Below are 72,089 nucleotides of genomic sequence, written 5' to 3'. Positions count from 1 at the left end.
TAAGGGGAGTTGCTAGGTGGTTTAAAAGATAAAGCATCAAGTGTAAACCTACAAATGCAATTCTACATTTCTGTTTTTTTGTTAAATGCACTAAGGTATATTTAAATATAACAAAATAAGTTACAGTAAAATTTGTGTTTCATTTGAAGAAAAAGTTATTGTAAAGTATATTGTATATTTATTACGTATTGTAAAATGAGTGTAATGAAATTATATAGATGACACAGATTGTTCTGAAATATAATGTTTAATCAGTATTAAATCTGTGAAAATGTGTAAATATAAATATTATATATTTAATATATATTTATTTTCCATTTTTAGTTCATTTTAGGGGAATTTTTAATGTCGTTGCCGTGGTTTCCAAGTGGTTTCCAAGGTCGAAGCTGCTCACCCGTCCCGGTGACGGCATCTCGGAGGGAGGTGTGCCACTGGGGTGATCTCGTGGCCCCGCCCCCTGCGCACCTGGGGGGTGGGGTTTAGGGTTGAGCTGGTGCAGCTGATGGGTTTATAAGAGCTTCTCCTGAGAGCTTCTAAACACTTCTGAACCTCCTCAACCGCAGAGTACAGCAGCCATGGCAACCACCACGCTGGGAATGCTGGGAGTTCTCCTGATCGCCGTGGCGTCGAGCGGCGCGACCAGCGACCGATTCAACGTCCAGCAGGTAAAAAACATCTTCAATCTTCTCAAATTGTGTCAGATAATCTCAATTTTCCAGGATGTTCTCAATCTTCTAAACTCTTCTCAATCTCAATCTTCTCAAATTTACTTAAATCTTCTCAGTTATTCTCAACCTTCTAAACTCTACTTAGATCTTCTCAAATTTACTTAAAACGTCTTAGATCTTCTCAGATATTCTCCTTAAATCTGCTTAGATCTTTTCAGATACTGTCAATCTTCATACATTTTCCTAGATATTCTCAATCTTTTAAAATATTCTTAGATATTCTCAATCTGTTCTCAGATATTAAATCTTCTTAGATCTTCTCAGATTCTCAATCTCCTTAAATTCAGTTCAGTTTAGTTTATATTTTCTAAAATATTCTCAACCTTCTAAAATCGTTTCAATCTCAATCTTCTCAAATTTACTTAAATCTCCTTAAATCTCCTTAATTCTCCTTAATCTCATTAAATCTACTTAAATCTCCTTAAATCTCCTTAAATCTCATTAATTCTCCTTAATCTCATTAAATCTACTTAAATCTCATTAAATCTCCTTAAATCTCCTTAAATCTCATTTAATCTTATTAAATCTCCTTAAATCTCATTAAATCTCCTTAAAACTCCTTAAATCTCATTAAATCTCATTAAAACTCCTTAAATCTCATTAAATCTCCTTAAATCTCGTTAAATCTCCTTAAATCTCGTTAAATCTCCTTAAATCTCCTTAAATCTCATTAAAACTCCTTAAATCTCATTAAATCTCTTTAAATCTCCTTAAATCTCATTAAATCTCCTTAAATCTCATTAAATCTCCTTAAATCTCATTAAAACTCCTCTGTGATTGGTTGCAGTTGGCGGGGAAGTGGTACTCTATCCGCTCCTCCTCGAACGCGCCGTGGTTCGTCAGGCTGAAGGATCGTCTGTCGATGGAGGAGATCATCGTCACCCCCCAACCCAGCGGAGACATCCTGCTGGAGACCACCTTCCTCAGGTACGCAGTAACAGGGCTTATTGATTGATTGATTTCTGATGGATCTGAGTGATCTGATTGGTTGTGTGATTATCAGTGAGGACGGATCGTGCAGGAAGCTCAGTGACATGGCGTCTAAGACCAGCATTCCCGGACGCTTCACCTTCTACGTGGAGAGTGAGTACCTGCTCCGGGTTTAAGGTGGTTCTGCTGAGTTCCTCCTGTTCCACCTTAAGATGCGTCTCTCTCTCTGTCTGTCTGTTCTAGAGTACGGCACCACCAACGTGTTCCAGGTTCTAGATATGAAGGCGGATGAATACGTTATCGCCTATTTCATCGTCAGCGACGAGGAGGACCGGAACTACACCATCAGCCGGCTGATGAGTAATAGCTCCGCCTTCTTCATTAGGCCACGCCTCTCATTTAAACCACACCCACTCATAGAACATCACTCATTTTTACTTGAAGCCACACCCACTTCAAGCTTTTTGCTTATTTTTACTTTAAGCCACACCCACTTCCAGCATTTTACTCATTTTTACTGTAAGCCACACCCACTTCCAGGTCTTCACTTATCTCTGGTCTAAGACAAACCCACTTTCAGAACCTTATCGTTTATACTGTAAGCCACACCCACTATCAGTATATTACTTATCTCTGGTCTAAGCCACACCCACTTCAAGCATTTCACTTATTTTTACTGTAAGCCACACCCACTTCAAGTATTTCACTTATTTTTACTGTAAGCCACACCCACTTCCGTTCCATGTTCTCTGTGAAATTTAATGTACAGATTAAAGTGTGTATTGTTGTAACGCTCTGTGTGTGTGTGTGTGTGTGTGTGTGTGTGTGTGTGTGTGTGTGTTTCAGCTCGTAAGAAGGAGGCGAAGGCTGAGGTGATTGAGAAGTTTAAGACGATCAGTGAGGAGCAGGGAATTAAATCCGAGAACACCGCCATCCTCAGCAAATTCGGTACATCTGCAATATATAAATATATAATATATACAATACAAATAATGCAAAGAAAACAAGTTCATATTCATAAAGTTTTAAGAGATCAGAAATAATCAATATTTGGTGGAATAATCCTGGTTGGTTTTTAATCACAGTTTTTTTTTTCATGCATCTTGGCATCATGTTCTCCTCCACCAGTCTTACACACTGCTTTTGGATAACTTTATGCTGCTTTACTCCTGGTGTAAAAATTCAAGCAGTTCAGTTTGGTGGTTTGATGGTTTGTGATCATCCATCTTCCTCTTGATTATATTCCAGAGGTTTTTAATTTGGTAAAATCAAGTGAATTTTGTGCCAAACATTTTACACAAAAATCTAAAATTAAAATTGTAGTAATCAAAAGGGAAACAATTATGTTGCAAATTTATAGCAAATATATATATTTAAAATATAAATGATTACTTTGTTATTTTTTGCAGTTATTTGAAATGTATTGTTTGAAAATGTAATGTTATATTTCTTCTCACTCTATTTAAAAGCTCACGTTAGCGAGGTGTGCTAAATATTTATGCTTAAAGTATGCTGTCAACAAATTTATCCAAATATATATAAAAATATATATTTGCTATAAATTAACATACACTATTGTATTAAAGTAAAAATAGGTAAAAATGATTTTAGGAATTTTACCCCAGGTTTACTTTTTGCATTATAATTGTTGTTCTTTGCATAGAGAATAAAATTATAAAATTAAATTAAATTCAGTAAAAAGTAGGATCAAATACGGTGTGATATGTTTAGTGTTTCCTGTTAGAAACACTTTATATTTAATTATTGGGGATATATTTATTATTGTGATATTATGATATTATTGTGTTGAGTTAATGATTATGTGGGTTAGGGGTCATTTTAATTAATATTTTGTAATGTGTACATAATAAAAATATACATAAAATATTATTAATAAACAGATTTTAAAAAAAGTTTTTTTGTAAATAATTTTTAAAGCAAATGTTTTAAATATATTTTTTAATTTAACAAAATGTATTTTTTGTATTTGTGTTTTTTAGAGGGATGCAACTGAGCTTTCCTGACCTCGACCGGACCCTCGAATCATCGATCATTAATCTAATGATTAACCCGTTCTGTCCTGAGTCAGAAACATCTGATCTGATTTTAATTCAACATTTCAAGCATTAAAAAAACATAAACAATAAATGTGATTTTAAGCAGCAGAAGATGTTGTGACTTTTTCTTTTATTCTATTTTATCGTTATTATTTATTTTATTTTATTATATTATTTTTAATCTACAGCACAATATCCACACTAAAACTCCACAGGAGACACCAATACATTTATTCAATATATATTTACTGCTATTTACAGTTTTTCTCTATTGCTTAAACACGTTTCACGATACTGCCCCTCATTTTTCACTCTAAACTCTAAACACAAAACACTTTACTAAAGCTACGTACACACAACCTCACAACCCATCACACCAGAACAGCAGCTCATATGCTCAAAAGCAAACTTTGACCCCACAGTACCGCTCGAGGCCTGCAAAAATGTTCACACTACTGAGCATCATTAACCACACTACCAAAAATATTCAAAACACAATTTTCAGAGTGTGAGACTGTTCTTATTGCAGTTTCACAGCTGCCAGGATGCATTTCAGCAACCCTTATTTATTCTCAAATATGTATTGGGCATTTACTATAGACTTGTGCATTTCATAGGAATAATGAATAATGCAGAAAATGCAGTAATATCACAACTCAGTGCAGAAAGGAGTACTGTAAACTCCATGGAGGATCCATTACACACAATAGATACAGTACAGTAACAATCGAAAACACAACGTTTCTTTTATTACAGCACGTTGTACGTGTGAACTGACACAGTATGTTGTATTTACAGTTTTTCCACATTGTTTAAACACAAAATATGAAACTCTGCACACAAATCCAAAAACATGAAGCTCCTGATTCAACACTGTGACTCCAAACTGCTCAACTCTAAACTCAATTCCACATGATCTCACTCAGATATCATCATAAATCACTAAAGCTTTACTAATCCCTAAACACACACTGCATCATTTAGTACAGCTTCATCACCTGACCATCACTGAGCTTCAGATACAAAACTCGAATTACACAAGTTGCAGCTGTTTAAACTTAATTAGAAGAATGTTTCAATCGTTTGTCAGAGTATAAAAGAGGCCTCACGCAGGGCCGCCACTCTGCATACGCAGACAACGCAGCCAGCGTTAGGCCTCAACCATTTTGCAGTTGCAGGGAGCCAAATTGACTGAGAATGAAATGTGTTGAAATTATGACATTATTAAATTTAAAACCCAATGTGAATTATTTATGATACGCTCATCTTTTTTGTCTTTAAACATTGCATGGGGCACCTACTCTACTACTTAAAAGCGGCACGTTATTATTTTTGTGCATAATATAATGCCCCCACCCCTATTGCCTGAAATGGCACGGCTCGGTTTGCTCTGTTGGTTGTTGCCAGATGTGACATTTTCCAGTCAAATAAATAATCAAAAAATGCATGGAGGCGCTAAATCTTGCGCATGTTTAACCATTTTTAAAGTGTATGTGGCCATTCTATACAAAAACTTGTCCAGTGCAATATTTGTGTAAGTTAAAAACTTAAAATAAAATAAACAAATAGGATGAAAAATCGTAACTTATCTGGCAACCTTAGTCCTAACTAAAGTAGCAACGCTGCTTGAGTTTGGCAGGAGACAAGTTCACCGCGCGAAGTTGCTACTAAATGGTAATTCAACTATGAAGCGACGGTTTGAGTCTGGAGCTGAGAAGAAGAAACCTGACCAGTTATGCTTAGGGCCTCCAAAACCTTAGCAGCGGCCCTGGCCTCACGTGATACAGCCATACTATGTTGTCATCTGGAATAATGTAAGTTTCTACTGGGCAGCTCTGGTCAGTGATTGGTTCTCTAAATCCACAGTTTGTTGTGCTGCACCTTCCACCATATTCCCCATCTCTCAATCCAATAGAGTGATTCTTTTCTGCATGGAGGTGGAACGTGTACAAACTCAGACCCCACGAGTGTGTGGTGATACTTCATGTAATGGGGGAGGCATGTGATAACATCCACGCAGATGATTGCCAAAGATGGATTTACCATGCGAGGCGTTTTTCCCCCGCTGTTTGGCGAGGGAGAATATTGCAGCTGATGTAGATGAGTCCTCTGGCCTGACCGATATCAGGGGTCTGATGAACAGTGATCTGATTATTTGCATTTTGCAATAAATACATTTTTGTGTCCTCTTTTTATGTGAATTTTCCTTATCATGTTTCTCATTGTGAAAATAGGTGAAAATTACAGTTTTGCAACATTTTACATACAGCACATATAGCTTATATTTGTAGTAGTAATAGTACTGTAAATGGGGGGGGGGGGGGGGTGTCCTACACCACACCAAATAAATTAAAAACAACAGAAAGCCAACGTATTTCCATGGACTTGTATGCATTTGAATTTGTACAGCGGCCTCATGAAGTCAAAACCCAAACCAAACACTTCTGATAAAAGTGCTCTGAATTGATCTGGTCAGTGTTTATTTGATGCTCTGTAAGAGATATATTATAAAATATCCGTATTTGTTGTTTTGGTGGAAGGAATCAGTTTTGATAGAGATTTGTGTTTGAGTTTTAACAAAGCAGTTAATTAATAATTTTACAGTTTGTGGGGCCCCGAGTGGTCCAGCGGTCTAAAGCGCTGCCACTATGAGCAGGAGGTTGCAGGTTCGAATCCCGCTCATGCAGCTTTACCATCAAGCTGCCGGCGCTCAGAGGGAGCAAAAATTGGCCCTGCGCTCTCTGGGTGGGTACAGTACAGTAGATGGCGCTCTCTCCCCACATCACTCCTAGGGTGATGTCTGCAGCACAGGGCGTCTGTGAGCTGATGTATCAGAACTGAGTCGCTGCGCTTTCCTCCAAGTGTTAGCGCTGTGATGCTACTCGGTAATGCTACAGCATCAGCAGCAGTTCTAAAAGAGGCGGAGTCTGACTTCACATGTATCAGAGGAAGCATGTGTTAGTCTTCACCCTCCTGGTGTGTTGGAGCATCACTAGTGAGGGGGAGAGTCCTAGTGAGTGGGAGTTAGAAATAAATAAATAAATAAATAATTTTCAGTTAGTGTTAGAGTTTGGAGAAACTGAGCCGAGTTTCTAGAAATGTGTTTATTATTATCTCCAGCAGAGCATCAAATAAACACTGATAAGATCAATTCAGAGCTCTGTTATCAGAAGTATTTAGTTGTGTTTTTGACTTCATGAGGCCGCTGTACAAATTCAAATTCATACAAGTCCATAGAAATATGTTGAATTTCTGTTCTTTATATTTATTTGGTGCGGTGTAGCATATAGCATTCCAGTACTACATGTATATGCAGCACTAATGTAAGCTGATTTACTGGATGTGGTTTACTGTAGGTTACAAAACTGTAATTTTCACTTATGTAAGAACAATGAGAAACATGAGGAGAAAAATCAGTTCTGATATAAAGAGGAAACAGAAATAGATTTATTATTTCTAATGTTTGTATCTGAAGCTCAGTGATGGTCAGGTGATGAAGCTGTACTAAATGATGCAGTGTGTGTTTAGGGATTAGTAAAGCTTTAGTGATTTATGATGATATCTGAGTGAGATCATGTGGAATTGAGTTTAGAGTTGAGCAGTTTGGAGTCACAGTGTTGAATCAGGAGCTTCATGTTTTTGGATTTGTGTGCAGAGTTTTATATTTTGCCTTTATACCATGTGGAAAAACTGTAAAGTAAAAACAGCTTAAATTTGTGCTGCATATACATCTAGTACTGTAATTCTATATCCTCCCCGGGTTTAAGTTTGGTGTGCATTTTTAATTTTCTATTTCTAATAATCTATTCAGGAGGACCGAATGGGTATAAAATCTAAACTTTGATCTTGTATAGGAAGTAATTTTTGCAAAAAAAAAAAAATGTATTGGCTCATCTTTTCCTATCATTTTATTTATTTAATAGTTTATTTAACATTAATTAACATTACTGTAAATGCACCAGAATTAGCCTAAAGGCTATTTTTCACCCGTTATCTCTGGACAGATCTTGAAATTGTCTACCTTAAAAAACAACATGAAGATTACAATGAACAATGCAAATATAAAAGAACAATAAAACAGATATATACATTAGAGGTGGGCGATACCGGGAATTTTGGTATCGATCCGATACCAAGTAAGTATTGCCGATATCGATGCTGATACCGATACTTTTTAATATTTAAGCTTTATAGATCCAAATGATCCAAAAACCTAGGATATAATTTCACCAAACATTGTAAGTGATAACAAAATACTTTAGTATCACAATCAACATTTTTGTTTAGAAACAATGGAACAGTAACAAAACAAAGTTTAAATATAAAATAAAAAAATATAAAAAAATAAAATAAAAATTCTCCCCTCTTTTCTAGTTCTTTCTTTCTTTGTTTCTTTTTTTAATAGAATTGTAATTTGGAAAAACAATAAAAATAAGGAATTGTCTTCCTTTCAGTGCAATTCAAATGCAAGTTTTTCTTAAATAAACAGAGTGTAAAAAAATATCACTCAACACTAATCTCCTGAGGTAGAGGCGTGTCGACTCGAGGAGAGCGCTGAGTGGGCGGGGCCAGGCTGAGCCTACCTGTGTGGCGGTTTGGCTGGCTTTGCTGAGCCATGTGACGCATGTGCAACAACAAGAGACCAGAGAGTAGACTGTGGTGAATCCTCGTGCGAAGCAGAAAAAAGCTTGAATATCGAGATTTTTACACGAGTATTGCTCAATACCAATACCAGCGTTGGTATCGATATTATCGATATTTGGATCGATCCGCCCACCTCTAATATACATATATCACAGCGTATAAGTTTGCTAAACTACAGCTGTAGCTGATTAGGGATCAGCAGGACCCAATTAGTCAAAAAATGAAATTTAGCTTTGTACAGAAAGTAGATAACATAATTTCAAATATAATATATTATAATCTATTAGATTGTTTTACCTGTCGCATGTTTCTGACTGGACTGGCTGTAGAAACTTTTGACTGGGATTCCCGCCATCTTGTTTTCAATCACATAACTATAATGTTGTCATGTGACCACTAGATAGTACAGGGGGTGTCTCCATATGAAGCTAAAGGGTCAACCTTTTAAAACATTAAGTATAATGATGCAGAGAAACAGAAATATAATGTCCTCGTATGAGGACGCTGGGGTCCTACACCACACCAAATAAATATAAAGAACAGAAAGCAAACATATTTCTATAAACTGAAATAAACATCTTCATTATTAATAATTCTTTACTGAACCCAAACACTGGTTTCTCTTTAGTAAATTAAATTGTTACAGATTATTAAATGATAAAAATTAAAAGTATCATTTTTAAATTTGAGTTTTAAATATAATTCTGTTATAAAAGCAGTGAGTGAACGTGCTGAGGGCGGAGCAGCCAGCAGGGGGCGTGGTCTGTAGTGTTGTGGAGTGTTATTGATTGGTGTAGATGTTATTGATCAGGTATTGATGATGTAATCAGCTGATGGTATAGAGGTCAGGACGGGGTCAGGGCAGGGTCAGGGGGGGGTCAGGACTCTGTTACTGTGTGTTTCTCTGAGAACTCGGCGATTCTGTCATTAATAACATGTAGCTACATCTCTTCAGTGGCCTTGATCTTTCCAGATGTATCTAGTGCGCACTCGTTACTTCAGCAGTAACAAAGAGGACAGCTGACCTCATTCAACCAGAAATGAATCAGGTGCAAAAGTTTTTAACCCCTTTTACATGTTTCTCTCCCTCAGAACTACAGAGAGTTTTCAGTGACAACATTTAGCAAAAGATAGGGATAAAAGGGTATAATAATTATACTAATATATAATTATTATTAACTTATTAATTATAATTTATTGTTTTAATTTGTCTATGCTGTAAATATATATTAAGTTAAGTTATTAAATATATTACGTTATTTATGGTTGTGCAACTATTTGTACAGAAAGTGTAGGGAAAAAAAACGAAAGTGACTGTAGCAACACCATAGCAACCACTTAGCAACACCATAGCAACCACTTAGCAACACCATAGAAACCACCACAGAAACCATATAGAAAGTTTTTACCTAATTTTTGTTACTATTTCTGATTTATTTTGGAAAATCTCTTAGCTTCTTGTTGTAATCTAGTTTTCTGATTAAATAATATACTTTTATTTCCTTTTATTGTGTATTTTCACTTATTAATACATTAGCATAAACTCTAAAGTATTTGTTCAAAAGCATATGAAAAAAACACCTTAGCAACCACCTAGCAACACCACAGCAACCGCTGCAGAAACCAAACAAAATGTTTCTCCCTTATGATATTAATGTAATCTTTAATTTATACTGGTTTATCCTCCCTGTGTTTCTGCCGTCAGTAAAGTGATGTAATTATAGTACTGTACTGAGACTAAACAGTCAACTGTGATTATTACTGTAATATTTAGTGTAATATATTAATAGCAGATATAATAAAGCAGTGCTGTGATTATTACTGTGATATTTAGTGTAATAACAGTAATAAAAAAGCAGTTTAATATCAGTAAATATCAGGTTTTATTGGGAATCAGCAGAAACAGGTCGGGGTTTAATATCAGGAGCAGCAGGTGTTCCTCATCATCACCAGCAGGAGGCGCTGTTACAGGATTACAGCAGATACAGGGGGGTGATGATCTTTAGCTTCAGCAGAGTGAGATTAAGAGCACTCCTCTGCAGAGTAACAAAAAAAAAACATCAGTGTAGTAGAGTAAAGTGCAGAGGAGTTAGAGTATAGTTCAGTAGAGTACAGTAAAGAATAGTGCAGAACATTAGAGTGTGGTAGAGTAGAGTAGAGTGCACTAGAGTGCAGTGCATTAGAGTAGGGTGACGTACAGAACAGAACTGTAGAGTACAGTAAAATGTAGTAGAGTTTGGTAAAGTAGAGTATAGTGCAGAACAGTAGAGTACAGAAGAGTACAGTAGAGTATAGTGCAGAACAGTATACAGAGTATACTGCAGAAGAGTTAGAGTATAGTGCAGTAAAGTACAATAGAGTTCAGAACAGTTAGAGTACAGTGCAGTAGAGTACAGTAGAGGAGAATGCACAAGAGTTAGAGTATAGTACAGAACAGTAGAGTGTAGTACAGTAGAGTACAGGGCATTAGGGTATAGTAGAGTAAAGTACAGTAGAGTGCAGTAGAGTACAGTGCATTACGGTAAAGTATAGTACAGTGGAGCGTGTTAGATTATGTGTATTAGAGTAGAGTATAGTATAGTAGAGTATAGTACAGTAGAGTGTGTTAGAGTATAGTAGAGTACAGTAGAGTATAGTATAGTGGAGTATAGTACAGAGTGTGTTAGATTATGTGTATTAGAGTAGAGTATAGTATAGTAGAGTATAGTACAGTAGAGTGTGTTAGAGTATAGTAGAGTACAGTAGAGTATAGTATAGTGGAGTATAGTACAGAGTGTGTTAGATAATGTGTATTAGAGTAGAGTATAGTATAGTAGAGTATAGTACAGTAGAGTGTGTTAGAGTATAGTAGAGTACAGTAGAGTATAGTATAGTGGAGTATAGTACAGAGTGTGTTAGATTATGTGTATTAGAGTAGAGTATAGTGTATTAAAGTATAGTAGAGTATAGCAGAGTATAGTAGAGTACCGGCTTTGGGCAGGATGGCGATGTTCTCGGGGAGGATTCCCTGATCCAGAGAGAACTTGGTGAATTTCTTCAGAACCTCCTGACTCGGCTTCTGAGTACGACCTGAAACACATACTGAATGTATCAGTATTTAAAGTACTAATTGATTTTAGTACTAAATATTAAGTATCACTGACTGAATATTAAGTAGGACTGGATTTTAAGTACTGAATAATAAGAATGACTGAATCTGAAGTACTGAATTTTAAGTAAGACTGAATTTTAACTACTGAATATTGAGTAGGACTGTATTTAAAGTACTGAATATTAAGTAGTACTGAACAGTTGGTTGTGGGTGTATTTTAAGTACTGAATTTTAAGTAGTACTGAACAATTTGTAGGGGTGTATTTAAAATACTGAATATTAAGTAGTACTGAACAGTAGGTAGGAGTATATTAAAAGTACTGAATATTTAGTAGTTCTGAACAGTAGGTAGGAGTGTATTTTAGATACTAAATATAAGGCAGTACTGAATTTTAAGTACTGAATATTAAGTAGTACTGAACAGAAGGGGCGGGGCACTCACTGTACATCTGGTTGAGGATGTAGGAGGACCCTTCCTTGGTCTTGAAGCTGTACATGAGGCAGTACTCATCATACTTCACATCCACCACTCGCATATCATTATCCGTCCCGTAGCCTGAGAGAGAGACAGGACACATATATACATCATAAATATATAATAAATATACGAACAGAAATGCATGAAAAAGTTGAGCTGATATTAAAAGGTTACATACATTTCTAAATATCATAAGGAAAGACAAGACCAGACCCAAAAACAACAAGACAATGACAAGACATGACACAAAACGACAAGACACAACAAGACACAAAATTACAAGACTAGACATAACACAACAAGACACAACAGAAAACAACAAGACAAAGACACAAAATGACAGGACACAAAAAACGAAAAGACACAAAACGAAAAGACACGACACGACAAGACACAAAACGACAAGACACAAAACGACAAGACACAAAAAACGAACACACAAAACGACAAGACACAAAGCGACAAGACACAAAACGACAAGACACAAAAAACTACAAGACACAAAAAACAACAAGACACAAAACGACAAGACACAAAAAGACAAGACACAATACGACAAGACAGAAAACAAAGACACAAAACTACAAGACAAGACACAAAAAACGAAGACACAAAAGGACAAGACAAGAAAACACTAGAGAACACCAGACAACACGACAAGACATAACAAAACAAGACAAGACACAACTCACAACACATGTTAGTGTGTCTTTGCTATCGTAACGACAGGAAAAGTACAGCTTGTTCGTCATGTACTAATTCTCTTAATTAATGATGGGTGTGGTTAATTTTAGGTGTAACGTGAAATAATAAGCCAATCAGAGAGTCTCTTGCTCATCATTCCCTTTAAGAGTAGATCAGGTGAGCTCTGTCTTTGGTGGATTGCTATTGTAACGGTGCAGCTACCTGGACGTGTCCAACAAACTCTTCTCAGCAGAGGAAACTGAGCTGCTGGTTGACGCTGTGAAGGAGCTCCAGCAGCTCATTTACGGGAACAGCAATGTTATTTTATTTACTATTCTGTTTATTGTTGATGTAAAAGTTGGGTTTGTGCTGCTGTGTGTTCATGTGTGTGTAATAAGTGGGGGCGTACGCTCGGCTCGGCACGGCGCCTGTGTTACCGAGATAGCGATGAACGTCTGACTGTTGGCGTCTGTCTAGGTTGTATTCAGTCAGTGTGTGTGTATAGTGTGTGTGTGTGTGTATAGTGTGTGTGTGTATAGTGTGTGTGTGTATAGTGTGTGTGTATAGTGTGTGTGTGTATAGTGTGTGTGTGTATAGTGTGTGTGTATAGTGTGTGTATATAGTGTATGTGTGTGTATAGTGTGTGTGTATAGTGTGTGTGTATAGTGTGTGTATAGTGTGTGTGTATAGTGTGTGTGTGTATAGTGTGTGTGTATAGTGTGTGTGTGTATAGTGTGTGTGTATAGTGTGTGTGTGTATAGTGTGTGTGTATAGTGTGTGTGTGTGTATAGTGTGTGTATAGTGTGTGTGTATAGTGTGTGTGTGTATAGTGTGTGTGTGTATAGTGTGTGTGTATAGTGTGTGTGTGTGTATAGTGTGTGTATAGTGTGTGTGTGTGTATAGTGTGTGTGTGTGTATAGTGTGTGTGTATAGTGTGTGTGTGTATAGTGTGTGTGTATAGTGAGTGTGTGTATAGTGTGTGTGTGTATAGTGTGTGTGTATAGTGTGTGTGTGTGTATAGTGTGTGTATAGTGTGTGTGTGTGTATAGTGTGTGTGTGTGTATAGTGTGTGTGTGTGTGTGTGTGTGTATAGTGTGTGTGTGTGTGTATAGTGTGTGTGTGTGTATAGTGTGTGTGTGTGTATAGTGAGTGTGTGTATAGTGTGTGTGTGTATAGTGTGTGTGTATAGTGTGTGTGTGTGTATAGTGTGTGTATAGTGTGTGTGTATAGTGTGTGTGTGTGTATAGTGTGTGTGTGTGTGTGTGTGTGTATAGTGTGTGTGTGTATAGTGTGTGTGTATAGTGTGTGTGTATAGTGTGTGTGTGTGTGTGTGTATAGTGTGTGTGTGTATAGTGTGTGTGTGTGTATAGTGTGTGTGTGTGTGTGTGTGTATAGTGTGTGTGTATAGTGTGTGTGTGTATTGCGTGTGTGTGTGTATAGTGTGTGTGTGTGTATAGTGTGTGTGTGTGTGTATAGTGTGTGTATATGTGTGTGTGTATGTGTGTGTATAGTGTGTGTGTGTATAGTGTGTGTGTATAGTGTGTGTGTATAGTGTGTGTGTGTATAGTGTGTGTGTGTGTATAGTGTGTGTGTGTGTATAGTGTGTGTGTATAGTGTGTGTGTGTATAGTGTGTGTGTGTAGTGTGTGTGTATAGTGTGTGTGTGTATAGTGTGTGTGTGTATAGTGTGTGTGTATAGTGTGTGTGTGTATAGTGTGTGTGTGTGTATAGTGTGTGTGTATAGTGTGTGTGTGTATAGTGTGTGTGTATATAGAGTGTGTGTGTGTGTATAGTGTGTGTGTGTGTATAGTGTGTGTGTGTATAGTGTGTGTGTGTGTGTGTATAGTGTGTGTGTATAGTGTGTGTGTGTATAGTGTGTGTGTATAGTGTGTGTGTGTGTGTGTGTGTATAGTGTGTGTGTATATAGAGTGTGTGTGTGTGTATAGTGTGTGTGTGTGTATAGTGTGTGTGTGTATAGTGTGTGTGTGTGTGTGTATAGTGTGTGTGTGTATAGTGTGTGTGTGTATAGTGTGTGTGTATAGTGTGTGTGTGTGTAGTGTGTGTGTGTGTATAGTGTGTGTGTGTAGTGTGTGTGTATTGTGTGTGTGTGTATAGTGTGTGTGTGTATAGTGTGTGTGTGTAGTGTGTGTGTGTGTATAGTGTGTGTGTGTAGTGTGTGTGTGTATAGTGTGTGTGTGTATAGTGTGTGTGTGTATAGTGTGTGTGTGTGTGTGTGTATAGTGTGTGTGTGTAGTGTGTGTGTGTGTATAGTGTGTGTGTGTATAGTGTGTGTGTGTGTATAGTGTGTGTGTGTATAGTGTGTGTGTGTATAGTGTGTGTGTGTATAGTGTGTGTGTGTATAGTGTGTGTGTGTGTGTGTATAGTGTGTGTGTGTGTGTATAGTGTGTGTATATGTGTGTGTGTATGTGTGTGTATAGTGTGTGTGTGTAGTGTGTGTGTGTATAGTGTGTGTATATAGTGTATGTGTGTGTATAGTGTGTGTGTGTATAGTGTGTGTGTATAGTGTGTGTGTATAGTGTGTGTGTGTATAGTGTGTGTGTGTATAGTGTGTGTGTGTGTATAGTGTGTGTGTGTATAGTGTGTGTGTGTATAGTGTGTGTGTATAGTGTGTGTGTGTATAGTGTGTGTGTGTGTATAGTGTGTGTGTGTGTATAGTGTGTGTGTATAGTGTGTGTGTGTATAGTGTGTGTGTGTGTATAGTGTGTGTGTGTATAGTGTGTGTGTATAGTGTGTGTGTATAGTGTGTGTGTGTATAGTGTGTGTGTGTAGTGTGTGTGTGTGTGTATAGTGTGTGTGTGTATAGTGTGTGTGTGTAGTGTGTGTGTGTATAGTGTGTGTGTGTGTGTATAGTGTGTGTGTGTATAGTGTGTGTGTGTAGTGTGTGTGTGTATAGTGTGTGTGTGTGTGTATAGTGTGTGTGTGTGTGTATAGTGTGTGTGTGTATAGTGTGTGTGTGTGTATAGTGTGTGTGTGTGTGTATAGTGTGTGTGTGTGTATAGTGTGTGTGTGTGTGTATAGTGTGTGTGTGTATAGTGTGTGTGTGTGTATAGTGTGTGTGTGTGTGTGTATAGTGTGTGTGTGTGTGTGTATAGTGTGTGTGTGTGTATAGTGTGTGTGTGTGTATAGTGTGTGTGTATAGTGTGTGTGTATAGTGTGTGTGTGTATAGTGTGTGTGTATAGTGTGTGTGTGTGTATAGTGTGTGTGTGTGTGTGTATAGTGTGTGTGTGTATAGTGTGTGTGTGTGTATAGTGTGTGTGTGTGTATAGTGTGTGTGTGTGTGTGTATAGTGTGTGTGTGTATAGTGTGTGTGTGTGTGTATAGTGTGTGTGTGTATAGTGTGTGTGTATAGTGTGTGTGTGTGTATAGTGTGTGTGTGTGTGTGTATAGTGTGTGTGTGTATAGTGTGTGTGTGTGTGTATAGTGTGTGTGTGTATAGTGTGTGTGTATAGTGTGTGTGTGTGTATAGTGTGTGTGTGTGTGTGTATAGTGTGTGTGTGTATAGTGTGTGTGTATAGTGTGTGTGTGTATAGTGTGTGTGTATAGTGTGTGTGTGTGTGTATAGTGTGTGTGTGTATAGTGTGTGTGTATAGTGTGTGTGTGTGTATAGTGTGTGTGTGTGTGTGTATAGTGTGTGTGTGTATAGTGTGTGTGTGTGTGTATAGTGTGTGTGTGTATAGTGTGTGTGTATAGTGTGTGTGTGTGTGTGTATAGTGTGTGTGTGTGTGTATAGTGTGTGTGTGTATAGTGTGTGTGTATAGTGTGTGTGTGTGTGTGTATAGTGTGTGTGTGTCTCACGCTGGTTCTGGTAAACAAATTTCCCAGGAATGTCTGACTTCTGAGCCAGATGACTCATCTTCCAACAAGTTCCATCAGACCTGCACACACACACACACACACACACACACACACACAATGTTGTGCAACTCTAAGAGTCTAATGTAGCTACAAGTAAGGGGGTGTTTGTCCTCAGTTAGCACTGAGGCTAATGCTAATGTAGGTAACAGGTAATGAGGGTGTAACATGTATAAATGTGAACAAAATAACTTTAAAATATATTTTATTATTAATCATAGTGTAAATTGTACATTGATCTAATTGTAAAAGTAAGATATATAATTAAAAACATGAATAAAAAAATACTTATAACACTGAAAAAATAGCATTTGTTACCCGTCCCCCCACTCTCTAAATATAAACTTTACCATGAAATATAATTATTACAATCCTTCAGATATGTAATTTGTTTGCATTGTTGTGTTTCTCCAAATCCCGTCTATGCTTTAAAAAATTCTATAGTAAATCCATAATATTAAAGATAAAAAACACACACATTTTAGTTGTGTCCCTGTGTTGTGGTTTCACTCAGTCATGTTACTGTAACACATTACCCTGATCATCTGAAACATCGGGATCATTCTACAACAGGAAGTCACATCCACAACATGAAGTGACATCATCAGCTGATTCTTCTGAAGATCATGGGAAGACCAAAATACCAAAGTTCCCTCCTTATTTTCTTTTCTGTATATTTGATCTTATTGTAACGATGACTGAGGAGCTCAATCTCAACACTCAGTCCTGTTACCTACATTCATTCTTACATCTTATTGGTTTATTTGTTTTAAATATATATTTTTTGGAAAATCACTAGAATGTGCTCAGTGTCCTCATGCTATTAGCATAGGCGCCATTTAGCTATTTTTCGTGTTTTTGCTAATTCTATGCTAAAAACTCATTCCTGTTACTCAAAACATAAAAGTAACAGGAGTGAGTTCTACTAACAGGAGTGAGTTGCAGTAACAGGAGTGATTTTCAGCAACAGGAGTGAGTTCCAGTAACAGGACTTAGTGTAAGTAACAGGAGTGAGTTCCAGTAACAGGAGTGAGTTCCAGTAACAGGAGTGAGTTCGAGTAACAGGACTAAGTTTCAGTAACAGAAATGAGCTCTAGTAACAGGAGTGAGTTCCAGTAAAACGAACGAGATTCGGTAACAGGAGTGATTTTCAGTAACAGGACTGAGTGCTGGTAACAGGACTGAGTGCCAGTAACACTAATGAGTTTCAGTAACAGGAATAAATTCCAGTAACAGGAGTGAGTGGCAGTAACACTAATGAGTTTTAGTAACAGGAGTGAGTGGCAGTAACACTAATGAGTTTTAGTAACAGGACTGAGTGCTGGTAACAGGACTGAGTGCCAGTAACACTAATGAGTTTCAGTAACAGGAATAAATTCCAGTAACAGGAGTGAGTGGCAGTAACAGTAGTGAGTACTGGAGTAGTGGAGAGTGGGGGTAGTGCACTATAGGACTCTGTGGGCGTGGCCTAAGCTTTTGTTTTTAATGGTTTTAAATTTTCTACTTACATTACTTTTACTTTTATACTTTAAAAGTAGTTTTGACTCCAGTACTTTGTATACTTTTACTTAAAGTGTAAAAAATTGAGTTGATTCTTCAACTTCTACAGAAGTATTTTAATAAACTCTAATATCTAAAATATACTTCTACCTACAGAGTAATGAAGAATGGAGATACTTTACACACCGTTGGATCTGGACTAAAGTATGAACTGTACGTTAGTTAAAGTGTTAGAACCCGATAGTTCTACGGTTCTAGATAAGTTACCTCAGGTTGCTGTAGTCCATCTGCAGGTCTCCGCTGGGCTGAGGGGTCAGGATGGTGGTGCCCATCGTCATCTTAGCTTTACGGCTCACGAACCAATCAGCATTGGAGGCAAAGCCCACCAGATACCACTTTCCCTCCAACTGAACAAATACATATATTTATACAATCATATATAACGTAAAGAACTGACATATATACAGATCTACTGATTTTACCAGATTGAAAACCTCTGGAATATAATCAAGAGGAAGATGGATGATCACAAACCATCAAACCACCAAACTGAACTGCTTAAATTTCTGCACCAGGAGTAAAGCAGCATAAAGTTATCCAAAAGCAGTGTGTAAGACTGGTGGAGGAGAACATGATGACAAGATGCATGAAAAGAACTGTGATTAAAAACCAGAGTTATTCCACCAAATATTGATTATTTCTGAACTCTTAAAACTTTATGAATATGAACTTGTTTTCTTTGCATTATTTGAGGTCTGAAAGCTCTGCATCTTTTTTGTTATTTCAGACATTTCTCATTTTCTGTAAATAAATGCTCTAAATGAGAATATTTTTATTTGTAATTTGGGAGAAATGTCTGTAGTTTATAGAATAAAACAACAATGTTCATTTTACTCAAACATAAACCTATAAATAGCAAAATCAGAGAAACTGATTCAGAATTTAATTTAATTTTTTTTTCAGAGCTGTATATGGATTATATATGGATTAATCTGGAAACTTTGTTCGTTATGGGGACGGTATTAATAGAGTTCACAAAGTACAATGTATCATGTTTTATCACTTTTTAGAAAGTAAATTAAATTACTACATTTATAAAATTTAAGTAAATTTGTAACAGGCTAAAACTTAAAATAGTAGAGTATATTGAAATATATATTTTTATACCCAATGAAGTATACTAGAAGTGTGCTTCGCTACTTACAAAAAAAAAACAGGAACAAGAAGCATGTATATTTGTACTCATATAAATATAGATTACATATATTTAACATTTAACAATTCTTAATACATATACTCTAATATACCTGGTGTATAATAATAAATAATGATACCGTGGTAATACTTGTTATTTAATGTATTATAATTTTACTGTAAGCATATTTAAAATATGGGGTAATATTAAACATACATGAAAAGTAGTATGTTTAAATGTTACTTAAATATATTTAAAATACTGTAATTCTCTTTTAGTACAGTTAAGAGCACAATTGTAACACTATTTTTATACAATAAAAAAAAAAAGTGCAAAAAAGTTGTTTTATTTTAGAACTCTTTAAATATACTGATTAATAATGTGGCCACAAGAAAACACTTTAGTACTTTATTGCACTATAGCATAATAACGCTTAGTGTAGTTTAATCTACATTTATATCAGTAGGGTTTTTTTTCTTACCTTCTGCAGGTTGAAGTTGTCCTGGGGCTTCACCTCCGCGCTCACGGCCAGAACACACAGCAGCACCCCCAGTGCTCCCAGTTTAGTGGACGCCATGGCAACAGCAGGGCTCTCGTGGTGTCGTTGGGGTGGTTTCTGTCCGAGTCCGGTTCTGATTACTGCTTATATAGGCTTTATAACCCCCCCCCCCCCCCCATCCCTAACGTCCCCAATAGGTTATATAAACTAACACACACACACACACTCACACACACTCCAAATACCTCATAAACACAGTTACACAACATTGTGTTTTGTGTGTTTGCTGTACACACACTCTTACACACACACTGAACCTGCGGGAGATGTAGATGTCTTTTATGCGTTTTGAGCAGAGCCAGTTGTACTTTTCTAGTTGTTACGATAGCAAAGACACACTGACACGCCCTAAATCAAACTGTACGGTTCACTTATTTCCTAATCGCTCCATTGTTTATCTACAGCTCTGGAAAAAACAAAGACTTCAGTTTCTGAATCAGTTTCTCTGATTTTGCTATTTATAGGTTTATGTTTGAGTAAAATGAACATTGTTGTTTTATTCTATAAACTACAGACAACATTTCTCCCAAATTCCAAATAAAAATATTCTCATTTAGAGCATTTATTTACAGAAAATGAGAAATGACTGAAATAACAAAAAAGATGCAGAACTTTCAGACCTCAAATAATACAAAGAAAACAAGTTCATATTCATAAAGTTTTAAGAGTTCAGAAATAATCAATATTTGGTGGAATAACTCTGGTTTTTAATCACAGTTTTAATTTCATGCATCTTGGCATCATGTTCTCCTCCACCAGTCTTACACACTGCTTTTGGATAACTTTATGCTGCTTTACTCCTGGTGTAAAAATTCGAGCAGTTCAGTTTGGTGTTAGCTTAAGTGCTCTCTTATATGATTATCTATCTATCTATATATATATATTAAACAGGCACAAGAGGCAGTTTATTATGATTGCAAAATCAGAAACAGACCGACAGACACACACACACACACTCACATTACACACACACTACACACACACTACACACACACACACTACTGTCCATCTGGGTCTTTCTCTGATCACATGACCCTCAGCCAGAGACCACTGTCAGCAGTTCATCACCAAAACAACAACTGATCTGTTTATTACTGACTTTAAACACACACACCACACACACTATATATACACACACACACTCTAAAAACACAAATTATACACATTATACACACTATATTCATACATCTTAATTAATAATTTTATTAAATAATAATAATTTATGATGATTCTCCACTAATCCAATGTGTTTTAAACAGTAACTCTAATACATGTTTACAGTAACAGTGGTTCTGTAATAATAAAATATACCTGTTCTGATTAAAAATTACATATAAATATTAATAGAGATATTTGACCATCATTTCATGAAAATTTTACTTACTAACGAATATTCTTTATTGTTTTAATCAATACAGTCATTGAGTTTTGTATAAAGCTTTTATTTATATTATCTGCCCTGGGGCTTTTATTATGTAGTCAAAATGGCTAACAGCTAATTCAATCATTCAATCAACCTTTATTTTCACTCGGTAAATACACTGAGGGTAACCCTCATTTTCAATGTAGCCGAGCTTACATAAAGTTACAGGGATTGAACATTAAGTTTAAATTATAAAAACAAGCAAACAATGTAAGATTTAATTAAGAAAAAATAAAATATGGCTAAAATATCGAGCAATAAAACAAATAGATAAATACGTAGAATAACAACGTTTAAGTACAGACAAAAATAAATTAAGAATAAAATAAAATAAAAGACTAAATTAACCACAATTAGAAAAATGTAAATGATGGAACTAAAATAAATATTAATAATAAGTAAAAAAAAATATATATATATATTTGATATGATATGTGGATTATGCATTTATTATTATATATAATAAAATATATGTATATTCCCGCGCTTCCCCCTTTGTCTTCCACAGTCTTTTCAGGCTTGCAACCTTTTTCTAATATATATATATATATATTCTTTTATATATTCTTTTATTTCTTTTTAGCTTTGAAACCTTTTTCTTATATATATATTTTTTTTTCTTTTTTTTTTTTGTCTTTTCAGCCTTGCAATGTTCTTCTTATATAAACACAGCTGAGGCTGATGTCGTGTTATTGGCTTCAGGTGGCCTTAATAAACTCTGTGCTAACGAACTCTGTGCTAACGAACTCTATGCTAATGAACTGGCTGAGCCCTAACAGTTGACCTCCCAAAATAATCAGTGACCAATCACAATCCCACTTCTTTATCTGGTGATCTGATGGACGAGTTTGATTTTGGTAATTTAAAGGAGAACAGTGCTGATCTGACTGAGGAAGTTGAGTGAATAGAGTTGAAGATGTTGAGATGATATTAATAAACTCTATGGATTAATAAAGGGATGTATCTGTAGTTTATAGAGGAGGAAGTTGAGTGAATAGAGTTGAAGAGAATTCAGGAAGTTGTCAGTAGTGAGATCTGATTGGTTCACAGAGTTCTGGCTCAGAGCTGCACTGAGGGAACAGATGACGATAAACTTAAACTAAACGTGTTTTTAATAAAGAGGATTTCACTCCTCTGGAAACAGCACCCATCAGAACGGAGCAACAGTTCACTACAGACACATAACATGCAAACGTGCAACATACCTAAAACACTACAATAAATATAATAAATATAATAAACTCGATAAGTAGAATAGAATACAATAGAATATAATAATACCATCTCAACATCTTCAACTCTATTCACTCAACTTCCTCCTCTATAAACTACAGATACATCCCTTTGTTACTTGTCGTGCGTTATTTCACGACTCTTCTAGGCCTCCCAGAAAGGGAAGCCTGGGCTAGCTAAAATGAGCTCTAAAACTTATCTAGTCATGCATCACTACAAAAGTTCTAAGTTCAAAAGAAAGAAGGTAAAAACAGACGAGAACCTTAAGTTTAAAGAAAGGAGAAGACCAGTCTTTCCGAAGTTGATCTTTATTGTTCTTGAAGTCAGCCAGGAAGCTTCAGTCTTCTGATAATACAGAGGAATACATGCTCTTTTATGCAGTATCTGGGTGAACAACGGTGGGGGCTTTTGGCACACCTGTTCTTCACTTGGGCACTCTTCTCGTGAGAGAAAGCTGAGTCAGCAACGTCTGGGCTTTTTCAGCTGAGGTCATACAAAGTCCAAGCACCTCACGCCCTGGCACAGACTGTACAGGCCTCAGAGAAAGGGTCAGACACCTGTTTTAACAGAACTTAGTGAACTCTAGACTTTTTATCCAAATATATTATTATAAAGGTAATATAGCATATATTGATCACCAATTTAGGGCCCACATACTCCATAGAGTTTAATAAAGCATTAGAACTGAGCTATTTAAAAACATTTTGGGCTGTTTTTAAATGGGCGAAATCTGTTTAGAATGATGTTAATTAATATTACAACACTGAAGAAGCATAGACGTATTATTTAAGAGCTGTGTGATTATAACATTCTAACTTGTGTAACTTTTTTTTTAAACAAAGCTTGATTTGTTATTTTGCTATATTGTGATTATCATGACCACGAGGAAAGTGTTGGATAATCTCGGCCCGAACTGGCCCGTGTTCGGCATGCTGCCACTAGACCATTTGTGGCCCGTTTCCTTTTTTGGAGTGGCCCGCGAGGTATTTTAGAAATAGAATGAAAGTTGTCCCGCTGTTAAGCAGGTTTTTATAATGTGAGATTCAAAGTTTGAACGCTAGGTGTCAGAAACGGGCCAAAGAGTCTAAAAGCGGAGAGAGTGCGCATTTCTAGTGCGGAAAAACGGACCAAAGAGTCTAAAAGCGGAGAGAGTGCGCATTTCTAGCGCAGAAAAACAGGCCAAAGAGTCTAAAAGCGGAGAGAGTGCGCATTTCTAGCGCAGAAAACCGGGGCAAAGAGTCTAAAAGTGGAGAGAGTGCGCATTTCTAGCACAGAAAAACGGGCCAAAGAGTCTAAAAGCGCAGAGAGTGCTCAGTTTTAGCGCAGAAAAACGGGCCAAAGAGTCTAAAAGTGGAGAGAGTGCGCATTTCTAGCACAGAAAAACGGGCCAAAGAGTCTAAAAGTTGGCGTAATTAAGGAGTTTAATATTAAGAGACATCATGAAATGAAACATCAATTTGAAAAATCTTAGTTTACACAACACTGTCAAAGATAAAGACAGCAAGTCAAGTAAAATGGTGTGTAAATTAAAGTAATCAGGAAAAGGTATTATTTAAAGTGGTATATTTCATTATTTGTTTTATTACAGAGTCTGTGGACCGTGACTTCAAATATATTTCTCCTTCTGGCCCCCAACAAAAAAAGTTTAGTCACCCCTGCTCTAGAGGATAGGGGGCGTGTTCTCTAGGGTGGCCAATCAAGCTTCTCCATCTGGAGACCCGCTGGACGAGTCTGAGTTTGGTTGGTTGCCCGGAGAACGGTACTTATCTAACTGATCTGTGCTGATTGTAAAGTTTGAAAGTTTGGCTGAGGGGGGATCATTAGGATTATGGTGTGAGGTCGTTTTTCAGGAGTTAGGCTCCTCCCCTTTAGTTCCAGTGAAATAAACTCTTAATGCTTCAGCAGATCAAGATATTTTAGACAATTTCATGATTCTAACTTTGCATTAATGATGTGATTGATGTGTGGTTTCGGAGATCTTTTTAAACTCTTCCCAGAATCCTCTGCTCTACACCCTACACCTATTCCTGTGGATCTGTCTGGACCTGGGTCGGGGGCCCCAGATCAGGGGCCTCATTTACTAAGACTTGCGTGGACTTCCTACTAAAATGTTCCGTACGCTCAGATCTGAAAAGTTCCGTACGCACAAAAAAATCCGGATTTATCAAACCGTGCGTAGGCAGAATTCCACGTACTTTCTCTTAGTACATCACAATCAACCTGAAATCAAGCGCAAATGCACGAAAGCAGCACACTTGCCACGACTCCTCCCTCAATTACGCAGAGTATAATGTTATATTATTATTATTATTATTATTATTATTATTAATAATAATAATAATAATAATAATAATAATAATAATATTATATACGCATAGCGTATAATTACCCATGTTTTAAGTTTTATTATTCTAAGATAAATGCTTTCATTTAAATGCTTTAAATGAGTTGCCTACCAAAAAGACACACGTCACGCACTCAGCTTGTTTTCTTATGCTCTTGGAAATCTAAAACTGCTTATAAGCCAGTCATCATCATGGGCCAAAAAAACATAATGGTCACGGAAAATGCGCGCTCAATGAATTCGGCCATTAGCAGTATTTTCCAGTAATTCCAACGCTGCATCTCCAACAACTCCAGCGCAAACCTGATCTAGGCTAAGTGGAAACACGTTAAACGATTATTTCTGTAAGACAATGAAACTGTCTGATTAATTTACTTTATTTTACCCAATAATGCTTACTTCAATGTGTGCATAAAGGATATCTTAATAGTTGTAGTTTCAATGCATCGCCTCTAAGTGTCGCCAAATGACAAAAACACAATACATACGCACAAAAAAAAGGCGTACGCCCAAAACAAAACTTCCGTGGGGGAACGCACTTTCACACGTTCAAGTCAAATTTAGTACATCAGACCGTGAGCGTGAAATATGGCGTACGCAATGTTTTTGTGCGTACGCACCTTTAGTACATGAGGCCCCAGGTCACTGACCCTTATGGGGCCCATCATTTACATCCATATGTGGAGCCAACATGAGTTCCAGCTCAGGAAAAAATAAACTAGTTCCCAGTCCAGCTCCCCGTACAGAACATCAACATGTTATCTAGTTCCCACCTGAATCAACACTGAGATTCTGATAATGAGTTATTAACTCCATTAAACACTCAGAACACCTGTATTTTTATTTACTGTATTTATTCACACTGTGCTGGAACAGTTAGTGTAGTTTAATTAGTGTAGTTTAGTTTGTGTGTGTTTTGTTTAGTGTGTGGGAAGTAGTTACTATATCAATAGTGTAGTTAGTGTAGTTTGTGTTTAGTGTAGTTTGCATTGTTTCTGTAGTGTAGTTATTGTATGTAGTTTGTGTTTAGTGTAGTTTGTGTAGTGTAATTTGTGTAGTTTGTGTAGTGTAATTAGTGTAGTTTGTGTAGTGTAATTAGTGTAGTTTGTGTAGTATAATTAGTGTAGTTTGTGATTAATGTAGTTTGCATTGTTTCTGTAGTGTAGTTAGTGAAGTCTGTTCATGTTTAGTGTAGTTATTGTATGTAGTTTGTGTTTAGTGTAGTTTGTGTAGTGTAATTAGTGTAGTTTGTGTAGTGTAATTAGTGTAGTTTGTGTAGTATAATTAGTGTAGTTTGTGATTAATGTAGTTTGCATTGTTTCTGTAGTGTAGTTAGTGAAGTCTGTTCATGTTTAGTGTAGTTATTGTATGTAGTTTGTGTTTAGTGTAGTTTGTGTAGTGTAATTAGTGTAGTTTGTGTAGTATAATTAGTGTAGTTTGTGATTAATGTAGTTTGCATTGTTTCTGTAGTGTAGTTAGTGAAGTCTGTTCATGTTTAGTGTAGTTATTGTGTGTAGTTTGTATTTAATGTTTTTAGAGTAGTATGTTTACTTTGTGTTCAGTGTTATTTGCTTAGTTGTGTAGTTTCTGTGGTGTAGTTAGTGAACTTTGCCTGTTTAGTGTAGTTAGTGTGTGTGGTCTATGGGTGGTTTGTGTGAACAGCAGTACACTTATTTAGTCTGTAGTGTGTAGATTGTAGTGTGTAGTTTATGGGTAGTTTGTGTAGTGTATGGGTAGTGTGTAGAGTGTAGTTTGTAGTGTGTAGTTTATGTAGTGTGTGGTGGTGAACATCAGTACAGTTATTTACTTTGTAGTGCATAGTTTGTGTAGTGTGTGTAGTTAGTGTGTGGTGGTGAACAGCAGTACAGTTATTTAGCCTGTAGTGTGTAGTTTATGGGTAGTTTGCGTAGTTTATGGGTAGTTTGTGTAGTTTATGGGTAGTTTGTGTAGTTAGTTGTCTAGTTTGTAGTGTGTGGTCTATGGGTAGTTAGAGTGTAGTCAGTGTGTGTTGGTGAACAGCAGTACAGTTAGTTAGTGTGTAGTTTGTAGTGTGTAGTTTATGGGTAGTTTGTGTAGTGTATGAGTAGCGTGTGTGTAGTCAGTGTGTGTTGGTGAACAGTACACTTATTGTGTGTAGTTTGTGTAGTGTGTAGTTTATGTGTAGTTAGGGTGTAGTGTGTATTTTGTGTATGTGTAATGTGTGTGTGTAGTCAGTGTGTGTTGGTGAACAGCAGTACAGTTGTGTAGTGTGTGTTGTGTAGTTTATGTGTAGTGTGTAGTTTATGTGTAGTGTGTAGTGTATGTGTAGTGTGTAGTTTGTGTAATGTAAGTGTAGTGTTTGTGTGTGTAGTGTGTAGTTTATGTGTAGTGTGTAGTTTGTGTAGTGTGTAGTTTATGTGTAGTGTGTAGTTTGTGTAGTGTGTAGTTTATGATTATAGTGTGTGTGTGTGTGTGTGTGTGTGTGTAGTTTATGATTATAGTGTGTGTGTGTGTGTGTGTAGTCAGTGTGTGTTGGTGAACAGCAGTACAGTTATGTGTAGTGTGTGTAGTTTATGTGTAGTGTGTGTAGTTTATGTGTAGTGTGTAGTTTATGTGTAGTGTGTAGTTTATGGTTATAGTGTGTGTGTGTGTGTGTGTGTGTAGTTTATGGTTATAGTGTGTGTGTGTGTGTGTGTGTGTGTGTGTGTAGTTTATGGTTATAGTGTGTGTGTAGTTTATGTGTAGTGTGTGTAGTCAGTGTGTGTTGGTGAACAGTAGTACAGTTATTAAATGTGTTTAGTTTGTGTAGTGTGTAGTTTATGTGTAGTTAGGGTGTAGTGTGTATTTTGTGTATGTGTAATGTGTGTGTGTAGTCAGTATGTTGGTGAACAGCAGTACAGTTGTGTAGTGTGTGTTGTGTAGTTTATGTGTAGTCTGTAGTTTATGTGTAGTGTGTATGTGTAGTGTGTAGTTTGTGTAGTGTGTAGTTTGTGTAGTGTGTAGTTTATGGTTATAGTGTGTGTGTGTGTGTGTGTGTATGTGTGTGTGTGTGTGTAGTTTATGGTTATAGTGTGTGTGTGTGTGTGTGTGTGTGTGTGTGTAGTTTATGGTTATAGTGTGTGTGTAGTTTATGTGAAGTGTGTGTAGTCAGTGTGTGTTGGTGAACAGTAGTACAGTTATTAAATGTGTTTAGTTTGTAGTTTGTGTAGTGTGTAGTCTATGTGTAGTTAGGGTGTAGTGTGTATTTTGTGTATGTGTAATGTGTGTGTGTAGTCAGTATGTTGGTGAACAGCAGTACAGTTGTGTAGTGTGTTGTGTAGTTTATGTGTAGTCTGTAGTGTATGTGTAGTGTATGTGTAGTTTGTGTAGTGTGTAGATTATGTGTAGTGTGTGTGTGGTTTATGGTTATAGTGTGTGTGTGTGTGTGTGTGTGTGTGTGTGTGTGTAGTCAGTGTGTGTTGGTGAACAGCAGTACAGTTATGTGTAGTGTGTGTGTGTAGTTTATGTGTAGTGTGTAGTTTATGTGTAGTGTGTAGTGTATGTGTAGTGTGTAGTTTGTGTAGTGTGTAGTGTATGTGTAGTGTGTAGTGTATGTGTAGTGTGTAGTTTATGTGTAGTGTGTGTGTGTGTGTGTGTGGTTTATGGTTATAGTGTGTGTGTGTGTGTGTGTATATGTGTGTGTGTGTGTGTGTGTGTGTAGTCAGTGTGTGTTGGTGAACAGCAGTACAGTTATGTGTAGTGTGTGTGTGTAGTTTATGTGTAGTGTGTGTGTAGTCAGTGTGTGTTGGTGAACAGTAGTACAGTTATTAAATGTGTTTCGTTTGTAGTTTGTGTAGTGTGTAGTTTATGTGTAGTGTGTGTGTGTGTGTGTGTTGGTGAACAGAGTGTATGATGTTGGCGCTGGTCTCAGCAGTGGGCGGGGCTCTGGGTCTAGACCGGGTGTTTGGCGGCGCCTGGTGGTGAAAAAGCGAACAGCAGGTTTTTATTACTGAGAATCAGAACTGAATCAGCTCTGTGTTCCTCAGTAACAATTCACACAGCATAACTGTAACTATGGGCAACCTGGTGGTTGCTATGACGCTCTGAGTACTTGCTTTGTGGTTGGTTCTCCTTTTTATAATTGGTTGCTATGCTGTTGCTAAGCAGTTGCTGTGGTATGAGCTGTTTTTGGTACAGGGTTTCTACTGATTGGTTATGTATGTTGACTGCTTGCTTTGGTGTTGCTATGGTATTCCATTCCCTTAGAAACCTCGTGAACAGAAGCTGCTTAGACGGACATTCACTGCAAACAGTACAACTGAGAAATAATGCAAATAGAATTAATTTAATTTATTTTAGAGCAGTGTGTGGGCGGAGCTTCAGTCTTACCTTCACTGGGTGGAGTTTAGATGAGCTTGACTGTGGTAAAAAAAAAAAAAAAAAATCAGATAATAAACAGATCACACTGTGATATTAATGTAAAATTTGTTTTTAGCGTCTTTAGCTTTGATTATGTCACACATTCACTGTGGCAACGTTTCCACAGACGTCTGTGATGAAACAGTTATTTCTGTGCAGAGTTTTATTCATTTCTTCTTAAGATCTTTTCATATTAATGATGTAGATCTGGAGCACTGCTTAAAGTCTTCTCCAGAACATCTCAAAGATTATTGTAATGTGTTTAAATGTATAATAATCTAAAGGTGTTTTCTTGTCCCTTATCTGGTGTGTTTACCGGCTCTCTCATGTTTCTCCACATGGGGGCGTAGTGCACTCCATCACACATTAACTACATACTGACAACATAATTCTCTTCCATCAAATTTTTATAGTCAATGTTGTTGATGATGTCGACTAATCGTTGCAGCCCTACTTACAGTTTTTCTCAGTGGGTTTGATGCATTTCTCAAATCAGAACTATATTTGCACCACACTGTGAGCATTTCTCAAAACAGCACCACGTAATGGATGATGAGCTAATGCTCGTACTGCACTCCAAATCCTTTATCCCTGATCCAAAGGTAGATATTTATATCAGTGAACCTGAACCAGAGTCATCAGAATAAACAGTTCTTTAGTCATCGATTATGAACAGGTCAGTCTAAATGATTAGTCATGTGATCATCTTTCAGTTTACTCTATTAGGACTTTACAAAATAAAAGTTTTGATGTCTGAGTGAGAATTATTAAAAAATTCTGCACTTTTTCTTGTAAATCATAATTCAGTTTCAGCAGCACAGAATTACACTTTAATTCACTTTTATGATTTTACTGTTTATACAGTCATTTATTCACAGATCATGTTGTTTTACCACAGAACAGACAGACAGGTCTGCTCAGTTCATCGTGTTTCTTCAGGTTAAAGCTCAGCTTCATCCAGGTGTTTAGAGTTTAGCTTTATTCCAGTTTTATTATGTTACATTTCAGAATTTACAACATGACCTTTATGAATTACATTCATTATTATTCTGAACACGATACAGTTATTAATACAGCATAACTGCTCAGATCACTTACTGTACTGTATATCATTATACACCGATCAATCATAACATTATGACCACCTGCTTGTTACATCCGTTATCCATTTTTCAGCTCCACTGAGCGAATAGGAGCATTTTAGTTACTCATCAATTCAGGGGATATTTACCAGAAATAAATTCTAATAGAAATGTATAAAATCTGCTTTTCAGACTCTAATAACTAGGTTAACTGAGTGTAAGAATGAGTGCAGTGAATTGATGGTGAGCTGTTCTGGTGGATAAATCAGTTCAGCAGAATAATATATGATATACTGTGATCTGTATGACAGAAGCAACTGATAATTTGGGAGACAGCAGACAAAAGTCTGAAATAATTTGCTGTTTGTATAAAATAAATGAGAAAGGTCTTCTGTGATGAGCACAAATGACTAGATGATGTGCAGATTGAACCCCTGGTTGTAAGAAATGCTCCAAAGCAACCGAGAAAAACTGTAATGATGCTAATAATTAAACCCTTCTAAAACAGATAAAAAAACTACTAAAACTCTGATTGGGAGTGAATGAAGCTAAAAGCTAAAAACTTTAAACTAGAAATAATAATATTATTTAGTATTTCTTTAATTTTAGAAAGTAGAATAATATATTTTACTACAAGATAAAAGAAAGCATTTCTGTATATTTCAGTTTATCTACAGAAAGCAGTAAGAGGTTTTTACACTGTAAAGCTCTAGCATTACTGCTGCTGAGAGCTGATTGGTTGTTTAGTGATCCTGAGCTGAGATACAGGTAGAGCTTTGAGTGTAAAATGTTTATAACTGGAATTTATGAAAATCGACAAAAACTCTGCTCTGAGGCTAATGGGGCCATCGCCGACAGATCACAGATCAGTCGCAGACGCCCGGCAAATATTTGGCATGTTAAATATCTGACCCAGTCGGAGACTGGGAGTCAGGAGCAGCTGCTACATACAGCCAATGAGATCACAGAGAGAGAACCACAGGTCCAAACCTCACCAGAGCTGTTGATGAAGAGTCTGATCACTTCCTGTTCCTGTTCCTGTTATATCAGTAAATATATATCACTGTTAAACTCTAGAGGGAGCTCACGAGTGAGTCCTCTGTGAATGGGGGTGAATGAAGATAAAAGCTAAAACTTTAAATTAGAAAAGTTTTTTTCTAAATATTCTTTATTGAATATTTCTTTAATTTTAGAAAGTAGAATAATATATTTACTGGTTGATTAGTGAGCTGATCCTGGAGATACCTTGAGGTAGAGCGCTGAGTTTAAAGGGTTTATAACTGGAGTTTAAAGCTATATAAATGATGTTTATAGTACTGAAACATTTGATATAGTTCTGTGTTTTAAGGACATAAATAAATATTTCAGTATAAATTTGATCAGATATTTATAAACTCTGATTTTAGTTTGATCAGTTGCTTCATATGAACTCGTTCCTGTTGGACTCACTTTAAGTGCGTATTCTCCTCTATAGAGATTCTCTGGTTGGCATCACTAGTTCTCTCGTGTGTTTAGTTAAGGTGAGTTCTCGTGATAAACGTGTCAATCAAAAAATCGTGTAGAGTGAACCTGGCACTAGTGTGTTTAAATTGTGTACCTGTTCGACAGACTCCGTTAGCAACACCTTTACCTGTAGAACAGGATTAAGAGATTAGACTCAGATTGGGATTATCAGTACTGTAAATAAAATTAGATTAAATCTGATATTTAACAAAACAGTCAAAAGTTTCTACTCACCAACATCCACCACTCTGTTCAGCCAGTTCACCACTGCAGAACACACACAGCAGCTCACAATCACACAGATTATATCACACTACTATTAAACTGATTAAATCAACTGTTTATAACATTTATCAACCAAAAAACAGCCATTATTGTGTTTTAAACTGATGAGAGTAAAACTATAATATCTAGAATTGTGTTTTAGATCAGCGATACTCAACTGGTGAGTCGTGGACAGCTTGTAAAAACTAAATTAAAAATCATAAAAAATCAATTATAAATTAAAAACTAATTAATGCTCATCTGATTTTTTACTCATCTTTTATATTGGGGGAAAAAGAGACAGATAGTGTTTCTTACTAATGTACTCTAAATATAGAGACGTAAAATACCTAATTTTGTGGCCTTATTTATTTTGTGCAGTTTTGATATTTAATTTTATTGCAGTAACTTCTATACATGTAGTTGTCATGTTCCTCCTCAGTTTCTTAAAGGTCTCATTTCATCGTTTTTTCGTTCATTTTAAATGTCTAGTTTGTTTTTTGTGGAAAAATAAGTGCTCTGGTGATCCGGTATAACACTGCTTTAGTCCGGTGGAGGAGTGAACAGGGAGGCAACAGGATTTCAGCCCTTGCTTATGAATATTCATACATTTAAACCTATCGCCTCTGATTGGCTAACAGCACTGCGACACCAGGAGGCAGCGAGACGAACAACAATTACAAACGTTTTAAAATAAAGAGATTTTTACACTAATAACAGTCTTTGCAATGTTATATGTTACTTTATAACATGTGTAATAATGCCCTGCTAAGTGCAGTTCAGCCACTGACCTAATCTTAGAGTCTCTGTAAAACACCGAATCCACCGGAGATCCTATTTAAACCTATAGTTACACACAGAGGTGGGTAGAGTCCAGGTCTAGAAAGTAAAAATCCACCCTGCGTTTTTTTCTTGTTGGTGGATTTTAACTTTTAACTAGTGTTTTAACTAGAACTGTTCTAAACATCTAAACACCTACCTATCTCAATTGTACTTGGCTGGTGGTGTTTTTCCTCCATAGACTAATTCTAACCATTTGTTTCTTAGCTCTGAATTACTGGGTAAAGTATATAAACACTGATGTGTTATTCGCACAAATAACACAGGAATGAACTGCATGCTGTTCCTAGCGCTGTTAGTTATCTCCTATCTGACGAGATGCGTCACCGCCCGGCTTCAGCTCTGTTTGTGGGCGGTCCCGAGCCGAGGTGGGCGGGGCCATGAATACTAATTCACGGGTTGATGTAGACACGGTGCTTTTCCTGATCGACTCGTTTTGTTTTTCTGAATATTTTCTTTTACTAGCTGCTGCAGAGAATGAGGAAGAGTTTCATCATGTGCAGCATCATAAACAACTTACTGTATTTCACAATACAACAAGATAAAGAAGATTTAAGAGGAAGAAGAGTTTTAAAAATTCACTTTGCATGCATATGTATTTTAAATTGTTTTTTTAAGACTATTGTTCATAAATACATGTGTTTGGTTTGTTTGTTTGTTGGGTCCTGGACTGAGACCAGTTGAGAAACCCTGTTTTAGATGATTTTAAAATTGAAAACTCTTAATCTGCTGAGTAAAAGAGAGGAAACATGGTTAAACAAACTTCACTTAATACAGAGCAAGAGAGGAGGGAGATTGAATCCATATTTCAGTATAAACAAAAAATAATCCTTTTGTATTTCTGAACCTGATTATATCACGGTTAAATAAAACCAGGTTCTGTATTTAATATGAATTTAAGGAGAAATTTATTGGAGGCGAATTTAGTAAAGTGATTAGGTTGCGATTGTGAAAATGTCCAGATTATTCAGACACTGGTTTAAAGGTAAAGTTCACGATTACAGAGGTCAGTATCTCACACTAACAGCTGGTGTCTGGAGCAGTCCTGCAACATGAGCTTATTTAGGGGGTTTTTTAGCTTATTTTAAGGCGTTTCGTCAGTTAGAATATGAGCAAATATTGACTTTAAGTCTTTCACATATCAACATTCCTCCTGAGGAGGGGCCGGGTGGAGGAGAGGGTTACACAATTACACAACATCATACCAAACACCAACAACAACGAGTCCAGCATTACTGCAGTAATCCAGCCAATCCCCTCCTGCCAGCTTTAAATAAACAGCAGCAGAGCTTCTGAATATATCTACACTGATGGGCGTGGTGTTCTGGAAATGAGGTGTGTTCAGGTACATTTCTGGAGTTTTATCTTGTTTATCTTGGTAACAGAAAACACAGGAGCTCCACTGACTGAATACAACCTAGACAGACGCCAACAGTCAGACGTTCATCGCTATCTCGGTAACACAGGCACCGTGCCGAGCCGAGCGTACACCCCCACTTATTACACACACATGAACACACAGCAGCACAAACCCAACTTTTACATCAACAATAAACAGAATAGTAAATAAAATAACATTGCTGTTCCCGTAAATGAGCTGCTGGAGCTCCTTCACAGCGTCAACCAGCAGCTCAGTTTCCTCTGCTGAGAAGAGTTTGTTGAACACGTCCAGGTAGCTGCACCGTTACAATAGCAATCCACCAAAGACAGAGTTCACCTGATCTACTCTTAAAGGGAATGATGAGCTCTTAAAGAGACACTCTGATTGGTTTTCCCTGGTGAAAAAATATATAGTTAATTGTACTTAAAACAGTTTTATGAACTTACTTAAAACATATTAAAAGTACATTAATATTATGCTAGGTTTGAAAGCAAACTTTGATCATACTTTTTAAAAAGTACAATATAGTGTATTTAGTGTGTATCTGTTACAGTAGTTCACTTAAAGTACTTAAATGTATCATGTACCTTTTTAGAAAGTAAATTAAATTAATACTTTGGTAAAATGGTTTAAAAATATATTTAGGTATTACATTAATATAACAGTTAACATGTATTTAAATGCTGTGTACTTATAATTAGGAAAATATAAATATAAGTATAAAATTATAGGATACAGTGTTAAATTACACATTTAAATGTCAAATAAGAAGAAGTAAAGTAAATTCGTAACACGCTAAAAATTGTAGAACAGTATATTAAAATATATTTTTATACCCAACGAAGAATACTAGAAGTGTGCTTTACTGTTAGCATATTTAAAATATGGGTTTACATACATTAGGTAGTTTAAATGTTTAAATGTTACTTATTTAAAGTATTTTTAAAATTTAAATTTCAGATTTAAATTTTATTTACAGAATAATTTTTATTCTGTAATTAAAGTCTAATAAGTACATAAAAAAGTTGTTCCATTTTATCTTTCTTTAAGTATACTGATTAATAATAATGTGAACACAAGAACACTTCAGTACTTTAGTGCACTATAGTATAATAATGATTAGTATACTATAATACACTTTATTTTACTAGGTTTATTTCACATTTCACAGACGTGTAAGGTGTACTTTTCCCGTCGTTACGACAGCTTCAACCTACGAGTGTAGAGCTACAGGATCTACAGGCCCAGCTGTAGCAACATCTGTGGAACCTGTAGAACCTCCTCCAAACCCAACCGTCTCAATCTCACCTTATATCCAGCATAGAGGAACCAACAGGGTTCTAGATAATACAGCATCAATCAGTTTTAATGGTTTTAACCTGTTTTTTTCCCCCAATAAACTCTAAAATATCATCTCTACAGTAGAGTTATGAAGTTCTGTTTGTATCAGAGGTGAAATGATGAAACTGTCTCTGTTCAGAGATCAGCTGGTCATTCTTCTCTCAGCAGGAAGATCTTTCTTAATCCTGATTGGTTAATCAGAGTAACGGGCAGCGCAGTGAGACGGCAGCTTTCAGCATCTCTTCAGTCTGAGCCCTTACACAATCTACATCTACAGAACCATCAGCCACAACATTACAACCACCTCCCTAACATCCAGCAGACGTTCCACCAAAACACTTCACAGTTTCATTTCCCTCTCTGCCAATCACATTAAAGAAATTCAAAACACAACACCTCCCACCTTAACACTTAAATTTTATTCTTACAAATACAAATTTTTACTTTTAGTTTTGCTAATAATGTTCTAAACCGGTGCGTAAAAACAGTTTGGAGCGTGCAATGCATTTCCGTACCACAGCGGCTATTTTTCTCGACTGATTTTTAATGTTGTTGTACACTATTTAGGATGCCTAATTCAAAGTGAACAAGGGTGTCGCCATGTTTCCTTGACGTAATCTAAGTATGGATGCCCACTCATGACAAATGCAATGTCATGAAACACCACTGGGACACCCTTGCCACCATTTAGCAAATCCATTGCAACCACCATATCAACATCCAAGCATCCACTTAGCAACACCCTATCCACCACTTAGCAAAAATATTGCAACCACCTAGCAACACTAAGAAATTAATTTTAGCACCAGACTTCAGTTACTGAAGGTGACGGAGCTCAAAACTCTTCACTTCACAAAGTATCTAAAATTATGTAGACAAATAAAGACTCTTACGTTGAGTTGACACTGTGAAAAAAAAACAGAAAACACAATTATTTTATTAATATTATTATTATTACTAAACAGCTGATGGCAGAAGTAATCAAAACCTGGTCAAACTATTGTGATCAGTATAAAACTCTTTAGTATGTTGTTGTTGTTGTGTTGTTTTGTTGTTGTTTCGTTGGTGTTGTAGTGTTGTTGTTGTGTTGTTGTTGTGGTGTAGTTTTTGTGTTGCGTTGTTGTTTCGTTGGTGTTGTAGTGTTGTTGTTGTGTTGTTGTTGGGGTGTAGTTTTTGTGTTGTGTTGTTGTTTCGTTGGTGTTGTAGTGTTGTTGTTGTGTTGTTGTTGTGGTGTAGTTTTTGTGTTGCGTTGTTGTTTCGTTGGTGTTGTATTGTTGTTGTTGTGTTGTTGTTGGGGTGTAGTTTTTGTGTTGTGTTGTTGTTTCGTTGGTGTTGTATTGTTGTTGTTGTGTTGTTGTTGTGGTGTAGTTTTTGTGTTGTGTTGTTGTTTCGTTGGTGTTGTATTGTTGTTGTTGTGTTGTTGTTGTGGTGTAGTTTTTGTGTTGTGTTGTTGTTTCGTTGGTGTTGTAGTGTTGTTGTTGTGTTGTTGTTGTGGTGTAGTTTTTGTGTTGTGTTGTTGTTTCGTTGGTGTTGTAGTGTTGTTGTCGTGTTGTTGTTGGGGTGTAGTTTTTGTGTTGTGCTGTTGTTTCGTTGGTGTTGTAGTGTTGTTGTTGTGTTGTTGTTGGGGTGTAGTTTTTGTGTTGCGTTGTTGTTTCGTTGGTGTTGTAGTGTTGTTGTTGTGTTGTTGTTGTGGTGTAGTTTTTGTGTTGCATTGTTGTTTCGTTGGTGTTGTAGTGTTGTTGTCGTGTTGTTGTTGGGGTGTAGTTTTTGTGTTGTGTTGTTGTTTCGTTGGTGTTGTAGTGTTGTTGTTGTGTTGTTGTTGGGGTGTAGTTTTTGTGTTGTGTTGTTGTTTCGTTGGTGTTGTAGTGTTGTTGTTGTGTTGTTGTTGGGGTGTAGTTTTTGTGTTGCGTTGTTGTTTCGTTGGTGTTGTAGTGTTGTTGTTGTTGTGTTGTTGTTGGGGTGTAGTTTTTGTGTTGTGTTGTTGTTTCGTTGGTGTTGTAGTGTTGTTGTTGTTGTGTTGTTGTTGTGGTGTAGTTTTTGTGTTGCGTTGTTGTTTCGTTGGTGTTGTATTGTTGTTGTTGTTGTTGTGTTGTTGTTGTGGTGTAGTTTTTGTGTTGCGTTGTTGTTTCGTTGGTGTTGTAGTGTTGTTGTTGTGTTTTTGTTGGGGTGTAGTTTTTGTGTTGTGTTGTTGTTTCGTTGGTGTTGTAGTGTTGTTGTTGTGGTGTAGTTTTTGTGTTGTGTTGTTGTTTCGTTGGTGTTGTAGTGTTGTTGTCGTGTTGTTGTTGGGGTGTAGTTTTTGTGTTGTGCTGTTGTTTTGTTGGTGTTGTAGTGTTGTTGTTGTGGTGTAGTTTTTGTGTTGTGCTGTTGTTTTGTTGGTGTTGTAGTGTTGTTGTTGTGGTGTAGTTTTTGTGTTGTGCTGTTGTTTTGTTGGTGTTGTAGTGTTGTTGTTGTGGTGTAGTTTTTGTGTTGTGCTGTTGTTTTGTTGGTGTTGTAGTGTTGTTGTTGTGGTGTAGTTTTTGTGTTGTGTTGTTGTTTCGTTGGTGTTGTAGTGTTGTTGTTGTGGTGTAGTTTTTGTGTTGCGTTGTTGTGTTGTGGTACTCACGTCGTACGTGTTCGTTTACGATGCTCTCCTCAGTTAGCTTCGCTACAGAACACAGAGAAACACTGTTATCTCTAATAAACACCCATACACAACTCTACACAGAACTACACAACACTATACAACACTATACAACTCTATACAACTCTACACAACATGACACTAATCTATACAACTCTACACAACACAAGACTACTCTTTACAACTCTATACAACACTACACTATTATATGCAACTCTACACAACACTACACTACATTATACAATTCTACAAAACACTATACAACTCTACACAACACTACACTACATTATACAATTCTACAAAACACTATACAACTCTACACAACACTACACTACATTATACAATTCTACAAAACACTATACAACTCTACACAACACTACACTACATTATACAATTCTACACAACACTACACTACATTATACAATTCTACTACTAATACTACTCTTTACAACTCTACACACTATACAGCTCTACACAACACAACACTACTCTATACAACTCTACACAATAAAAATACACAACACTGCACAACTTCATAAAAATCTATACAAATCTATACTCTCTATACAACTCGACACTACACTTCACAATTATACACAACAATAAACTCTACACAACACTTATCTTCACTAATCTATAGATCACTACACAACTTTCAACACTACACAAAACTAAACAACCCTACACAACTCTTTAAATCCCTACATTACTCTATAAAACACTTAACAATACTACACTACAACAATACCATGAGGCCAAACTCCCTGTAGAACTAAATTATATAACCTGGCCTTACCCTAACCACACTGATCATCCTCACTCACAAGATAACACCTCAACACTTACACAGGAGTCAAAGTCAAGTCAAAGTCAAAGTGGTTTTTATTGTCATTTCAGCTATATACAGAGTACACAGTGAAACGAAACAACGTTCCTCCAGGGACCATGGTGCACATAAACACAGTGTAGACAGAACAATAGTGCAACAGTACAAAAGTGCAGACAGACAATACAACACAATACAGACAAAGAATAGGGAGTGGGCGTTCCCAAACTGTCTCCTAGGTAACACTTCATTATTAATTTACATAATGCTGTCACATGACTGTAGAGTAGATCTAATAACTATCTAGAGTAATCAGTGAGAGGACCTGCAGCTCTGACACACCTGCCTGCCGAGACTCCGCCCCTCGCTCAGGTGTGTTCAGTGGCTCCACCCCTCTGCAGGTAATGAGTGTTTTGTAGGTAATGAGTGTTTTACTCACCCAGATCCACGTCCTCAAACCTTCTGGAGGGGTCAATTATTTCAGCAGGATCTGAAACACACACACATATACATATAAATATATATACAAACACACACATACACCTATATAAATAAATATATATACAAACACGTTCCCATAACCGCTTATTCATTTTCAACAACACCTCAAGAACCACTCAGTAAACACCTGCTACACCATGGAAACATCATGGCAACACCATTAAAACCAACCCAGTTCCATAGCAACAATCTAACAATCTAGCAACAAAAAAGCAACAGCCTAGCAGCACTCTAGCAACATTTTTAGAAACACCTTAGCAACCAACCCAACACCTTGGCTACGATATAGCAGAATATTACCAACCACCTTGAATACCATAGCAACAACTATTCTAGCAACACCTCGGCAACCAATTAGCAACTGCTTAGGAACACCATAGCAACCAACAGCTACACCACAGGAACAGAATCCAGCAGCTTAGCATCACCTTAGAAACTGCTTAGAAACACATTAGCAACCAACTTTAACATAAAAAGCACCAAGCAACATCTTATAAACCATATAGCAAAACTTCAGAAACCAACAGCTATACCATAATCACACTATAGCAACTCCTCAGCAACCACCCAACAATCATCTTGAGTACCATCACAACAACTTAGACACTAGAGTGAAACCACGTTACCATTGTAATAATCTATAAACACCATAGCAACCATTCAGCAACACCAAATCAGCCAATACATTACCATTGCAACACCTTAGCAATTAACAGCTATACAATAGCAACACCTTAGCAACCACCCAGCAACTGTTTAGGAACACCATAGCCACCACCTTGTATCCAATATAGCAACATCATAGCAACTACTTACCAACAACTAAGTAACCACCTGAATACTGTTGCAACCGCCTACCATCACCACTGCTACATCATAGCAACCACCTGGGACACCACAGTAACCAGTGAGAACCACTTTAACTGCATGACTTATAATGGCCTTCATTGATCAGCATTAAATTTGTAAATACAGTAAATTAGTTATTTTAATAATCTAAGTTTATATATATGTTTATATGTATATTGTTAGTTGATTTGGTAATGTAATGGATACAGTAAACTGGAGATAGAGTGAGGTTCTGTTACCCAGCGCGTCCTCGATGTTCTGGGCGGTTCTGATCAGAGAGGGCGGAGTCTTCTTCTTCTTATTTTTGGCTTTTTTACCATCTACAAAATAAAAGTCCTTATTTAGCTCTAATACAAACAGGATAGACACTGTGTATATAGTTTATAGAATATGTATAGTGTATGTATAGAGTGTATAGTGTATTTATAGTGTATGTATAGCGAACGAAAAGAGTGTATGGAATGTATAGTGTATGTATAGCATATGTCAGAGTGTATAGTGCATGTATAGCTTATATACAAGTGTATAGAGTGTATAGAATATGTATAAAGTATGTATAACATATATAAAGAGTGTATAGTGTATGTATAGCAAATTTAAGGAGTGTATAGAATAGGTATAGTGTATTTATAACATGTAAAGAGTTTGTAAAAGCCATCAAACCACCAAACTGAACTGCTTGAATTTTTGCACCAGGAGTAAAGCAGCATAAAGTTATCCAAAAGCAGTGTGTAAGACTGGTGGAGGAGAACATGATGCCAAGATGCATGAAATTAAAACAGTGATTAAAAATGACCAGGGTTATTCTTAAAACTCTTAAAACTTTATGAATATGAACTTGTTTTCTTTGCATTATTTGAGGTCTGAAAGCTCTGCATCTTTTTTGTTATTTCAGTCATTTCTCATTTTCTGTAAATAAATGCTCTAAATGAGAATATTTTTATTTGGAATTTGGGAGAAATGTTGTCTGTAGTTTATAGAATAAAACAACAATGTTCATTTTACTCAAACATAAACCTATAAATAGCAAAATCAGAGAAACTGATTCAGAAACTGTATTATGTGTATATAGTATTGATGTTATAGAGTGTATTTTACTTACCACACAGCAGCAGACAGACGACCAGCATGAAGAAGAGTGAGATCCTCCATAATGCCATAGTGCCTCTTATCTATCTATTTCTGTTTCTCTCTCTCTATCTCTATCTCTCTCTCTCTGTCTCTTATTCTACGGTTCTGTTCAGTACCTGTAGATAAAGACCAGCTTCATCACCTCCATAACTACTATTATAATAATCATAAACCCGCCCACAACACAGAGACAGAGAGAGAGAGAGACACTTTATTATAACCAAAGTGTATTATAATATTTTAAAAGTCAGTTTTAGGCCGTCCCAGCCATTAAAATCATCATTTAAAAACAGAGCATCACATCAGCGTTCGGGTAAATAAATAAAAAAACTGTACTAATTTCTTACAGTATATATTAAAACTGAGGTTTAAAGCAAAGCTCATCATCTAAAACTGAGCAGACTGCTCTAAAAGTTATAAAATCAGACATACTTTTATAAAAATTAAAATCAATTAAAACCCTGGATCTCAGAGTTCAGCCTGACCAGAGATAAAATTAATCAGCTGAGATCTGAACCTCTCTCTCTGCACATATTTAAAACCCAGGATAGAAATCTGAGGTGTAAAAAAAATTAAGAGCCGTGAGTTCAGAATATAAAACCTTAAAAATGGGGCGTGGCCTAAAATAAGTGTATAAAAGTGAAACAGTGAGAGAGATCATAATATTTGTCAAAAAACACACAGAAAAGCAGTCATAGTTTATAGATTGTGTCTAATTTTAATGAAAATATATTTAGAAATTATTCAGTTTTTACTAAATTACTTTATTTTTATTTATAAAATCTTTTTTTTTATGAATTATTTATGATCTACTATGGGATGTAACCAGTATGAGTTATATCTGATTCAGGATGTAATATAGTCAGTAGTTTGTAGTTAGAGTTGGGATTATAAAACCTTAAAAATGAGACTTAGCTTAAAACAGTGTGTAAAAGTGAGACAGAAAGAGAGATCATCATATTTATCAACTAATCACACAGAAAAGCAGTTATAATTTAAATAAAATAATAATAAAACAAATAATTAGAAATGATTCCGTTTTCAATAAATTACTTTATTTTTATTTGCAAATGATCTAAAATGCATAAACTAGTATTTATCTACCATGGTTTATTAGTTGTAACTGATTCAGGATGTAATGTAGTCACTGGTAGTTTAGTATAGTTGTATTGTAGTTAGAGTTGGAACACAGTGGTAAAAACAAAGGATCAGATCTGATTTAATCTTATCTGATCTACTAATATAAACCCAGGATCAGGTCAGATCAGAAAAGCCCCAGTAATGACTGATTTCCTGAGTTTTACAGGTTTATTTTTATGGAAAGGTTGGATGAGGAAATTATTTTTACACACAACAATTTTTATATCCTAAATATAAACCAGATAAAAACACAAAAGTCAGATTTAAGTTCAGTAACAGATTTAATTGGAATGAAAATACAGCTGTAATTAATAAATCTGTGTATAAAAGAGGGATGATATGGTTCCGCGCTGATCTCAGGAGAACCCGGAGCAGCGGGCGGAGCAGGGGGCGGGGTTAGATCTGCTGGGTGCCAGGGGCGTGGCTTTAGAAGTAGCTGATTGGCTCGTTGTGGGTCTTGGAGGTTTTAACTCCGTGCACCTGCAGCTTCTCTCCAGCGTGGGGGAGGGACTTAAACACCCTCAGGTGAACATACTCCTCCCCCCCGACGTGCACCTGAGAAAAACACATTATTATTAATATAAATACATATATTATTAATATTAAACCTTACATATTACTGTTCAGTATCCAGTATGAGTTATTCTGTATCTACTGTTCATTATTAACTGTACTGTAGCTACTACAGAACATGGATTATGCATTTTCCACTATGAATTATGAGCAGTACCTAACATGAATTAATCAGTTTAGTCTATGAATTATTCTGTATCCACTATGAACTGTTCAGTATCCAATATTAATCATTCAGTACCGTCTACTATTTATTTAGTATCCACTATGAATTATTCAGCATGGTCTATGAATCATTCAGTATCCACTAAAGTCTATCGTCTATAAATTATTCTGTTTCCACTATGAATTTTATTGCATCTACTATTAGCTTATATTTTAATATATTAATATATAATAATATATCATATATAAATGTATATCCACTATTCATTTTTCAGCATCCACTATGAATTATTCAGCAACCAGTATGAATTATTTAGAATCCACTATAAATAATTTGGCATCTACTATAAAATATTCAGAATCCACAATATACAGTTCAGTACCTACTATGAACTATTCAGTAACCACTATGAATTGTATTGTATCTACTATGGGCTTGTCAGTATTTTATTTTATTCAATATCCACTATGAATTATTCAATATTTTTTAGTATCCACTATGAATTACTCATAATTCACTATACATTATTTGGTATCCACTATGAAATATTCAATATCTACTAAAAAGTATTCGGTGTGTAGTACGGATTATGCATTATCCACTATGAATTATGAGATATTATTGTATACACTATAAATTATTCAGTATATGCTATAAATACGTCAATATCCATTATGAAACATTCAGTATGTACTGTGAGTTGGAGGATATCCATTACGAATTATGAAGTATTGTCAGTAATGGAGAGGTTTATGGATTTAAGTACCTTGATGAAGTAATTGGTTCCGGCGACGACCTGAGTGGTGAAAGATTTGGCCACGAAAACCCCGAAATTCTGCCCAGATTTTTTCTCTGCGTCCGACTTCACCTGTTACACACCAACAAAACACCATTAAACACCATTAAACACCATTAAACACCATTAAACACCATTAAAATACAATTAAAATAGGATTAAAATAGGATTAGAACACAATTAAACACAATTAAACACCATTAAACACCATTAAACACCATTAAAATACGATTAAAATACGATTAAAATATGATTAGAACACAATTAAACACAATTAAACACCATTAAACACCATTAAACACCATTAAACACCATTAAACACCATTAAAATACGATTAAAATACGATTAAAATATGATTAAAATATGATTAGAACACAATTAAACACAATTAAATACAATTAAAATATGGTTAGAACACAATTAAACACAATTAAATACAATTAAAATATGATTAAAATACGATTAAAACACGATTAAAACACGATTAAATACAATTAAATACAATTAAACACGATTAAACACAATTAAAATACAATTAAAATACAATTAGATCACGATTAAATACAATTAAAATACAATTAAAATATGATAAAAATACAATTAGAACACGATTAAAACACTAAATATAATTAAAGTACTTGGTACCATTAAACAATATATTTTCTCCATATTTTCCTCCACTCAGAAATACTTCTAATTTCAGTTTAGAAACTAAATACTACAGACTGACTCTTTAATTTACTCCAGTCATCATATTCTCAATTTTACCTGATTATATAATAATATACTGTATTTGCAGCATCAGCAGTAAATACTGATGTATCTCAGTAAAGTGATGTTTAGTGTTTTTAGAGCTTTTCTGATGATTCATACTGGTTTATAAAGTTTTACTAAAGCAGAGCTCAGCAGAGATTAAAACCAGAACCTCAAACGAGACCAAAAAACAGACGTTTTCAGCTTTAATCATCATTTATCCCTTGGTTTTCTCCTGAAATCCACCAAAAACAGGAACCAACTGTGACTAAAAACCTCCTGACCGACTTTTATAACCTGTTTTTGAGTCACATTCCAGCCGACGCCCAGCAGAAGTGTGAATTGCAGCACCGAGTAAAGGAATACAACCACCTCCTTGTTCCTACACAGTGACTTGCAAAAAAAACGTTTTTAAATGTCTCTCCACAGAAGATCAATGAGATTTAAGACTGGATCATTCTAACACATGAATATTCTCTGATCTAAATCATTATAGCTCCACTGTAGCTCTGGCTGTATGTTTAGGGTCATCGTCTTGCTGGAAGATCTCAAGTCTTTTACAGCCTCCAACAGCTTTTCTTCTTCCAGGATTGTTCTGTATTTATTTATCTCCATCCATCTTCCCTCCATCAACTCTGACCAGCTTCCTAAATCTTTCCCTGCCATGATGCTGCCACCACCATGTTTCACAGTACGGTGGGGATCAGGGTGTGTTCAGGATGATGAGCAGTGTTACTTTTTTCTGACACACACAGCGTTTTTTTTGCATTTAGGAACTATGGTCTGTGGTTTGTAGCTACAAAACTGCAAACAGAACTTCTTATGTCTTTTCTCAGCAATGGTTTCCTTCCTCCACTCTTCCATAAAGATCAGTATTTTAATTATGTTTTAATTGTTTAATCGCGTAGAATTAAGTTTTTAATTGCCGTTATTTGTATCTTAGTGGTAATTTAATTGTATTTTAAGCACAATTTTAAAAATGTTCAATCATGTTTAATCGTTTTTTTTTATTTTAAATGTTTTAATCATATTTTATCATCATTAATATGATGAATATATATATATATATAAGATTAGATTAGATTCAACTTTATTGTCATTGTGTAGTGTACAAGTACAGAGCGAATGAAATGCAGTTAGCATCAACCAGAAGTGCAATATATAGTGTTATTTACATAAAGTGCATAGATAGAAGTATATATACAAATATAGAAGTATAAATATATAAATATACAAACATATACTTAGATCTTACATAAATGCAATATGGATGTATATATATATATATATATATATACACACACACACATTTTTACTCAGGTTTTTTAATATAATGAATATGTTTTTTTTATATTGTCACACTTTTCCTAAGATTTGATTTGAACAGCATATAAAATATACATTACCAAAAGTCAAAAGTTTGGAAAAAAAGTGGGTTTTTTTTTCTTTCTTTTTATGATTTGTTTTACATTATAAATTTAATATTAAAGACTATATGAAAAGCTATACTGGAACACATGATAATTGTTTTTAATAATAATAAAAATATATATGTTTTATCTTTTAGATTATTTTAAACAAGTAGCACGTTTATATTTTAAGGACAGATCTGCAGACTCCTGGTATTTTAATCTCAGTATTTTTAGAGTTTTAATTATTAGTTTATATGTAAAAATTGGTGTCAGAAGTGGATCACTTAGTTAATTTAGTTTAGTGTTTAAAACACGAGTTTCAGAGATCTAGTATTAGATCTCTCTGTTCTGATTGGATAAAAAAAAGTTAACTTTTCGTTACATTAGATTTGATTAATATGATAAATATATGTTTTTTTTATATTGTGACAGTTTTCCTAAGATTTGATTTAAACAGCCAACTATCATACAGAATCACAATATATTACAATATATATCAACACAAGTCAAAAGTTTGGACACACCTCTTTTCTAATCTTTAATGTTGTGTTTTTTTTTTCTTTTCTTTTTAGGATTTTTTTTTACATTATAAAATTAATATTAAAGACTATATTAAAGCTCTACAGAAACACATTAAAATCATAAAAAATAAAGAAAACTGATGATTGAATGAAAAGAGGTGTGTCTGAACTGTAAGTAAGTAAGTGTGTTAAAGTGTAATAATGAGATAATACTGAGTTAATTCAGTGTTAAATGTTGTTATACAGTGTTTGTGTGGAGTGTAGGTAAAGGAAAGGCAGGTTATTATTGATTACTGATTATTTTCTATATTAAATAAAGGTTAATCTCACCGTATCGCAGATGTTCTGGATCTCCGGGGTGGCGGGTTCCTCCCCTCCCATTCCTCCACACATAGTGCTCATTATTACACTTAATAAAGCTACCTTAAACTACCTTAAACTACTTTAAACCACCTTAAACTACCTTAAAAACCACTTTAAACCCGCTAAACTCCAGCAGCTCCAGCACAGCTCCTCCGCCCCGCTCCACCTTAAATACTCTTCCTACTACCCTCTCGCGCCCCCAAGTCACATGATCTGACTCATCGCTCACGTGCCCCAGCCCGGCACTGAAGTTATGTGACGTTCCCGTCAAAATAAAAGTCCTCTTTTAAATATTAAATAAAAAGGAGAAGATCAGAACTGCTACTAGAGTTTTTATTTTTTTATTTAAATCAACCTTTTTACTAGAGTTTGTTACTGTCGTATGCATGATTAAGCTAATTGATATAGACTTATTGTAAATGTTATCGTTGTTTAATTTTTTTTCTTAAACATATTTAGCATATATAGCTACGTAAAACAACGTAATGTAATGTTTAATAAACGTAGCATTATGGAATAAATATTTTTTTCAGCCACTGACAGCATGGTTTATACATTTTTATATGTTTCTCACTTTATCTTTTATTATCTACATTAATTTATGCGTTTAAACGTTTAAATAAGCTTTTTAATTCGATTTATTTCATTTACAGACTCAAAACAGAATTTTATAACATTTTAGGGGCAGTTTTATCTTGACAGAAAATCTGCTAACACTAAAAGTGTTGCTAGAATCACCATGTCCTGTGTATTATTGTTTATTATTATTATTATTATTATTATTATTATTATTATTACTATTATTATTAATGTGTTTACTGTACATCACTAATGGTTTATTCTGGGCGGCGGAGGTCAAACAGAGACACCTTCTGGCCGAGAGAGGAAATACAGCTAAATACGCTTTGACAGACAGACAGACGGATAGATAGATAGACGGATAGATAGATAGATAGATAGATAGATAGATAGATAGATAGATAGATAGATAGATAGATAGATAGATAGATAGATAGATAGATAGATAGATAGATAGGACAGAATAAAATATAATTATCTTTTTAAATACAGATCATTTCACTGCTATATCCTATCATCTAAATTTTAAAATAAGTTATATGTTATTTTAAAATATATAAGACAAAATAAAAGCACGTTTTGGCAAAAACACCAATGTTGACAGAAATAGAGAAATATGTAATATAATTAATGGCAATAAATATTAAACAGTTAACCAAATAAACTGTGGTCAAAATACAGTAATATAACACCAAGCTGTGTATTCCATAAGTGTGTGTGTGTGTGTGTGTGTGTGTGATTGATGGAATGGGCGTGTCTCAGTCCGTCAGTGCTGAGTAAGTTTGGTCACGTCTCTCACGCTGCTTCATCTTCCTCAAATCATCTCTACTGAACTGCTGTTTATATCATACACTGAAAAAAAGGGGAAAAAAAGAAAGGAAAGATGAGAAAACTCAATTTTCTTTTTGTTATGAAAAATGTCATTTTTAAATAAAATTTGTTTTTGCAAAAACATCTATATTGGCCGAAATATGTCAACAATAAGGGTAAGAATAAATTAAAACTGCACCATGAAAAAAGGACATTTTATCATGAAATACGATTGTAAAATTATATTACAATTACTATAAAACAAATTATACATTTCTGTAAATATATTAATATTTTATATAATGTGTCTAACAATTTAAAAATATTTATGAATTAATTTTAGTATGTTAAAGATTTGTTTAATGTATTTATTTATTGTATTTTGAGTACACTCATCCTCAATATGCTTAGAGTACACAATCTTAAAAAACATTATGTAATTTAAATAAAGGACAATAAACAATAGGAAATATACTTGATTTGTTTTCTAGATAAGTTTTTGTGGACCATTACATTGATTGTACATCATTTTGTTTTTATTATTTATATTATCTTTCTATATATATATATTTTTTTATTCTTCAGCTTTTTGAGGCGCCTGAATCAAAGTTTTGAAACCTTTTAGGATAAAACAGAAACTACTAATATAATAAATTATATTTAAAAAGCCTTTTTTAGTTCAGAACATTTATAAAATTATATTTTCTGTTAATTTATTTCTCTGCACACTCATATATCTCAATTTAAATCATAATAAGTCGTAAATAAAATAAGTATAATAGCGCATGAGAGTTATCACGTCCGCTCACTGTGAGTCACTGGTCATTCTCTCAGTAACCAGCAGGTGGCGCCAGTGAGTCAACAGCAGATTATAATTATAACTATATTAAACTAAGATAAAATTAAATTATTACACTCTATTCAAGTGCATTTTGATCTGTGCTATATATAATTGTCTAATTATTAGCTTTTAAAAAATTGTTTAGTTTTTTAAAGGTTCTAGTTTCATCTACAACCATAAAAATTACTTTTTACTTTTTAATTTCTCCAAAAATATTTTAATTTAGTTGGTAGTAGTAATAGTGATAGCAGTAATGTTACTATACAAACCCTAATTTATGATATTTTAAGAAATATATATTTTATATATTATATATATATATATGACTATAAGTATATATGACTGCATATTACTGCAATATTTGTGTTTTAATAATAATAGTAAGGTATAATTTATTATATAGGCAAAAAATAAAGTAAAGTATCACAGTGTAAAATACAGAGTGAATATTCTTCATAAGTAACAGGATATAGTAAGTAAGTAAGTTTTACTGTAATAAGATCATGTTATATTAGATATATATGTAGTCAGCTATATTGTGCTTTGTTTGTGTGTGTTTTTGTGTTGGGATTTTAAATAACTATAAAACTATAATATTAAACTCAGATAAAGTTAAAATATTAAACTCTATAAAGTACAGTTTGATCTGTGCTATATAGAATTGTTGTTAATTCTTAATGTTCTTTAAAGAGGTGTTAAATTATCAGCACTTTAAAATGTATTTTAAGCTCTTTTAGGGTTCTAGTTTAATCTAGAACCATAGAAATAAATATTGAAAATACAAAACATTTCTCCAAAAATATTTTATATTAAAATATCTTGTAAAACATGATTTTTTTAAATTAAATATACAGTAAGAAAAATGTCAGCACAGTTTATTCTATAGAATCATATTTAGTCATGGTTCTAAATAAAGTATAAAAGTTCATGTGAATAAAGGGGTCACGCCCTGTTTTGACCCAGCAGCGAATGAGAAAGCGCCTCGTATTAGCCCCGCCCACTCGTGTTTGGTAATAACAGAGAGTGAGTAACTGTGAGTGTGATATCAGAGGGTATTTAAGAGGTTTTAGCAGTAAAAAGTGAGTTAGAATAGGGAATAAAGTATCAGTTTTAAGGTAGAGATCTTTATTCAGGGGGAAGATGCTGTTGGTTCTGCTGCTGGTTGTGGGTTTGTCTGGTTCTGGTTCTGGTTCGGATCTGTGTTCGGGTAAAGTGGACGGATCGTGTGAAGAAGGGAACTTCTATAAAGAACCCATCAGTTCAGGTACTAGTGGATTATTTTTATTTTATTTTTTATCCATTAATTTCTTGTTAAAACTGAAAGTTCCACCTTAAATGTTACTAAACTGCACTGCTTAAGGTGGAACAGGTAAGATATACACTGTGTTTTATTCTCTTTTTTAGTACAAAACTTTTATAAAATAATAATTTCTGATCATATCTTTCTCCACACATTAATAACCTCGTTCTCCATCCCATAATAGTGAATAAAATAGTGAACTGAGTTTAATTTATACTATATATCTATATACTCTACCGCCGCACGTGTGTGTTTGCACGACTCTCACCTACAGGCTGCGGGTTATTCACTCAGTAAACTGCAGGGGGCGCCAGAATCAAAAACAGACCAATACTGTACACTATAGAACTGAATAGAATTTTCCTTTAATTAAAATTAATCAGATTTTAATAGGTTTAATAGGATTATTTGTTTGTTTTTTTCGATTACAGTGAGATAAGTTAGTGTATAATTTAATTCAGTGTATAATAATCTTACTGTACGTTGTAGAATATAGAGTTTGTGGTTATAAAAATATTAATATCAGTGTTTATTTGGTTAATTATTTGATTATTTATACTTTTCCTGCTGTTTCTAATACTTTTTTGTACTACTATTAGAAGTAGTAATAGTGATAGCAGTAATGCTACTATATACACACTAATTTATGATATTTTAAGAAATATGTATTTTAAATATTGTTTAAAAATGGCTATAAGTGTATATGACTGTATATTATTGCAATATCATAGGTAACAGGATATAGTACGCTGGTTTACTATAATAAAACACTGTTATATTAGATATATATGTAGTGATTTCTATATATATAAACAGTATCTTTTTTTTTATGTATTTTTCATATTCAGTCATATTGTTCTTTGTTGGTATGTTTTTGTGTTGAGATTTTAAATGTTACAAATTCAATAAATGTTTAAAAATTAGTAGTTTTGTATTAAAATTAAAATACATGTGATACCTATTTACCAATTTAGTTTATTAATTGTTAGAAAAATAGTTAAATTAATGAAATTAATATATTATGCAAAAAAATGCATAATATATACTTAACCTATATTATATAGATTGCTAAAATGTAAGGTTTAAAGCAGGGGTCGGCAACCTATGGCACGCGTGCCACTGCTGGCACGCCAAGGCATAATCACTGGCACGCGACACGCTGGACCAGCATCAGCAAAAAAAAATCAGACTGACAGCACAATCCTCCAATTGAATTTGCTCCTCAACGCTCTGCACTCAGCTCCCACCCACTTTCCCACAGACCCATATTTAAATTTAGCCTAATCAAAGTCAGTTAGCCCACCTAATAGCGTTACAAGAGATGACAGAGCTTCCGGCTTAAAAAAACAAAGCTAGGGCATTTCAGCCCTCCTGGATGGAAGACTATGGTTTTGTGTATCGCAGCTCTGATCAACTGGATGGATGGACAGGACGTGAAGATGCAGCTGAAGAGCTCGCCACTGTGGGCACGCTGGACATCTGCACCAGAAAAGTTCGGCTGTCTCAAGAGCATTGGCCTTGTGTCAGTGTTCGGCTCAACCTACCTGTGTGAGCAGGTATTTTCGCACATGAAAAGTGTGCTCAGCCCTATCCGCAGCTGTTTGACGATGGACAATTTTGAGTCATGTTTACGATTAAAAGTGACAAACTACAACCCCCAGATAAGAAAGCTCAGCCAAGAAAAGCAAGGACAGGGATCACACTCGCTGGTAGGCAAGGCATTCATTCAGTGCAAATTACGCTTATCTATAAAGCCACGTTAATTCAGAGCTGGACTCACTGTTATTCTGATTACACAAAAAAAATATATATAGTAATAATAATAATAATAATTTTATTTTTAAAGCACATTTTCTATGTAAAAAAAATCCAAATTTGTAGAACATATTCCCTTAGTTTGTGTGTGTTTTTTATTATTTATTATTGTTGATAGTGGCACACTCATTGACTAGAAATGTTAAAGTTGGCACTCCATGTGTCAAAGGTTGCCGACCCCTGGTTTAAAGTAATGTATAATGTAATATATATAGCACACATATAATAAGTAGTACATTTATTTGAAAAAGTGCACAGTAATATTCTTAATAATGATAATCATATACAGACAACTTTAAAATATTGCAATCATATACAGTCATATGTACTTACAGTCATATATAAATAATATATTTCTATATATATTTCATAATACAACATTACTACTATCACTATCACTACTAATAACAGTATAAAAAAGTATTAGTAATAGTAGGAAATATATCAGTTACCAAATAATTAACCAAATAAACACAGATATTAATATTGTAAAAACCACAAGACTCTATAATCTATAAGTTAGAGTGTGATTGATGGAATGGGCGTGTCTCAGTCGTCGCTCACGCTTCATCTTCCTCAAATCATCTCTACTGAACTGCTGCTTATATTTTACTCAAAAACTCAAAATTTCATGACATCTTACTGCAATAGGTCTTTTAGAGTTTTAAGATAAAATAAAGTTTTAAAGAAAACTAACAGCAGATGTTCAAACTATAAATCTTTATTTTACTTAGATGAATACATATACAACTTGAAATATTACGTTTTTCAAGAATTCCAAGCATAAAGTTGTGTCCAATTCATTATATTGTGTTCAGATCATGTTTTTATTTGGATTAATTCTTTTGAGAAGCCTATAAAAGAAAACTTTTAGCTTGTACAACTAAAAAACATATTTTCTTATTGTCCCGACTCAAAATGTATTGTGACTCTGACTTTTCTTAAGGCTTTTTGCTCATTTTACTTGATTAAAATCATTAAATAAATTCATTAAAACTCGATTGTTTGATTTTTCAGTGAAGAATGTAGGACTGGCTAAAATAAGTTGTGATAATTAAGTTTTTTACTCTACTAGCTGTAGTAGTGAATCATCAATGGAAACCTTTTGCTTTTATTCACTTCAACAAATTCAACAAAAATAGTTATTACCGTATTTTTTACACTATAAGGTGCATTATGTGACACTAGTAAGGAACAGGGGTGGGGGGGGGCAACTTAAGTTAAGTAAGGTTAAGCTAAACTGTAATTCTTAAAAAATCGAGTGCTGGATGTTAATCTACACAGATTTCTCTCCTGAAAACTGTTTATTTGGGTGAGTAAAGAGCTCCTGTTTGTTTACAGTAAGCTTTGATTTCCAGATTTAAACTAAGGCTGGGTGCAGCAGCATTAGCGTTAGCACTCAGAGGCACTACACTGAGGAATCCTGAGTGTTTCAGTAAGGCAGGGTGATCTTAGCTAGCGGTTTTTCCCACTACAGTACAGTATAGTTATTTCTGAACAGTGAAAGAGCTAGCGCTTAGCATGATTAGCGGCTAATGCTAATGCAGCTCCAGTCTCTATTACACTGGTTTTGTTGTGTGTAGGGTTGCCACCTGTCCCGGTTTTCCCAGGACTGTCCTTCTTTTTAATATTCGGTCCCGGGAAAAAAAATCTCAATGAATGTCCCGGTTTTCACTAGGTTAGTTTAACTGAGTATTTAGGCTTTTTCTGCCTGCATTAAATCTGTCTTTTTTTTTCTCGCTGACTTGCACCATTGTGCCTCATTGATCTGAACTGGATCTGATCTGACTCCTCCCATAAGTCCAAGGGGATAGGGTTAGGATTCGAGCCCCGATGTGCTTCAGACCAATGAAAACACGACGTAGGAAGAGTTGGATCAGATCTAGCCCCACCCCCTGGACGTGTGGTTCTGCAGCTACGGCCATCTCAGTACAGGCGGCTGTTACGGGCAGTGAATCAGTGGCATTGCTATAGCGTCGTTTGAGGAGTTTAAGGAATACAGCGGTTGAGATGGGCGGCGAAACGGAGGAGGACGACGAGTCTGTGCCTAGTGAGTCTGATAAGCCAGTCAAAAAGAAAATGAAACGTTCATGTTATTTCAATAATGACTGGATGAAAAATGAAAAGTATGTCGCATGGCTAAAGCCAACCCATGAGGATCCATTTTCAGCCACCTGCACCATGTGCTCAGCTAAAATTGTGATTAAACATGAGGGCAAAACTGCATTGGATGACCATGCTAAAACCAAAAAACATTTAAATCGAATGCAAACCACTCGACAAACCAGAGGAATTTCATCATTTATGATCAAGAAAGACTCTGAGGAGGACAAAATTGCTGTTGCCGAACTAACCTCTACTTATCACGGTGTGCGACATGGCCACAACTACCTGTCCACTGACTGTGGGAACAAGGTCAGTGCGAAAATATTCAGTGATTCTAATATTGCAACCAAGATGTCATGTGGCAGAACTAAGAGCGAGGCCTTAGTTGAGAATGTGTTAGCACCATTTAGTCAGGAGAGACTAGCAGCAGAGTTGCAGAAAGTGCACTATTTTGCAGTGTGTTCTGATGCTTCCAATTCTGGCCACACAAAGCTGTTCCCATACACAGTCCAGTACTTCTGTGCATCTGAGGGTGTGAAATGTGGATTGCTAGATTTTTATGAAGACCCAGATGAATCCAGTGAAGCTATATTTAAACAGATAGTCTCCATCACTGAAAACAGTGGACTTTCAGTCAACCAGATTAGTGCATATGGTGCAGATAATGCATCAGTTAATTATGGTCGGCACAACTCGGTTTTTCAGAAACTCAGAGAAGTTAATCCACACATTTTGAAGGGCAACTGCAAGTGTCACATGATAAATAATGCTGTAAAAACAGCGAATCGCGTCTTTAGTTCTTCAGGATGTGACGTAGAAGCCTTCGTGCTGAAGGTGTATAGTGAATTTAGCTGTTCTGCTAAAAAGGTAGAAGTACTTAAGGAGTTTTGCGAATTCACTTCTACAAAATACAGGGAGATTCTGAGGCATGTCCCCACACGTTGGCTGTCTTTGCTGCCTGCAATCCAGAGAATTTTAGAGTGCTGGCCAGCCTTGAAGTCTTATTTTCTATCCCTTGGAAAGGATGACTGTCCGAGCATTGTCTGGACATTTGTGGGCGGTGCTTCTGACACAGAACATGTGGACCATACTATGGCTGAATGCATCCTGGCATTTATGCACAATGTGATGCAGGAATTTGATTCCTCTATCAGGAAGCTAGAGAGTGACAGTGCTACTGTCATAGACGTTTACTCAGTGATGAACCGATTGCGCAACCAGCTGAACGCAAGGCGCACCGACAGATTCTATGGAAGTAAAGCAAAACAAATAACAAGAAGTCTCTCACCCCAGCAACAAGATCACTTCAGAAGCCTGGTAGACAGATTCTTTGAGAAAGCAGTACTGTATATCGAGGATAAATTTGACTTCAATGACCAGCTTCTTGCACATGCTGGCTGCCTTAGCCTTGATGAGGGTCAGTCACTCCAGTGGTCTCAGCTGAATCATTTACTGGACAAACTAGCCCTGGATGTTGATGAAGACAAGCTGTATGGTGATGTGGTCATCCTGAATGAAGTATCAGGCACCATTCCAAAAGACCTTACCCTTGACAAGAAGTGGGCCTATTTTTTCAGCAAGGCTACTGAATCCACTGAGCTGATGAAAGTAGTTGCTTTTGTTTTTTCTATACCAGTCAGCAATGCCTACACAGAGCGAGTGTTCAGTCACATGGAGGATATTTGGTCAGACAAAAGAAACAGACTGTCGGTTTCAATGTCTGAGCTTCAAGTCCGTCTGAATTTTAACTTGTCATGCACCGAGTTTAAGTCATTCATTGAAGAACAGAGAAAGCTGGTAGCTGCAGCAAAGGGAAATGCCAAATATAAATGGAAAACTAGGTAAGGAAAGGCCTATGATGTGTGTTTCAGGTTTTTTATTTTCAGTTCAATCTCTAAAGATTATACACAGTAAATGTCTATAGAGTTGGTATAAATGTGGTGATGTCAAATCTGATGTGTTCTCCCTCCTTCACCTTTTAGCCAAGAAGGTGCAAAAGCAAGCACAAGCAAATCTCACTCCAGTACTTAGATAAGCAGGTAAGCAGAAGTTCCTTCTTATACTTAATAAGCAATATTCATTGCTTTGAACAACCCTACTTCTCAAAGCCGTCTCTGATTATGTTACATCAACCGTATATTTTTGGGCAGCTGCCAGTATGACAGTGTCCTTGTTTTTTGTCAGACATAGGTGGCAACCCTAGTTGTGTGTCTGTGTGTGTAATGTGTGTGTGTGTGTAATGTGTGTGTATGTGTGTGTAATGTGTGTGTGTGTGTGTAATGTGTGTGTGTGTAATGTATGTGTGTGTGTGTGTGTGTGTAATGTTTGTGTGTGTGTGTGTGTAATGTTTGTGTGTGTGTGTGTAATGTGTGTGTGTGTGTGTGTAATGTGTGTGTGTGTGTGTGTAATGTGTGTGTGTGTGTGTGTGTGTAATGTGTGTGTGTGTGTGTGTGTGTGTAATGTTTGTGTGTGTGTGTGTAATGTTTGTGTGTGTGTATAATGTGTGTGTGTGTGTGTGTGTGTGTTAGGTGCAGTAGTGAGTTATGATGAGCTGAAGCAGATGTTGGGATCTGGAGATGTTCAGCTGTTTGATGTTCGTGAGCCGGACGAGTTTGAAGACGGATCGATTTCATCAGCCACTAATATACCCTGTAAGATACACATATATATATGTATATATGTAGTGAGGTGTTATCATGTTAGTTTATTTTTTGGTCAGTGTATTTTTTGGTCAGTGTAATTTTTGATCAATGTAATTTTTGGTCAGTGTATTTTTGGTTAGTGTATTTTTGGTTAGTGTATTTTTTGGTCAGTGTAAATTTTTGATCAGTGTATTTTTTGATCAGTGTAATTTTTGGTCAGTGTAATTTTTGATCAATGTAATTTTTGGTCAGTGTATTTTTGGTTAGTGTATTTTTGGTTAGTGTATTTTTTGGTCAGTGTAAATTTTTGATCAGTGTATTTTTTGATCAGTGTATTTTTTTGGTCAGTGTATTTTTTGGTCAGTGTAATTTTTGATTAGTGTAAATGTTTGATCAGTGTAATTTTTGGTCAGTGTAATTTTTGGTCAGTGTAATTTTTGATCAGTGTATTTTTTGATCAGTATATTTTTTGATCAGTGTATTTTTTGGTCAGTATACATTTTTGATCAGTGTTATTTTTGATCAGTGTAATTTTTGATCAGTGTAAATGTTTGATCAGTGTAATTTTTGATCAGTGTAATTTTTGGTCAGTGTAATTTTTGATCAGTTGGATTTTTGATCAGTGTAATTTTTGATTAGTGTAAATTTTGATCAGTGTATGTTTTGATTAGTGTAATTCTTTATTAGTGTAATTTTTGGTCAGTTTAATTTTTGATCAGTGTAAATTTTTGATCAGTGTAAATTTTTGATCAGTGTAATTTTTGGTCAGTGTAATTTTTGATCAGTGTAATTTTTGATCAGTGTAATTTTGGTCAGTGTCATTTTTGATCAGTGTATTTTTGATCAGTGTATTTTTTGATCAGTGTATTTTTTGGTCAGTGTAAATGTTTGATCAGTGTAATTTTTGATCAGTGTAATTTTTGGTCAGTGTACATTTTTGGTCAGTGTACATTTTTGATCAGTGTACATTTTTGATCAGTGTATTTTTTGATCAGTGTAATGTTTGGTCAGTGTACATTTTTGATCAGTGTATTTTTTGATCAGTGTAATTTTTAGTCAGTGTATTTTTTGGTCAGTGTAATTTTTGATTAGTGTAAATTTTTGGTCAGTGTAATGTTTGATCAGTGTAATTTTTACCAGTGTATTTTTCTGTCAGTGTAATTTTTTGATCAATGTCATTTTTGCTCAGTATAATTTTTGATCAGTGGAATTTTTGGCCAGTATAAATTTTGGATCAGTGTAATTTTTTATCAGTGTATTTTTTTGGTCAGTGTATTTTTTGGTCAGTGTAAATTTTTGATCAGTGTCATTTTTAGTCAGTGTAATTTTTGGTCAGTGTAAATTTTTTGATCAGTGTAATTTTTGATGAGTGTATTTTTTGGTCAGTGTAAATTTTTGATCAGTGTACATTTTTGGTCAGTGTAATTTTTGATCAGTGTAATTTTTGGTCAGTATACATTTTTGATCAGTGTAAATGTTTGATCAGTGTAATTTTTGATCAGTGTAAATGTTTGATCAGTGTAATTTTTGATCAGTGTAATTTTTGATCAGTGTAATTTTTGATCAGTGTAATTTTTGGTCAGTGTAATTTTTGGTCAGTGTAATTTTTGATCATTTGGATTTTTGATTAGTGTAATTTTTGATTAGTGTAAATTTTGATCAGTGTATTTTTTGATTAGTGTAATTTTTGATTAGTGTAATTTTTGGTCAGTTTAATTTTTGATCAGTGTTAATTTTTGATCAGTGTAATTTTTGTTTAGTGTAATTTTTGATCAGTGTAATTTTTGATCAGTGTAATTTTTGATCAGTGTAATTTTTGATTAGTGTAATTTTTGATCAGTGTATTTTTTGATCAGTGTAATTTTTGATCAGTGTATTTTTTGATCAGTGTATTTTTTGATCAGTGTATTTTTTGGTCAGTGTAAATTTTGATCAGTGTAATTTTTGATCAGTGTATTTTTTGATCAGTGTATTTTTTGATCAGTGTAATTTTTGGTCACTGTACATTTTTGATCAGTGTAATTTTTGATCAGTGTATTTTTTGATCAGTGTAATTTGTTGTCAGTGTACATTTGTGATCAGTGTAAATTTTGATCAGTGTAAATGTTTGATCAGTGTAATTTTTGATCAGTGTAATTTTTGGTCAGTGTAATTTTTGATCAGTTGGATTTTTGATCAGTGTAATTTTTGATTAGTGTAAATTTTGATCAGTGTATTTTTTGATTAGTGTAATTTTTGATTAGTGTAATTTTTGGTCAGTTTAATTTTTGATCAGTGTAAATTTTTGATCAGTGTAAATTTTTGATCAGTGTAAGTTTTGATTAGTGTAATTTTTGATCAGTTTAATTTTTGTTTAGTGTAATTTTTGATCAGTGTAATTTTTGATCAGTGTAATTTTTGGTCAGTGTCATTTTTGATCAGTGTATTTTTTGATCAGTGTATTTTTTGGTCAGTGTAAATTTTTGATCAGTGTATTTTTTGATCAGTGTAATTTTTGGTCAGTGTACATTTTTGATCAGTGTAATTTTTGATCAGTGTATTTTTTGATCAATGTAATTTTTGGTCAGTGTACATTTTTGATCAGTGTAAATTTTGATCAGTGTAATTTTTAGTCAGTGTATTTTTTGGTCAGTGTAATTTTTGATTAGTGTAAATTTTTGGTCAGTGTAATTTTTGATCAGTGTAATTTTTACCAGTGTATTTTTCTGTCAGTGTAATTTTTTGATCAATGTCATTTTTGCTCAGTATAATTTTTGATCAGTGTAATTTTTGGCCAGTGTAAATTTTTGATCAGTGTAATTTTTTATCAGTGTATTTTTTGGTCAGTGTAAATTTTTGATCAGTGTCATTTTTAGTCAGTGTAATTTTTGGTCAGTGTAAAATTTGATCATGATAAAATGTGGATGTGTTTGCAGTGGGGGAGGTGGAGCGGGCGTTCACACTGACTCCGGATCAATTCAGAGAGCTGTATAGAGTCTCCATGCCGACAAAATCTCACCTGAACTTTATCCTGTACTGCCAGAGGGGGCGCCGCAGCCTCAGCGCACTGCAGAAAATACACAGACTGGGATACAGCAGGTACACACACACACACACACTCAAACACTGACTGAATACAACCTAGACAGACGCCAACAGTCAGACGTTCATCGCTATCTCGGTAACACAGGCGCTGTGCCGAGCCGAGCGTACGCCCCCACTTATTACACACACATGAACACACAGCAGCACAAACCCAACTTTTACATCAACAATAAACAGAATAGTAAATAAAATAACATTGCTGTTCCCGTAAATGAGCTGCTGGAGCTCCTTCACAGCGTCAACCAGCAGCTCAGTTTCCTCTGCTGAGAAGAGTTTGTTGAACACGTCCAGGTAGCTGCACCGTTACAATAGCAATCCACCAAAGACAGAGCTCACCTGATCTACTCTTAAAGAGAACGATGAGCAAGAGACACTCTGATTGGTTTATTATTTCACGTTACGCCCAAAATTAACCACACCCATCATTAATTAAGAGAATTAGTACATGACTACATTTCGAGATGAGCAAGGTGTACTTTTCCCGTCGTTACGATAGCAAAGACACACTGACACGCCCTAAATCAAAGTGTATGGTTCACAGTTAACAGCTCAACTATAGATCTGTAATAAACAACTGAAGAATATAACTGATAGGATATAATTAATATAAAATAACTACATTTCTCTCTCTCTCTCTCAGAGCTCGTCACTATGCTGGTGGTTATGGTGAATGGGTGGAGATGGAGTCTCAGTGAGAAACACACTGTAACATCAGCTGATCTCAGCAGTATATCCTCACTTTCAGTCCAAAACCTCGTATCTCCATTTATTTTCCTTGTTTTTACACTTTTCTCCAGAATGTGAATCTGTCAGGATGTTTCGGGATGAATGCTCCAATAGAAATACTTTAAAATTGACCTGGATTAAAAGGTTTTTACATCGACTTAGATTGAAATATTAAACATCACTTTGTGCTAAATAACAGCAAACACTGAAGAGAAACACACACGGGTTGCCAGGTTGGAGACACTGAACCTACTCAAACAAGTGCAAGAAGGGTTCAAAAACGTTTGCAATGGCAGTTGCCAGTTTCTGAATCAGTTTCTCTGATTTTGCTATTTATAGGTTTATGTTTGAGTAAAATGAACATTGTTGTTTTATTCTATAAACTACAGACAACATTTCTCCCAAATTCCAAATAAAAATATTCTCATTTAGAGCATTTATTTACAGAAAATGAGAAATGACTGAAATAACAAAAGAGATGCAGAGCTTTCAGACCTCAAATAATGCAAAGAAAACAAGTTCATATTCATAAAGTTTTAAGAGTTCAGAAATAATCAATATTTGGTGGAATAACCCTGGTTGGTTTTTAATCACAGTTTTTTTTTCATGCATCTTGGCATCATGTTCTCCTCCACCAGTCTTACACACTGCTTTTGGATAACTTTATGCTGCTTTACTCCTGGTGTAAAAAAAAAGGTTTTCAATTTGGTAAAATCTAAGAAACTCATAATTTTTAAGTGCTCTCTTATTTTTTCCAGAGCTGTATATATATATATATATATATATGTATAATTTAGACTTTTTATTGGAAGATAACAGTGAGCTATTCTTAAATAATAAATACTGTGTTCTTAATAATGCCAAAGATAATATTGTGATCATTCAAAATACACTAAAATTATATTTTAGGGCATTTTATATATAATTTTTTTGTATTTTATCTGTAACAAAAATAAAGGGCTGGATATTACTGTAATGAATTAAGTATTACATTGTTTTACAGGGAATTTGCAGTTTTTACACTAATCTTGATTATTTTAATGTTATTTTAATGGAAATATTTTACAGTGTATTGTAATTTATTTTAAATGGTTTATTGCTCTGTTGACCTCAGCAGTGTTACTGAAGAATTTATAGAGAAACTGAAGGCTAAAGAAAAGTTTGTATTAAGATTTCTGTGATATATTATTATATATTTTTGCATTTAAATTGATTAAAATATTTATTAATCATTGTGTGTTGTTTTCTCCTTTTTACAGCAGTTTCACAGCATATAGATTCTGAGCAATAATGCTATATATTTTTCAAGCCAAGACCACAAACCACCATGAACACCATAGCAACACCCTACCAACCATCTTTAACCACCACAACCACAAGCTTATTTAGCTTTTTCAAAATAACGTCCTAGCAACCAGTCAAGGCACCATAGCAACAACTAAACAATTTTCTTGCAACAGTATCATGTTACGATTGTATGGCAACACCATAGCAACAACATGATAGCACAATAGCAACTACCTAAAGAACACATTTTATATGCATATACATACATTTTCTAAAGTTAATTAATGGGAAATATACATTTAGCATATATTCTCCGTATTTGGCAGCATCCAATGTCAGGTATTTAAAAAAAAAAATAGATATATTTTGTTTTTGAATTGAGAACTAAAACAAATGTATTTCAAAATATACTTACTGGCAAATTTCATAAATGTCAAATATACCTTTAAAACTATATTTAAAATGTATTTCAAAATATGTTTAATAAATGTATATTTTTGGTCATTTTAGGACCCCCTGTGAGAGCCGCTGTGTTTATAAAATATTTAATAATCTGTCATTTATATATTTATGTGAGTAGCACTGAGAGATGAAGATAACTAAACACATCCTACTGAATTTATCTGTCCAGAAGTCCTGGTTTGAGTCCCAGTTCTGTATTAACTACTAATACTAGCTAATCAGATATCCTAGCCAGATTAGCTTAGGTTAGCTTATTTTAGCCAGGGTGCTACTTAGCATCTTTAAAACACAAAGTCCCAAAATACGAGTTACAGGCTTTCATTTAAAGATTAGTTTGGGAAGTCTTCAGTCTTCAGTTGGCGTTTGAAAACTACAAGTTACTCGGATGTTCTGAGTTTTTAGTTTTTCTCGTTCACATGACATCGCAGTGTTCAGTAGCTCCTCCATTTCCATTCGCTGTTGTGTTTTTAACGTGGATCTTTGTGGAAACCGTGGCACGTCCAAAGTGTAATTACGGTGCGTGGCAGTTTTATTAAAGGTGAGGAGACGAAACTCAGAGATGTGCGTCCATCCGAAAATCAATAGGATGGATTAATAGGAGGATAAAAAACCCATAAAAGAGAAAATGACCCCAGAACCCCCTGAGACACTAATCCCGTCCAGATAGAGCTTTAGAGCTGTTGGTACAGATCTGGTTTTGATCGTCTCTATCAGGATGAAGGAACTGGTGTTGATCTATCTCTGGAACAATCAGTCATAAATAACCTGAGATAGTGAAAAGATTCACAGATATTTTCACAGCCTTCGTTGTTTATCACACGTGGCGATCGTGTGAAATATATCGTGCACATATCTGAAAGTGTGAACATATAAAACACATCTGTCACACAAGTCCAGCTCTGTGAACGGGTGATGAAGATATGCAGCACTAGAAATATTTTATTTTATATTATTATTTATTGTTAATTGAAGGTTTTACAGGGATTTTCTCAACAGAGAGATACGGAAACACAAATCTCCTGCCCTCCAGCACAGCAATCAACTTACAAATCACCAAACCACCAAACAACAAACCACCGAACACCAAACCACCGAACACCAAACCACCGAACACCAAACCAAACAACACCAAATCAACATACACCAAACCAACGAACACCAAACCACCAAACACCAAACCAACAAACACCAAACCAACGAACACCAAACCACCAAACACCAAACCACCGAACACCAAACCAACAAACACCAAACCAAACAACACCAAATCAACATACACCAAACCAGCAAACACCAAACCAGCAAACACCAAACCAGCAAACACCAAACCAACGAACACCAAACCACCAAACACCAAACCAACAAACACCAAACCAACGAACACCAAACCACCAAACACCAAACCAACAAACACCAAACCAACAAACACCAAACCAACAAACACCAAACCACCGAACACCAAACCAACAAACACCAAACCAAACAACACCAAATCAACATACACCAAATCAACATACACCAAACCAACAAACACCAAACCACCGAACACCAAACCAACAAACACCAAACCAAACAACACCAAATCAACATACACCAAATCAACATACACCAAATCAGCAAACACCAAACCAACGAACACCAAACCACCAAACCAGCAAACACCAAACCAACGAACACCAAACCACCAAACACCAAACCAACAAACACCAAACCAAACAACACCAAATCAACATACACCAAATCAACAAACACCAAACCAGCAAACACCAAACCAGCAAACACCAAACCAACGAACACCAAACCACCAAACACCAAACCAGCAAACACCAAACCAGCGAACACCAAACCACCAAACACCAAACCAACGAACACCAAACCAAACAACACCAAATCAACAAACACCAAACCAGCAAACACCAAACCAGCAAACACCAAACCAAACAACACCAAATCAACAAACACCAAACCAGCAAACACCAAACCAGCAAACACCAAACCAACGAACACCAAACCACCAAACACCAAACCAACAAACACCAAACCAACGAACACCAAACCAACAAACACCAAACCCCCGAACACCAAACCAACAAACACCAAACCACTGAACACCAAACCAACAAACACCAAACCACCGAACACCAAACCACCGAACACCAAACCATCAAACACCAAACCAACAAACACCAAACCAACAAACACCAAACCAACGAACACCAAACGGCCGAACACCAAACCGACAAAATCCAAACCAACAAACACCAAACCACCGAACACCAAACACCAAACCACCGAACACCAAACCAAAAAACACCAAACCACCGAACACCAAACCACCAAACCAACAAACACCAAACCACCAAACACCAAACCACCAAACAACAAACCAGCAAACACCAAATCAACAAACACCAAACCACCAAACACCAAACCAACAAACACCAAACCACCGAACACCAAACCACCGAACACCAAACCAACAAACACCAAACCGCCGAACACCAAACCATCAAACACCAAACCACCAAACACCAAACCAACAAACACCAAACCAACAAACACCACGCCACCGAACACCAAATCACCAAACCAACAAACACCAAACCAACAAACCATCAAACACCAAATCACCAAACCAACAAACACCACACCAACAAACACCAAACCACCGAACACCAAACCACCGAACACCAAACCAACAAATACCAAACCGCCGAACACCAAACCATCAAACACCAAACCACCAAACACCAAACCAACAAACACCAAACCAACAAACACCACGCCACCGAACACCAAATCACCAAACCAACAAACACCAAATCACCGAACACCAAACTAACAAACATCAAACCAAAAACACCAAACCAACAAACACCACCGAACACCAAACCAACAAACACCAAACCACCGAACACAAAACCAATGAACACCAAACCACCAAATCACCAAACCAACAAACACCAAACCAAAAACACCAAACCAACAAACACCACACCACCGAACACCAAACCAACAAACACCAAACCACCGAACACCAAACCAACGAACATCAAACCACCAAACATCAAACCACCGAACACCAAACCAACACCAAACCAACAAACACCACACCACCGAACACCAAATCACCAAACCAACAAACACCAAATCACCGAACACCAAACCAACAAACACCAAACCAAAAACACCAAACCAACAAACACCAAACCAACGAACACCAAACCACCGAACACCAAACCACCAAACACCAAACCACTGAACACCAAACCACCAAACACCAAACCACCAAACACCAAAGCACCGAACACCAAACCACCACCACACACCAAACACCAAATCACCAAACACCAAACCACCGGACACCAAACCACCGGACACCAAACCACCAAACACCAAACCACCAAACACCAAACCAACAAACACCAAACCAACAAACACCAAACCACTGAACACCAAACCACCGAACACCAAACGGCCGAACACCAAACCAACAAAATCCAAACCAACAAACACCAAACCAACAAACACCAAACCATCAAACACCAAACCAACAAACACCAAACCACCAAATCACCAAACACCAAACCAAAAACCACCAAACCAACAAACACCACACCACTGAACACCAAAACAACAAACACCAAATCACCAAACACCAAACCACCGAACACCAAACCAACACCAAACCAACAAACACCACACCACCGAACACCAAATCACCAAACCAACAAACACCAAATCAACGAACACCAAACCAACAAACACCAAACCAAAAACACCAAACAAACACCACACCACCGAACACCAAACCACCAAACACCAAACCAACGAACACCAAACCACCGAACACCAAACCAACAAACACCAAACCAACAAACACCAAATCACCAAACACCAAATCACCAAACCAACAAACACCAAACCGCCGAACACCAAACCGCCAAACACCAAACCGCCGAACACCACACCACCGAACACCAGACCAACGAACACCAAACCACAACAAACACCAAACCAACAAACACCGAACACCAAATCGCCGAACACCAAACCGCTGAACACCAAACCACCGAACACCAAACTGTTTTAATGTTTTTCTTATTGTAGATTTATCAACAAAAATGAGATTTCTGTATTCAGTCTTCAGCTGACTCTCTAGGATTCTTCCTCACCTCATTGATCATTCTGTGCTGTGCTCTTACAGAACTTTATTACACCTAGAGAGAGTAGCAGCAACAGTGCTGAACTTTCTCCATTTGTAGAGCGTCTGTGTTACCGTGGACACATGAACATCAAGTAGCTTTTAGAGATACTTTTGTAACCCTTTCCAGCTTCATGCAAGTCAACAATTTTTGATCGTAGATCTTCTGAGAGCTTGATCTTTTGTGTGAGGCATGATTCACATCTGCGCTGATGTTTTTATAGAGCAGGACAGCTTTAACCAGCACAACCAATCACATCTCATCACATCCTGCCTCCAATTAGCTCTTAGAAAAATCATTAGCCGAGGGATTCACATACTTTTCCCCTCACTGTGAATATTAACATGTAGTTTTTAATAAAAACATGCAAACATATAATAATTTGTGTGGTTTTAGTTTAAGCAGACTGTGTTTGTCTATTGTTGTGACTAAGATGAAGATCAGTGGGATGAGGGGATAGGGATGAGCTGGGGATGATAAAACATAATAATCAAAGCTATAATGTGCTATACAGTGTTATAAATATGTAGAGCCATGTTTATAATGCTTTATAAGGTTACAGGGTTCTTTAGACACACCCACAAATAATAAGCCCATCCTCTTGAGGTTAGTCAGAGTACTTCAGCTCCAGCTTTAGCAGAAGATCAGAGAACAACATCAAAGAAGATCAGAAGAACATCAGAGAAGATTTGAAAAACATCAGAGAAGATCAGAAGAACATCAGAGAAGATCAGAAGAACATCAGAGGAGATCAGAAGAACATCAGAGAAGATCAGAGAACATCAAAAAAGATCACAAGAACATCAGAAGAACATCAGAGGAGATCAGAAGAACATCAGAGAAGATCAGAGAAGATCAGAAGAACATCAAAAAAGATCACAAGAACATCAGAAGAACATCAGAGAAGATCAGAAGAACTGAGAGCAGATCTAAGATACGTTCTCCTCTCAGTTATCTGAACCATAGATTTACCTCAGGATGTGTACAGGAAACTGCTCTCTCTGCATCGCCGTCACCCTCTACCCCCTGGTCTTCGTCTCCGTCCTCTGTAACATCCTCCTCTTCTTCCCCGGCTGGAGCACCGAGTCCATCAGGAACGGGACCATCACTGAGGAAGTGAAGTGTATGGGCGGGGGCATCGGAGGAGGACTGATGGTGAGATTTATTTTATTAAATTATTTTACTAAAAATACATAAAGCTTCAGAACTTTCTATACTTTCTTTAAAAGCAGGTTCTTATCGGTTATAAACTAATATTAATTATACTTAAAATATAGAGAAATGTCTAAGTATGCTGTAAATGTACTGACAGATTTATCTACCTACTTAAAATATATTAAAAGTACAGTAATACTATCCTTTCATCAAATGTTTGTAAGCAAACTTTAATCATACTTTTTAAAAGGTACAAAATAGTGTATTTAAAATTAATTAAGCTTTAAGTTTAATGTTATTCAAAAGGGGAAAGTGGGGAAGTTGTGCCACCCCCCTGTTTCGAGGGAAAAACAGAAGAAATTGGTCATGTGATCACACATTTTTGAAAAATCATCCATTTTACTCATCCTGCAAAATATAGAGCCTTATTGCATGAGAGGTTAAGCACATTTAGGTTAAAAACATTTCACACTTGTTTTAGTGCTTTGGTGAAGCTACACTATGAGCATCCCTTGTGAAAAAGAAGTGTATTTAAATTATGCTGAAATAGGCAATAGCAATGTTATTTTGACACCAATAATTTGTACTTAATTACTACTCATATATTTGTAATTGAAATGATATAAATTTGCACTAAATTTATATTGAGTATACTACTCGTATGTTATTTTCGCCACTATTTAATATAGTTTAAGTATATTTTTGTGAGCTGTCCGACTGAACATTAAAAATATAATAAAAATGTGATTAAAAATATTGATGTAACATCACATGCATTTTAAGGAGTTTATAAAAACTGGAGAAAACAAAAGATAGATAGATAGATAGATAGATAGATAGATAGATAGATAGATAGATAGATAGATAGATAGATAGATAGATAGATAGATAGAAAGGTAGGTAGGTAGATGGGTAGGTAGGTAGGTAGATGGGTAGGTAGGTAGGTAGATGGGTAGGTAGGTAGGTAGGTTGGTAGGTAGGTAGATGGGTAGGTAGGTAGGTAGATGGGTAGGTAGGTAGGTAGATGGGTAGGTAGGTAGGTAGATGGGTAGGTAGGTAGGTAGGTATGTAGGTAGATGGGTAGGTAGGTGGGTAGGTAGGTAGGTAGATGGGTAGGTAGGTAGGTAGGTAGATGGGTAGGTAGGTGGGTAGGTAGGTAGATTGGTAGGTATGTAGGTAGATGGGTAGGTAGGTAGGTAGGTAGATGGGTAGGTAGGTAGGTAGATGGGTAGGTAGGTAGGTAGGTAGGTAGGTAGATGGGTAGGTAGGTAGGTAGATGGGTAGGTAGGTTGGTAGGTAGGTAGGTAGGTAGGTATGTAGATGGGTAGGTAGGTGGGTAGGTAGGTGGGTAGGTAGGTAGGTAGGTAGGTATGTAGGTAGGTGGGTAGGTAGGTAGGTAGATGGGTAGGTAGGTAGGTAGGTAGGTAGATGGGTAGGTAGGTGGGTAGGTAGGTAGGTAGATGGGTAGGTAGGTAGGTAGGTAGGTAGATGGGTAGGTAGGTGGGTAGGTAGGTAGGTAGATGGGTAGGTAGGTAGGTAGGTAGGTAGGTAGATGGGTAGGTAGATGGGTAGGTAGGTAGATGGGTAGGTAGGTAGATGGGTAGGTAGGTAGGTAGGTGGGTAGGTAGGTAGGTAGATGGGTAGGTAGATGGGTAGGTAGGTAGATGGGTAGGTAGGTGGGTAGGTAGGTATGTAGGTAGATGGGTAGGTAGGTGGGTAGGTAGGTAGGTAGATGGGTAGGTAGGTAGGTAGGTAGGTAGGTAGGTAGATGGGTAGGTAGGTGGGTAGGTAGGTAGGTAGGTAGGTAGGTAGATGGGTAGGTAGGTAGGTAGGTAGGTAGGTAGATGGGTAGGTAGGTGGGTAGGTAGGTAGGTAGATGGGTAGGTAGGTAGGTAGGTAGGTAGGTAGATGGGTAGGTAGGTGGGTAGGTAGGTAGGTAGATGGGTAGGTAGGTAGGTAGATGGGTAGGTAGGTAGGTAGATGGGTAGGTAGGTAGATGGGTAGGTAGGTTGGTAGGTAGGTGGGTAGGTATGTAGATGGGTAGGTAGATGGGTAGGTAGGTAGATGGGTAGGTAGGTAGATGGGTAGGTAGATGGGTAGGTAGGTAGATGGGTAGGTAGGTTGGTAGGTAGATGGGTAGGTAGGTAGATGGGTAGGTAGGTAGGTAGATGGGTAGGTAGGTAGATGGGTAGGTAGATGGGTAGGTAGGTAGGTAGATGGGTAGGTAGGTAGGTAGGTAGATGGGTAGGTAGGTAGGTAGGTAGGTAGGTAGATGGGTAGGTAGGTAGGTAGGTAGGTAGGTAGATGGGTAGGTAGGTAGGTAGGTAGATGGGTAGGTAGGTAGATGGGTAGGTAGGTTGGTAGGTAGGTAGGTAGATGGGTAGGTAGGTGGGTAGGTAGGTATGTAGATGGGTAGGTAGGTAGGTAGGTAGGTAGATGGGTAGGTAGATGGGTAGGTAGGTAGATGGGTAGGTAGATGGGTAGGTAGGTAGGTAGGTAGGTAGGTAGATGGGTAGGTAGATGGGTAGGTAGGTAGATGGGTAGGTAGGTAGGTAGATGGGTAGGTAGGTAGGTAGATGTGTAGGTAGGTAGGTAGGTAGGTAGGTAGATGGGTAGGTAGGTAGGTAGATGGGTAGGTAGGTAGGTAGATGGGTAGGTAGGTAGGTATGTAGGTAGATGGGTAGGTAGGTAGGTAGATGGGTAGGTAGGTAGGTAGGTAGGTAGATGGGTAGGTAGGTGGGTAGGTAGGTAGATTGGTAGGTATGTAGGTAGATGGGTAGGTAGGTAGATGGGTAGGTAGGTAGGTAGGTAGATGGGTAGGTAGGTAGGTAGATGGGTAGGTAGGTAGGTAGGTAGGTAGGTAGGTAGGTATGTAGATGGGTAGGTAGGTGGGTAGGTAGGTGGGTAGGTAGGTAGGTAGGTAGGTATGTAGGTAGATGGGTAGGTAGGTGGGTAGGTAGGTAGGTAGATGGGTAGGTAGGTAGGTAGGTAGGTAGATGGGTAGGTAGGTGGGTAGGTAGGTAGGTAGATGGGTAGGTAGGTAGGTAGGTAGGTAGGTAGGTAGATGGGTAGGTAGGTGGGTAGGTAGGTAGGTAGATGGGTAGGTAGGTAGGTAGGTAGGTAGATGGGTAGGTAGATGGGTAGGTAGGTAGATGGGTAGGTAGGTAGATGGGTAGGTAGGTAGGTAGGTGGGTAGGTAGGTGGGTAGGTAGATGGGTAGGTAGATGGGTAGGTAGGTAGATGGGTAGGTAGGTGGGTAGGTAGGTATGTAGGTAGATGGGTAGGTAGGTGGGTAGGTAGGTAGGTAGATGGGTAGGTAGGTAGGTAGGTAGGTAGGTAGATGGGTAGGTAGGTAGGTAGGTAGGTAGGTAGATGGGTAGGTAGGTAGGTAGGTAGGTAGGTAGATGGGTAGGTAGGTGGGTAGGTAGGTAGGTAGATGGGTAGGTAGGTAGGTAGGTAGGTAGATGGGTAGGTAGGTGGGTAGGTAGGTAGGTAGATGGGTAGGTAGGTAGGTAGATGGGTAGGTAGGTAGGTAGATGGGTAGGTAGGTAGATGGGTAGGTAGGTTGGTAGGTAGGTGGGTAGGTATGTAGATGGGTAGGTAGGTAGGTAGATGGGTAGGTAGGTAGATGGGTAGGTAGATGGGTAGGTAGGTAGATGGGTAGGTAGGTTGGTAGGTAGATGGGTAGGTAGGTAGATGGGTAGGTAGGTAGGTAGATGGGTAGGTAGATGGGTAGGTAGGTAGGTAGATGGGTAGGTAGGTAGGTAGGTAGGTAGGTAGGTAGATGGGTAGGTAGGTAGGTAGGTAGATGGGTAGGTAGATGGGTAGGTAGGTAGATGGGTAGGTAGGTAGATGGGTAGGTAGGTAGGTAGATGGGTGGGTAGGTAGGTATGTAGGT

At 36.1% G+C, this 72,089-nt stretch overlaps 4 protein-coding genes and 1 long non-coding RNA gene across 5 annotated transcripts; 2 read left to right on the top strand and 3 right to left on the bottom strand.

Moving 5' to 3' along the window:
• Positions 1 to 505: 505 nt before the first annotated feature.
• LOC125805764 (lipocalin-like) lies at positions 506 to 3,826 on the top strand. The gene is made up of 6 exons (XM_049485468.1): positions 506 to 665; positions 1,516 to 1,655; positions 1,732 to 1,811; positions 1,902 to 2,018; positions 2,505 to 2,606; positions 3,659 to 3,826. Exons 1-6 carry the CDS (start codon positions 576 to 578, stop codon positions 3,670 to 3,672), a joined length of 543 nt encoding a protein of 180 aa, XP_049341425.1. The 5' UTR covers positions 506 to 575; the 3' UTR covers positions 3,673 to 3,826.
• Positions 3,827 to 10,218: 6,392 nt separating this feature from the next.
• Positions 10,219 to 19,803, bottom strand: zgc:153704 (Lipocalin-like). The gene is made up of 6 exons (XM_022663705.2): positions 19,662 to 19,803; positions 18,253 to 18,392; positions 16,429 to 16,508; positions 11,893 to 12,006; positions 11,327 to 11,428; positions 10,219 to 10,395 (listed from the first exon to the last, which is right to left on the bottom strand). The coding sequence occupies exons 1-6, from the start codon at positions 19,755 to 19,757 to the stop codon at positions 10,382 to 10,384; spliced, it is 546 nt and encodes a 181-aa protein (XP_022519426.1). The 5' UTR covers positions 19,758 to 19,803; the 3' UTR covers positions 10,219 to 10,381.
• An 8,578-nt stretch (positions 19,804 to 28,381) lies between these two features.
• LOC103031177 (uncharacterized) lies at positions 28,382 to 32,016 on the bottom strand. Its single transcript, XR_002648955.2, has 4 exons — positions 31,936 to 32,016; positions 31,796 to 31,828; positions 29,087 to 29,116; positions 28,382 to 28,671 (listed from the first exon to the last, which is right to left on the bottom strand). It is a non-coding gene; the product is annotated as an uncharacterized LOC103031177 (long non-coding RNA).
• Positions 32,017 to 42,856: 10,840 nt separating this feature from the next.
• LOC125806052 (cystatin-B-like) lies at positions 42,857 to 47,384 on the bottom strand. Its single transcript, XM_049485566.1, has 3 exons — positions 47,147 to 47,384; positions 44,100 to 44,201; positions 42,857 to 43,149 (listed from the first exon to the last, which is right to left on the bottom strand). Exons 1-3 carry the CDS (start codon positions 47,216 to 47,218, stop codon positions 43,021 to 43,023), a joined length of 303 nt encoding a protein of 100 aa, XP_049341523.1. The 5' UTR covers positions 47,219 to 47,384; the 3' UTR covers positions 42,857 to 43,020.
• A 3,015-nt stretch (positions 47,385 to 50,399) lies between these two features.
• LOC125805908 (thiosulfate:glutathione sulfurtransferase) lies at positions 50,400 to 61,899 on the top strand. The gene is made up of 4 exons (XM_049485475.1): positions 50,400 to 50,673; positions 57,159 to 57,281; positions 60,188 to 60,350; positions 60,997 to 61,899. The coding sequence occupies exons 1-4, from the start codon at positions 50,550 to 50,552 to the stop codon at positions 61,049 to 61,051; spliced, it is 465 nt and encodes a 154-aa protein (XP_049341432.1). The 5' UTR covers positions 50,400 to 50,549; the 3' UTR covers positions 61,052 to 61,899.
• The last annotated feature ends 10,190 nt before the right edge of the window (positions 61,900 to 72,089 follow it).

This window comes from Astyanax mexicanus, chromosome 1 (genome assembly GCF_023375975.1).
Source record: "Astyanax mexicanus isolate ESR-SI-001 chromosome 1, AstMex3_surface, whole genome shotgun sequence".
NCBI classification, from domain to species: domain Eukaryota; kingdom Metazoa; phylum Chordata; class Actinopteri; order Characiformes; family Acestrorhamphidae; genus Astyanax; species Astyanax mexicanus.
Note: the sequence above shows the minus strand (reverse complement) of the source record. Positions and strands in the feature narration are given on the sequence as shown.

Coding starts and splice junctions, on each gene's coding strand:
- LOC125806052 (XM_049485566.1), bottom strand. CDS start 47,218: ATGAGCACTATGTGTGGAGGAATGGGAGGGGAGGAACCCGCCACCCCG. Junction 44,202..47,146: donor TCCAGAACATCTGCGATACG/GTGAGATTAACC, acceptor GGTGTGTAACAG/GTGAAGTCGGACGCAGAGAA. Junction 43,150..44,099: donor GAACCAATTACTTCATCAAG/GTACTTAAATCC, acceptor TGTTTTTCTCAG/GTGCACGTCGGGGGGGAGGA.
- LOC125805764 (XM_049485468.1), top strand. CDS start 576: ATGGCAACCACCACGCTGGGAATGCTGGGAGTTCTCCTGATCGCCGTG. Junction 1,656..1,731: donor CTGGAGACCACCTTCCTCAG/GTACGCAGTAAC, acceptor TGTGATTATCAG/TGAGGACGGATCGTGCAGGA. Junction 2,019..2,504: donor CACCATCAGCCGGCTGATGA/GTAATAGCTCCG, acceptor TGTGTGTTTCAG/CTCGTAAGAAGGAGGCGAAG.
- zgc:153704 (XM_022663705.2), bottom strand. CDS start 19,757: ATGGCGTCCACTAAACTGGGAGCACTGGGGGTGCTGCTGTGTGTTCTG. Junction 12,007..16,428: donor ATTTGTTTACCAGAACCAGC/GTGAGACACACA, acceptor TCTCTCTCTCAG/GCTACGGGACGGATAATGAT. Junction 11,429..11,892: donor CATCCTCAACCAGATGTACA/GTGAGTGCCCCG, acceptor TATGTGTTTCAG/GTCGTACTCAGAAGCCGAGT.
- LOC125805908 (XM_049485475.1), top strand. CDS start 50,550: ATGCTGTTGGTTCTGCTGCTGGTTGTGGGTTTGTCTGGTTCTGGTTCT. Junction 50,674..57,158: donor TAAAGAACCCATCAGTTCAG/GTACTAGTGGAT, acceptor TGTGTGTGTTAG/GTGCAGTAGTGAGTTATGAT. Junction 60,351..60,996: donor CACAGACTGGGATACAGCAG/GTACACACACAC, acceptor TCTCTCTCTCAG/AGCTCGTCACTATGCTGGTG.